The 72,089-nt window shown below is 43.6% G+C and overlaps 1 protein-coding gene across 1 annotated transcript; it reads right to left on the bottom strand.

Moving 5' to 3' along the window:
• Positions 1–15,804: 15,804 nt before the first annotated feature.
• LOC127314331 (uncharacterized) lies at positions 15,805–41,984 on the bottom strand. The gene is made up of 9 exons (XM_071824509.1): positions 41,733–41,984; positions 41,025–41,630; positions 40,776–40,916; positions 40,533–40,634; positions 38,735–40,420; positions 38,536–38,628; positions 38,162–38,424; positions 37,868–38,054; positions 15,805–16,200 (listed from the first exon to the last, which is right to left on the bottom strand). Exons 2-5 carry the CDS (start codon positions 41,316–41,318, stop codon positions 39,254–39,256), a joined length of 1,704 nt encoding a protein of 567 aa, XP_071680610.1. The 5' UTR covers positions 41,319–41,630; positions 41,733–41,984; the 3' UTR covers positions 15,805–16,200; positions 37,868–38,054; positions 38,162–38,424; positions 38,536–38,628; positions 38,735–39,253.
• Positions 41,985–72,089: the final 30,105 nt, after the last annotated feature.

The raw sequence follows: 72,089 nt of genomic DNA, 5'->3' as shown, positions 1-72,089 counted from the left end.
ACCGGCGAGCGTCCGCGGAGACACAAACCTGGCGCATATTTGGGCCAGGTTTGCATCTCCGCGGACGGCCCGATCACTTTGCATCGCCCCGCTGGAGGTGGTGGCAGACGCATTTCCGATCCACGCGGACGCAAACGGTCGCTCAACGTCCGTTTGTATTGCGCCGCTAGAGATGCCCTAATAGAGCGAGTCAACCAGGTCGTGTTTTTGCGCCTAGTCGGCCTTTTGCGATTCGTGGGCATATGTGAAGCATGCTCCGTTTGAAACCACTACCACGATTTTCATTTCGTTTGGTGGCATGGCACGCATGCATGAGTGTGTACCTACGAGTCATTTGTTTGGTTCTATTTGCAAAATAAGTTTTAGCTTCGCAGAGATAGACATGCGATGTTGTTGCTATATAGGGCACTAACTAAAACCACTAAGGCGGGTAAAAATGATTTCATACGATCTAAATCCACCCTCTACAAACTTAATCGGCCGTATCTACGGTTAGAACTACATACTTTTATCCTGAATACATATCTACCATTTCTAGGGTTTAAGCTTTCTTACAAAGATCGAAAGAGGATCCAGCAGAACAGAGGTCGGTCACGACCTAGATAGAGGTGGTGCTCGATACCAAACACGCTCATGGAAGGAGTATTTTAGTATTCGTTCAAAGTTGTTTGCTATTAATTTTATTTTTAAACCAATTTGCTCTAGGATTGATCTTAGTTTTGGTTTAACTGATATTGAATTATGCTTTTTTAGGCTAAACGATGGACGATAGTGGGCCATAACTTTCGAAACTGAATACTATGTAATATTACTTCCGATCCATTTTAGTTGGACTTGCGTGTATTTTCTAGGCTATTAATTTCATCACCATAGTATCAACCATACAACAAAAAAATTATGTGATTAGAAACTAGAACATCTATGTTTTTTTAGTTCAACTTTACGATTGAAGGATACATGCAATTTTAGGGCATCTCCAGCGGCGCAACGTAAACGGTCGCTGATCGACCGTTTTTGTCCGCCATGACCGGAAATGCGTCTGGCACCACCTCCAGCGGAGCGACGCAAAGTGGCCGGGCCGTCCGCGGAGACGCAAACCTGTCCCAAATATGCGCCAGGTTTGCGTCTCCGCGGACGCTCGGCGGTCGCGGAATTCGTCCGTCTTGGGTGCATCCGAGCCCGGTCGGCAGTGAGTAGGTAAGCAAAAGAGTTTTTCATTACTATTGATTGGCCAAAAGGACCATCTTTACAGAGATGGTTAGTCGAGCTAACCTAAAACTACAACGGCCGTACCTACTCGCCGCCACGTGGCCTACACCGGCCTCGGTTACTCGCACTCGCGCGCCCTACTACTGGCCGCCAGAAGGGCCGGCGCCATCGTCGAAGCGGGAGCGCTTCGCGCACTCCGCGCGCCGCGCACGGCAGCGAACGGACATCTCGTCTTGCCGCCTGCGCCGTTCGAGGGCCTCGGCCAGGGTGCTATCCCACAGGGCCACCGTCTGGGCCTCCGCCACCTTGGCAGCTGCCGCCTCCGCCGCCTGGGCCGCGCCGCGTCCTCGTTCGCTCGTGCCGCCGCTCGGATCGCCGCCACATCGGCGACGGCAGTGCCCCGGCCCTAGCCGCCGCCACCACCGCTTCGTCCCTGGCGGCGATGGCGGCCTCTAGCTCGCGGTTCTCCAGCTCGACCCGCGCGGGAGAAGGGCCCCTACGCTGGAGCGAGTCCAGGTCGGAGCACATGAACCCCCGAGTCATGGCCATCGCATAGTTGTGGGCTTCCTCCTCCGCCACCCAAGCCTGACGGTGCTGGGCGTCCCCAGTCAGGGACTCGAAGGACGCGAGCAGAACCCGCTGGTCACCGGCGCACTCGAAACGCATGGGCACAGGGGGTCGTCATCCGCGATGTCGTGGATGACGGCGTCGGCCGGAGGGGCCGCGATGGCCGCCCGCGCCTCCGCGAGCTCGGCCAAGGCGTTGGCGATCTCCGCCCGGTCGCCGCGAGGCGCCATCCGCGCGCTCTGCCGCCTCCGCCTCCGCGACCTCCACCTCCGCCTCCGCGACCTCCGCCTCCGCCGCCGCCTCCAGGTCCAGCTGCTGGGCCTCAACGCCGGCGGCGGCGACCTCCTCCTCCTCCTCGTCCGGGTGGAGCTGACGGCACATGCGAACAACGTGCTCCCAACTCATGTGGTCGGCCATTGATGGATGGTAGGTTTAGTTTGAGGTGTGCCCGTCGCCCCCGCCGGTGTCCACCATATATAGCCACGGCGGGGCGGGAAACGGCGTTGGCGCGCAGGGTGTTTCCCGCGCGAGCGAAACGCCGGCGAAACTTGCCAATGTATTGGGCACGCGCGGGAACGATCGTCGTCGCGCGGGAACAGTTAATCGCCGGCGGCAGTCTTCAACGGGACGTAAAACACCATTAGCGAGCTTGACGCTGTCCCCGGTTAAAAAAATGGGTCGGCATCGCTGGAGGTACCCCAGACGCAAACGGTCACCCTAGGTCACATCGCGTCCGCGGGTCGACGCAAACGGATATTTCAGTCGTCCGAAATGCGTCGGTCCGCTGGAGATGCCCTTATTGAACCGCAAGAGTATAATCCAGTAGCATTTTCTCCTTTTCATTATTATTGAATGCGTTTCATGTTGCCGCTCCTGCGCGGCAGCGGGCGACGCTGGCAGGCAGCGCCTTGTTGCGGTGCAAGCATGGTCGTCGCAGTGGCAGAGGCAGAGGGACAGGACACGTCGGAAACCACGCCATGAAACCACGGGTGGAGAAGCTCGCCTCGAGCCTCGGATCTCCAGCAGAGACAATAGGCATGCCAATGCCGTCGCCGTGACCCTGCTTCCGCTTCCACCGCCACATGAACCGGAGAGGGCCCCAAGAAGACGTCTTCCGCGGCAGCCTACAGCGCCCAACTACTCTACCCGGCGAGACCCGGAATTCATGGGTTCCAGCGACACCGACGACACAAACATGGTGACACTCGCCGGACCAGACCATGCGCTACGTCTGGCCTCTGCTTTTGTTGCTATCCTTCCCGGCTTTGGGCGGACACCCTACTGTTTTTGCTCCCGAAAAGGCTTCTGAAAAAAGAGAGTATAGGACTGTAGGTCTTCACATCCCGCCTCCGCAGCGAGTTTTGGCGCCAAGAACAATGCCCGGATGGCGCGAAAATTTAAAAGAGTCGTCGGCGGCCGCGCGCGCATGCGCATGTGCCCGGCGTGCGTGCGTCTTTTAACCTCGTTGGTTCCGTAGGTCCGTTGATCAGTCACCGTCGCCGGGATTCAAGTAGCGCTCTGCTCCAGCTCATAGTAGCTTCTGCTTTAGGGCATCTCCAGTGGCGCGACGCAAATGGTTGTTTTCGTCCGCCGTGACCGGAAATGCGTCTGGCATCCTCTCCAGCGGGGCGACGCAAAGTGACCGGGCCGTCCGCGGAGACGCAAACCTGACCCAAATATGCGCCTCGGATGCGTCTCCGCGGACACTGCGCGGACGCCGAAAGTGTCCGCTCGTATTCGGCGGACGTTTCGTCGGGCCCGCCTGGCAGCGACCCTGCGTCGATGCGTCTTCTCAAAAACGCGCCTGCGACTGGCGCCGCTGCGTCGCCGGCGATCGCGCCACGTTAATGGCAATGCCTCGGCTGCCGAGCGGCCGCAGCCCACCTCCGCCAACCACGTTAATGGCGTCGCCACGCGTCCCGCGGCCACCGCATGCCTCCGGCCTATATAAAGGGGCCGAGCCTTCTTCTTCCTCATCCACTCCTCCATAGAAATCCTAGCCGCCACAAAGCTCCAGCGTTCCGCCGCCTAGGTGTTCCTGCCACGCAGCCAGAGGAAGACCATGGCGGGTCCTGGTGGCCGCCGAGGCGGTCGAGGCCGCAGCCCTGGACGGCCCCGGGGACGGGGCAGGGGCCGCCGTGGTGGAGCAGCTACGGCCCCACGCTCGCCGTCGCCTGCGCCCTCTTCGTCTTCCTCCGACGTGGAGGGACGCTGCTTCGAGTTCCTCCTCCGCATCGACGACGACCCGCTCGGCATCAAGCGTCTCCCGGACAAGTTCGCCGAGTTCGTCGACGGCGTCGAGCCGGCGCATTTGCGGCCTACGGGAGGCCGCGCAACTTCGCCGCGGGCCGTGGAGGTCTGTTCGACGGGCGAGGCAAGATGTACTTGCACACCGGGTGGGGCAAGTTCGCCCGTGACTGGCGCTCGAGCCCGGCTGCCGCCTCACCTTCCTCTACGAGGGAGACGGTAAGATGGTCGTCAAGGTCTTCGACGACACGGCTGCCGCAGCACTACCACACCGGCGAATCCGAGTCGGACTCCGATAGTTAGAACGTAGAGTGTTCTTTCTTTGCGGCGAATCTGGCTACGGGCCAGACGAAGCCAGTAGTGGAAGGTTTCTGTCTGTTCGCCATCGGTAGAACCAACAAGGGCACCGTCAATCCTCCCGCTGGATTTTCCAGTTTGGGTGACTGGGTGTGCCCTCGAATGTTCTTTCTTGGCAGCGAACATACGGAAATCAACACAACTGGTTTCTATTTTTAAAATATTTATATTTGTGTCCACTATGGTGCAAACTATGTATTAGTTTGTGTAAACCATGTTCCAAACTATGTATTAGTTTGTGTAAAATAATCTTCCAATTTGTAATATTTGGAAGTATGTTGAAATGAAAAAGAGAAAAAAAAATGCGTCGGGCCGCTGAAGCCAACCCCAGACGCAAACGGACACGCGGACGAAAACGGTCATTTCAGCGTCCGCTGCGCGACGCAAACGGACGCGCGCGGACACTAAAATGCGTCGCGCCGCTGGAGATGCCCTTAAAGAATAAGATGCACACATATTTAAAGATGAATTTTGATCATAAAAATTGAGCAACATACTTTTGATTATATTACATGTAGTTAATGTCGTCGGATTCGTACTAAAAATAACTTTGTATGACGTTAATTTTATACAAACAACCTTTATATATTTGAAGTAAATCTTAATCGAACAAAAAACACGAAAAACAAGAGCGACTTTTTTTTGTAATGGAGGGGGTATGGAAGATGTCTGGAAATCTATACCTAGTATTAAAAAGAAAGTGTTTCCTTTATCATAGTAATTTTCTAATACTCGATTCACATGTAGTAGTACAATTTATCATGGGATACCTTTTTTTTTAAAAGTTACCATGCATACTAGTAGTTATTACTTCATCCGATCCAAATTAGTTGAACCAACTCTATTAGATGTGCATGTATCTAAATATAAAACATTGTGAATTTTGTGTTGTACGTAGAATGCAGTAGTTGATGTTGCTGATCTTGCACGGCAGCAACGCTGGCATGCAGACTGCAGAGCGTCGTGGCATGGCCCCGTGCAAGTGCAAACACAGTCGTGGCAGAGGGACATGGGACACGACACGTCGGAACCCGCGCCATCGCTCTGCCTCGACCCTGGGACATCGGCCTGTAACTGTCAGCCTGGCTCGGTGACAGTGTTGCGATGGGGCCGTTCACATGCCGTCGGCGTGCTCCTGCTTCCGCTTCCACCGGCCGCCTCACCACCGCGCGGCGTGCAGCAGCAGCACAACTGCACAAGGCACAGGGCCCAACGTTGGACACAGGATCAGGATGGGGCCCGAAAAAAACGTGTTCCGCGCGAGCCAGCGCCCAATGACCGGCGAGACCCGGAATTGATGGGTTGCGGCGCCACCATGATCGACACCGAGGAAAGAAACACGGTGACACCATAATCTGGTATTGTTGCCATCCATCCCAGCTTTGGGGGAACATCCTACCGCAGCTCTTGCTCCGGAAAGCCATCTGCTGTGGAGTACAGCATGTCCATTGCAGTGGCGATAGGAGTAGTTGGGTAGGGCTACCTCGTACTCCATTTAATTCCTCTACAGATTGCCCTAGTGAATGATCAAGGAGTGTATACGACGGTTGGGCCCTTTACAATACATATATTTTCACCCAACCTGGGAGTGTATTTCTTTTTTTTTCGCGGGCACGCGAACGGCGTGCCAAATCTTTATAGAAGGTAGCAAACAAAATACAAGAGACCAACGGCAGATGCGAACATCTATCCGTGGCCAACCCACGCACACCACCTACTCTCGCCGCATGCCTCTCCGCTCTCCTCCTCTCGCAGCCCACCAAAGGCTGAATTCCTCTAGCACCGAGTCTATAATCTGCTCCGTGGAAAGCTGCCTCTGTAGGTTCCCAAAGACCCTGGCGTTCCTTTGCTTCCAGAGAGTCCAGGCAATCAGCAGAACTAGCTTGTCAAACCCTCTCATGTCCTCCCTCCGAAGCCTCTTCCTCGCCTCCGTCCACTATCTCTCTAGATTGGTGTTCTCCTGTGGTTCCTGTAGCTGTGATCCCAGCCTTCTCAAGCATCTGAACCACACCATCTTGGCATAAGGGCATTGCACAAGGATATGATCGACGTTGTCCTCGTCCTGAAGACAAGTGGGACATGGATCCGAGTGTTCTTGCAACCCGTGTCGGGCTCTCCTATCCGAGGTCCAAAGTCACTATCTCAGCGCCAGCCAGCCAAAGATTTTACACTTGAGTGGTGCAAAAGATCTCCATAACGGCTTTGCCATCTCCATAACGGCTTTGCCATCTCCCAACTGATCCTCCCTTGGCAAAGCATGTCGTAGGTCGCTCTCGCAGTGTATCTACTCGACGCCGAGCCCTTCCAAGTGATCAGATCCGGCCTGCCGCCCTCCCGGGGGACCCTCTCCATTTCCTCCCAAAGCAAAGCGCACTGCATCCATCCGTCTATAGACAGCTCTCCTACAGCATCTGAGAGCCAGGTGTCATCCTGCAAGGCCTCACTCACCTTCCTCGCGTTCCTCCTCCTAGTAGGGACTAGGGCCACCACCTCAGGAGCTATCTCTCCAGCGTTTCTCCCATTGATCCATCTGTCAGTCCAGAAGAGGGTGTTCTCTCCATCCCCCACTTTGAAATTCGCCAAACTCTGAAACACCTCATTAGCTTCCGGGTCGCGGAGAGCAGGCAGCCCTTGCCATGGCCTAGATGGATCCGTACGACGTAACCAGCACCATCTCACCCTTAGTGCCAGTCCTTGCAGCCTCAGGTCTTTCACTCCAAGGCCTCCAAACCTAGTCGGTCTGCATATAGCGTCCCAAGCTACCAGACATTGGCCTCCGTTGACCTCTCTCTTCCCTACCCAAAAGAAGGCTCTCATCCATTTAACCAGTTCCTCAAGCACCCAAGCTGGCGCCTCGGCGACCATAAGCTGATGGATCGGCCTGGCACTTATCACGGACTTAATGATAACAAGCCTCCCGGATTTCTGAATCATCCCCCTCTGCCAAGCTGGGACGCAGTGAATGACTTGATCGATCAGCGGCTGCCACTCCGCTTTAGTCAGCGGTCTCAAAGCCAACTGCATTCCCAGGTATTTGATAGGGAAACCCACTACCTCACAACCCAAGGTCTCCGCAACTCGGTCGACATCTCCGTCTTGTCCTCTAATCAGCGTGGCCGAAGTCTTCCTATAGTTTACACAAAGCGCGGAGGCCTCGCCAAACACTCTCAGAATGGCAGATTTCGTGCACCCGAGTGGCCAAGTGCTTCTGGTATTGTAATATTGAAAAATTATACTTCCGTGTGTCAAAAAAATCATGAATTTCTGAGAGCAGATTTCGTGCACCCGAGTGGCCAAGTGCTTCTGGTATTGTAATATTGAAAAATTGTACTTCCGTGTGTCAAAAAAATCATGAATTTTATTTCATGAATACATACACATATTCTGAATACTCGTGCAAAGTTTGGTAGAAATTAATTGTATTTTGAGATTTGGAAAAATAACAAATTTGTGGATTCGTATAGGGTGGAAAATTTAGATTTTTTGTCTTACATTTGTCTTTTGTATAGCTCAAAATATTAGGTATTTCCCTCTGAAATTTACACCATATCTTTCGAATACTTATATGTATGTGCGCTTTCAGTTTCAGATTTTCTAGAATCATAAAAATAAAGTATGTTTTTCAAATGCCGGGAGCACTCATGCTCATGTGGCAAAGACCCTTTTTCGTTTATTTCTGAGTTACTACAGCAACATCTTTTTTCAAAAGTCAAACTGCATGAGGTTTGGTCAAGATTTTTGGAAACCACTATACAATCCAAAATCGACACCGTTAAATACTAGCTGACTTTCATATCTGGACTGGTTTGGTTGGGCCTTGAATTTTACATATCTGAAGCGAAAAACTCACGAGGGAATTTCTACCTAGATCGATCTTTCCCATATGTATCCAGCTCAATGGCGGTTCGTACGGGTCTTGACATCACGCAGCGATCTAGTCGCCGATGAAGATGTGGATGCCACATATCTTAACCATGATGCGGTGAAGGATGGTGTAGTGCATTGGCGAAGCCAATGGTCAAATAATGGGTGTACACAAAGATCTTGCGGATTTCAATTTTTTACATGGGTTTTCTGATTTATTTAAGATATATTGCTCTAAACTTAGCTAATTAAGTGGTCTTGTAAAAAATAATGGGTATATATATATGTACATCCAAGTCCCCAAGTAGCTCCGCCTATGGTGTAGTGTCGTGTAAGTAGGTGTGTAATTAAATTGGATAATTTATGCACCATATTCGTTTCCAAACCCGTTTTAGAGAATTCATATCCGCTTTGATGTAATTTGACGGATAAGGATATCCGATTAAGAACTTGACAACAGATATAGATAACACCTAGATATTCGAATCCAAAAATTATTCATAATTATCTAATGGTTTTTATTTGAATAATCTGATTTTTATATGAAATATCAAAACTAATATAGCATGTTTAGTAGTGAAAGATCGAGATGTCGCCTAGAGGGGGGGGGGGGGGTGAATAGGCAATTACAAACTCTTGCGGATTTGTCTTGTAAGAATGCGGAATTAAACTATCGTTTAGTTTACAAGCACAAACCCTAAATATGCTAAGCTCAACTAAGTGTAACAATAGCAACTAGAGCTAAGCAAGATAGGCACAAGATATATGTAGCACAAGTGATAGCAAGATATATGTACTTCAAGCACGATGGCTATCACAAGGAAAGAGAGCTCGGGTATAGAAATAACCGAGGCACGCGGAGACGAGGATGTATTCCCGTGTTCCCTTGCTTTGCAACAAGGTACGTCACGTTTGGAGGAGTGGAGGTCCCACGAAGGATTCCCCGCGCCACGAAGGCTCACCCTATTCTCCGAACCACACCCACGAAGGATAATGGCCCTTTCCTTATGGTTAGCTTTTCCTCCGCTCCGGAGATGGCAAGCTCCACAACCACTTCACAAGCTCCACGAAGGAGAAGCCCGGGCCTCTTCACAATCTTCTTGAAGAGATCACCGGAGCACCAATCACCAAGCCAACTAGGAGGTCACCCTCCAAGAGTAACAAGCTCACGGTCTCTCACTCGAACAAATCGTGGTGGAGAGCTCAACACTATGCAATGATGCAAAGCAAGAACACCGGAGGTGTTCAAGTCCTTCACACTCAAATCCCACCAAAGCAACGAATGCTAGGATGAGATTGGAGAGGAAGAACAAGGGGGAAAGTCAACCAAAGACTCCAAGATCTAGATCCCAAGAGATTCCCTCACTTAGAGAAGAAATGGTTTGGTGGAAGTGTAGATCTAGATCTCCTCTCTCAAATCCTCAAATATGAGCAAGAATCACGGGGGGGAACAAGAGAGAGAGCAACTTCTTCAAATGCAACAATGGAGGTGAGAGAAAGGGGAAGAAGTACTTGCTCAAGGTGGAAGAAAGGGCTATTTATAGCTAGGGAGCAAATATAACTGTTGGGGGAAAAACCAGAGAAAGAGACAAGAAAAACGGGCAGAAAAGTCGGCCCAGCCGGCCTGGCAGCCGGCTGACCGGATCTGTGGCCGGACTGGCCGGTCTGGGATCCGGCCCAGCCGGACCAGCAGCCGGGCGGGGCGCTCGCCGCTCATGGGCGGCGGATAGGCCTGCGAGCACGCGGGGGAGAAGAAAAGGGCCCGGCCCGGCCAGAGGCCGGTCGGCCGGGCAGGGCACCGAGCGGGCCGGTGGGGCGCCGGCGCTGGGCCGGATGGGGCGGCGGCCCGGTTCTGATCCCGGTCGGACCGGGAGGGCTGGCTGGGCTGGCCGGCGCATGGGCCGGTGGCCGCCCGGTCGACCGGGTGGGCCGGCGTGCGGCCCGGCAGGCCGGGCGGCAACCGGCCGCCTCCCCCCTTTTTTCTTTTCTTTTTCTTTTTCTTTTTCTCTTTTACCTTTTCTTTAATAACTATTGCTCCCGAACTCCGATTGACATGAAACCAATTTTGTTGGAAAGATAACGACGAATAGAACCTCAACAAAAACTGGAAATATGGAGACTCCTCTCAGAACATTTTAGATGATTTTAGAGAGGGAGTCTCCCACCGTCAAGAAACGGTGAAGACGTCCAAACTCGAAAACGCAATAGAAGATGCATGCGGATTCCGTTTTCGATGAACTTGGGCTTGTTGTAAAGCTAGCAACAAGCTCAAGAACCTCACACAGATAAACACCAAGAAGTAATAAGGATATGCAAAGTATGCAAAGGATTGAGCTCCCTAAGACGATGTGATCAAGTTACCCAACCGAAAGCCCCTCTTAATAGTGCGGCTATGTATCCTATAATCCGGTCTCCCATCAACCACCTTGAGACCGGTAAAAGGAAAAACCTAGCAAAGCCATACCTTTGCCTTGCGCATCCCGCTTGATCTTGATGATAGCTCTTCAAGCTCCATACAAGCCGGTATGCCTCAACTTGATCATCGTTGCTTCGTGAAGACTCACAAATGCTCCCCCATACACCATGATGGGAAAGCTCCATAGATGTACATCTTCACATGTCCATTATCACCAATGGACGGCAAGCTTCAAGCATGTGATCCACTTGAGAAGCTCATCTTGAACTTGCCCAAATCAACCTTGTATCTTCTCATACTCACTTAAGATAGAGCATGGCTAATATTGAGTTCCACATAAGAACTCCATCTTCATTTCTTCTTATTGATCATATCACATATATATCTTCATACCGATGATCTTGATGCCAATACACAAGGTATACCTTTATCTTCATGGCATCCATACTTGAATCCAACACATGGAGAGCAAGTAGTACCTATGGAATATTCCTTCATATAAACTCAATGAAAACATTAGTCCATAGGGGTTGTCATTAATTACCAAAACCACACATAGGGGCAATGTACCCTTACAAGTAGACAATGAGTTGCCGAGTTTATCCGTTAAGCAATACCTCACTTACATAGTCCCCCTATCTAATATTGAGTCCAATTTTTTTAGGATGCTTGGCTATTAAAGCATGGCTTTGTGTTATCGCACCGACCTTACAGATATCCGATTAATTTTGTTTTCGTTATGAATCCGCTTAGTTTCCATTCCAAATTCGTGGTCTCATTTTCAAACATATAGTATCGTACTTTTTATTCATTGAAAAGGCGGGAGTATTCGCTCTCCCTGATTTGGAAAATGTTTGAACATATTTGTAGAACGATAGAGAGGGAGAGAGATTGTGGAATATGTTGGATATATTATTGAGCCTCATGGGCGAGTATATATAGGCGTACAAGGGTCATCTTGGAGTGCAAGACAAGACACGAGAGTCCTATCTCTATCCTAGACTATCCGTTTATACGTACACGGAATATATCTCTAACACTCCCCCGCAGTCGTAGCGGGAGCGTCGTGAACAACATGAACGACGTGGACGGTCAGACTGGAGATAAACCGAAGTGGACCCCAGAAGGCTGACACTCCCCCGCAGTCATAGCGGGAGCGTCGTGGACGGTGTCGCGTCGCGGATACTTGGACTGTAGAAGAAGCCGAGGTGCTCATGCGAGGTATAGCCCTTTGTGTCGATGTCGAGGTAGTCGAGAGCGTGGGTGCTGCAACCTTGGTCGGGGTAGCCGCGCGAGGGGAAGCCGTGGTCGATGTCGTGGTCGGGTGTCGGTGTCGAGGTAGCCGCACATGAAGCCGCAACCGCATAGTGCGCGAGGAGAGTGACGGAGACGCGTCGAGGCAGTCATGGAGGTTGTCGATTGATACGTCTCCGACGTATCGATAATTTCTTATGTTCCATGCCACATTATTGATGATATCTACATGTTTTATACACATTATATGTCGTATTTATGCATTTTCCGGCACTAACCTATTAACGAGATGCCGAAGAGCCGATTCTTTGTTTTCTGTTTTTGGTTTCAGAAATCCTAGTAAAGAAATATTCTCGGAATTGGACGAAATCAACGCCCAGGGTCCTATTTTTGCACGAAGCTTCCAGAAGACCGAGGGGAAAGGAAGTGGGGCCACGAGGCGCCGCCACAACAGGGCGGCGCGGCCTAGGTCTTGGCCGCGCGGCCCTGGCGTGTGGGGCCCTCGTGTGGCCCCCCGCGTTGCCCTTCCGCCTACTTAAAGCATTCGTCGCGAAACCCCCAGTACCGAGAGCCATGATACGGAAAACCCATCGAGACGCCGCCGCCGCCAATCCCATCTCGGGGGATTCTGGAGATCACCTCCGGCACCCTGCCGGAGAGGGGAATCATCTCCCGGAGGACTCTTCACCGCCATGGTCGCCTCCGGAGTGATGAGTGAGTAGTTCACCCCTGGACTACGGGTCCATAGCAGTAGCTAGATGGTCGTCTTCTCCTTATGTGCTTCATTGTTGGATCTTGTGAGCTGCCTAACATGATCAAGATCATCTATCTGTAATGCTATATGTTGTGTTTGTCAGGATCCGATGGATAGAGAATACTATGTTATGTTAATTATCAATCTATTACCTATGTGTTGTTTATGATCTTGCATGCTCTTCGTTATTAGTAGAGGCTCTGGCCAAGTTTTTACTCTTAACTCCAAGAGGGAGTATTTATGCTCGATAGTGGGTTCATGCCTCCATTAAATCTGGGACAGTGACAGAAAGTTCTAAGGTTGTGGATGTGCTGTTGCCACTAGGGATAAACATTGATGCTATGTCCGAGGATGTAGTTATTGATTACATTACGCACCATACTTAATGCAATTGTCTGTTGTTTCCAACTTAATACCGGAAGGGGTTCGGATGATAACCTGAAGGTGGACTTTTTAGGCATATATGCATGCTGGATAGCGGTCTATGTACATTGTCATAATGCCCAATTAAATCTCACAATACTTATCATATCATGTATGTGCATTGTTATGCCCTCTCTATTTGTCAATTGCCCGACTGTAATTTGTTCACCCAACATGCTATTTATCTTATGGGAGAGACACCTCTAGTGAACTGTGGACCCCGGTCCTATTCTTTACATCGCATACAATCTACTGCAATACTTGTTCTACTGTTTTCTGCAAACAATCATCTTCCACACAATACGGTTAATCCTTTGTTACAGCAAGCCGGTGAGATTGACAACCTCACTGTTTAGTTGGGGCAAAGTACTTTGGTTGTGTTGTGCAGGTTCCACGTTGGCGCCGGAATCCCTGGTGTTGCGCCGCACTACATCCCGCCGCCATCAACCTTCAACGTGCTTCTTGGCTCCTCCTGGTTCGATAAACCTTGGTTTCTTTCTGAGGGAAAACTTGCTGCTGTGCGCATCATACCTTCCTCTTGGGGTTCCCAACGAACGTGTGAGTTACACGCCATCATCGATGCCGAAGTCGATGCAGTCCGAGCCGTTGAGGACGAGGTGCTGCCCTAGTTTTGTCAGAACTAAGCGCACGTCGGGGACGAAGGCACGCGTCGGTGTTGCCAATACCGGGCGTGCGAGGGAAGGGACCATCATGGACCGCGAGGTCGTGGTGGACGGAGACGTAGAAGGCGGCGAAAGCAGCGGTGACCAGGAGTGACCATGCTAGATGCCTAGACTGTAGAGGTGGTCGGCGAGGCCTGCAACGACCAGAGTGGTCATGCAGGGTACCTGTGGAGGTGCGGCGGCGGTACTCGAAGTTGACGAGGAGGAACCCGGCGGCTTGACGTAGACCTTGCGCTGACGGTGGCGACCTGCGCCGATGGGGCGGCGCGGTAGTAGCCTGGAACGTCGGTGCGCGGGGACGACGAAGTAGACTGCGTGCGGCGACATCTCGGCCCGAGGGGCCGGCGTAGCTGCAGGGCGCGAGTCGATGCAGCGGCGGGAGGCCACCAGCAACGTACACGCTTTGGAAGGCGCATCGTAGGCCGGTAGCATGGACCAAAGGCGGCGGCGCTGCGGCCCGAAGGAGCGACGCAGCGGCAGCCTGTAGCTCGATCGGTGGTAGGCGCGTGCTCGGGGACGTGCTTGGCGGAGACGTGCGCGCGGTCGGTTGATCAGAGTTGATTGCGGCGTTGTCGGTGTAGTCCCGGGCGATGACGGCGAAGACGGACCGGCGATGGAGACCGTGCAGACGAGGGCGGCCGGTTGCGACCCAAACGGCGTCCCATGTGCATCGCGTGCAGCCGTGCCCGATGGTAGATGGAGGCGGGTCGGCCGAGGCGGAGACGACGCGGGCGAGCCGGCCGCGGCAGCCTACCAAGGCAGGCGCTGCAGCCAGCCAGCGAATCGACCGCGGTGGGCGGCATAGGGCGCATGATGGGGAAGAGCCGATGCAGTGTCGATGCCGAGGTTGGAGTAGAGGTGAGTGGGAACGGCGGCAGTGGGCGACTCAATCTGATCTATGATCGGCAAAACCAAAAAAGAAAAACGCCGGTCGAGCGACCGGCGGAGAAAAAGAAAATCAATCTACAGATTGGAAAAAAAAAGGACTCGAGGGCAGCGGATCAACGGATCGGCGGACGAACCCTCATACGGGTTGCGCGGCCCCCGGAGTAGATCATGGAGATCGACCTCCCGGGGGCGGCGCGGAAGCTTGGGCGGCGGCTAGGTTAGGATCGGGGCCGCTCTGATACCATGTAGAACGATAGAGAGGGAGAGAGATTGCGGAATATGTTGGATATATTATTGAGCCTCATGGGCGAGTATATATAGGCGTACATGGATCATCTTGGAGTGCAAGACAAGACACGAGAGTCCTATCTCTATCCTAGACTATCCGTTTATACGTGCACGGAATATATCTCTAACAATATTTTATGTATGGATACATCTAAATCTATGATAGCTAAATAAAATGAGACGAAGAATGTATTTGTTTACAAGCACATGTCTTCAAGGTAGAATTTGATTGCGTGAAATAGTCTGGTTGTGTTTTTTTTTTCTGTGGGAGGAAAAACAGCTCGAACGTTTTTTCCTTCATTTTGCAGATAAAGAAAATACAGTTGGATTGTGCTTCACTACTGACTTAAAAACTGAATCGCGTGCTTACAGAAAATTCAGTTTTCTCTTATTTTTAGTTAGGACGTGGATAGGGAGTGCGCGGTTACCAGGTAGTGCTACAGGGTGCCCCCCCTGTCCGAAATTGTCTTTTTCCTAAAATAGAAAGCGGGGCCCACAGTTGATAGCGACAGCTACCAGAAATGGAATTCCGTCCCCAGGCGTGGATGCAACTTTCGTGGGGCAGAATTGGACCACAGAAAAGGACAAAAAAACAGGCTGTCAATTAGAATCCAAACCCTACCCCTCGTTTCTTTCTTCCAGCTCTCATCTTCTTCCTCCAGCCGCCGACTGCTGGTACGAAGAGCAGCAAGAAAACTCCATCCTCCAGCTTCAAAAAGAGCCCAAAAATACATGCTACAAAGTAGATAAAAGAAGATCTGCTACAAATCTCCTGTAGCACGCCCAGAAAACAGAGGTAAAAAGCTCCTTCCCCATGCCAGATCTGTAACTTCTTACCCTCCCCAAATCCTAAACTTCTACATGCCAGGAATTGACCCAGGCCAATTCTGGTTACTCATGGTTACTCATGGTTAGATGTATAAAGAATTGACCCAGGCCAATTCTGCAAACTTGAAGTATAACAGATCCACAGCAAAATAAGGATTGACTTGGTAGTTTACATATACCAGGATGTATAAATCCGACAGTAGTAGTAAGGAGAAGAAGTAGAAGTGTGCAGTTTACATATCCACTTGGCGTTTACACATCCCAGGATGTATAAATCCATCAGTGATTGTTTCTCAGAAGCATGAGCAAAATAGCAAGAATTGGTAGTGCAGGTAGTCTTGAACCAAAATCATGTACAATGAGATGCTTGTTGGAAATCTTGATTCCTAGTTGTAGACCTTCATAGCATCAACATCATGTTCCTGAAAAAAAAAACAGGTGAATAATGTCATTTTAAGACAAGATGTAGCAAGTACTGTCGTCACATCAATCTGCATCTAGAAGAATTACATGTAGAATTGAAAAAAAATACATGTTAATTTTTCTCGCTTATGTAGCATTGAACATGTACAAAAAATGTTATGGTCTTAAATGCTTTAGTTCTTTGATGCAGCTGAATTGAATTGTCAGTTTGTTAAATGTATATGGCCTTAAATGCTTATGTATTGTAGATATGGATCTGGACCTAAATGTTACACTGGAAGATCTAGAAGATCCTAAAGATGTAGTTCATCCAACAGAAGCTCAAGGTGATCTAGAGCATGTAGAAGCTACTGCAGTAGAAGTTCACATATCTGGTGGCAACAAAGGACCATCAACAGAAACTGATGTACTTACTGGGATTACCCTATCTAGCGATGATTCAGGTGGAGAAGATGAAGTTCAGTCAACTCCAAGTAGCCAACCAACTGTTGATAAACCATATCCAGGGATGATGTTTGATAGTTGGGAGCAAGCTAGAGTGCATTATAATCGGTATGCTAAGCATGTAGGCTTTTCAATAAAGTCTAGTACATCCAGAAACTCTAGCATTGATAAGGAGAAAGACAAATATCTATTTGTTTGCAACAAAAGTGGGAAGAACCCTTGAAAGATCGAGATGTCGCCTAGAGGGGGGGGGGGGGGTGAATAGGCAATTACAAACTCTTGCGGATTTGTCTTGTATGAATGCGGAATTAAACTATCGTTTAGTTTACAAGCACAAACCCTAAATATGCTAAGCTCAACTAAGTGTAACAATAGCAACTAGAGCTAAGCAAGATAGGCACAAGATATATGTAGCACAAGTGATAGCAAGATATATGTACTTCAAGCACGATGGCTATCACAAGGAAAGAGAGCTCGGGTATAGAAATAACCGAGGCACGCGGAGACGAGGATGTATTCCCGTGTTCCCTTGCTTTGCAACAAGGTACGTCACGTTTGGAGGAGTGGAGGTCCCACGAAGGATTCCCCGCGCCACGAAGGCTCACCCTATTCTCCGAACCACACCCACGAAGGATAATGGCCCTTTCCTTATGGTTAGCTTTTCCTCCGCTCCGGAGATGGCAAGCTCCACAACCACTTCACAAGCTCCACGAAGGAGAAGCCCGGGCCTCTTCACAATCTTCTTGAAGAGATCACCGGAGCACCAATCACCAAGCCAACTAGGAGGTCACCCTCCAAGAGTAACAAGCTCACGGTCTCTCACTCGAACAAATCGTGGTGGAGAGCTCAACACTATGCAATGATGCAAAGCAAGAACACCGGAGGTGTTCAAGTCCTTCACACTCAAATCCCACCAAAGCAACGAATGCTAGGATGAGATTGGAGAGGAAGAACAAGGGGGAAAGTCAACCAAAGACTCCAAGATCTAGATCCCAAGAGTTTCCCTCACTTAGAGAAGAAATCGATCGGTGGAAGCGTAGATCTAGATCCCCTCTCCCAAATCCTCAAACATGAGCAAGAATGGTTGAAGGATTCAAGGGGGAGAGCAAGTTCTTCAAATAGTAGCAATGGAGGAGAGAGAATGGGAAGAACTGCTTGGGCTCAAGGTGGAAGAAAGGTATTTATAGCCCAAGTGGAAAAATAACTGTTGGGGGAAAAAGACAGAAAAACGGGCAGCAATTTGGGCAGGAAAAACGCCCCAGCCGGTCACCAGGCCGGCCGACCGAGCAAAGCAGCCGGACAGGCCGGTCAAGAGCCCGGTCGGACCGGCCCAAAGAACCGGGCTGAGCAGCAGCCGCGCGGGCGGCAGGAAGCCGGGCGACGCGGGGGTTGCGAGCCGCGGTGGGCCGCGCGGCGGTGAGGCGGCCTGCTTGGGAAGCCGGTCGGACCGGGGCAGCGCCGGCAGGCCGGTCACGGACCGGGCCTGCGACCGGACTTGGGCCAAAAGGCCCCGGGAGGTGGCCCGGATGGCACCAGCGCCGGACCCGGTCGCGGACCGGGTGGGCCGGTTGCTGGGCCGGTCGACCGGCCGGCTCCCACCCCTTTTTCCCTTTTTCTTTTTATTCTTTTCTCATCTTTCCTATTTCTTTAATAACTAATGCTCCCGAACTCCGATTGACATGAAACCAATTTTGTTGGAAATATGGAGACTCCTCACATAACATTTTTAGATGATTTTAGAGAGGGAGTCTCCCACCGTCAGGAAACGGTAAAGACGTCCAAACTCGAAAACGCAATAGAAGATGCATGCGGATTCCGTTTTCGATGAACTTGGGCTTGTTGTAAAGCTAGCAACAAGCTCAAGAACCTCACACAGAGAAACACCAAGAAGCAATAAGGATATGCAAAGTATGCAAAGGATTGAGCTCCCTAAGACGATGTGATCAAGTTACCCAACCGAAAGCCCCTCTTAATAGTGCGGCTATGTATCCTATAATCCGGTCTCCCATCAACCACCTTGAGACCGGTAAAAGGAAAAACCTAGCAAAGCCATACCTTTGCCTTGCGCATCTCGCTTGATCTTGATGATAGCTCTTCAAGCTCCATACAAGCCGGTATGCCTCAACTTGATCATCGTTGCTTCATGAAGACTCACAAATGCTCCCCCATACACCATGATGGGAAAGCTCCATAGATGTACATCTTCACATGTCCATTATCACCAATGGACGGCAAGCTTCAAGCATGTGATCCACTTGAGATGCTCATCTTGAACTTGCCCAACTCAACCTTGTATCTTCTCATACTCACACAAGATAGAGCATGGCTAATATTGAGTTCCACATAAGAACTTGATACGTCTCCGACGTATCGATAATTTCTTATGTTCCATGCCACATTATTGATGTTATCTACATGTTTTATGCACACTTTATGTCATATTCGTGCATTTTCTGGAACTAACCTATTAACAAGATGCCGAAGTGCCGATTCTTGTTTTCTGCTGTTTTTGGTTTCAGAAATCCTAGTAAGGAAATATTCTCGGAATTGGACGAAATCAAAGCCCAGGGGCCTATTTTTCCACGGAGCTTCCAGAAGACCGAAGAACACACGAAGTGGGGCCACGAGGTGGCGACACCACGTGGCGGCGCGGCCCCGGGGGGGGCCCCGCCCCCCCATTGTGTGGCCCCCTGCCCTGGCCCCCGACTCTGCCCTTCCGCCTACAAATAGCCTCCGTGACGAAAACCCCGCATCGAGAACCACGATACGGAAAACCTTCCAGAGACGCCGCCGCCGCCGATCCCATCTCGGGGGATCCAGGAGATCGCCTCCGGCACCCTGCCGGAGAGGGGAATCATCTCCCGGAGGACTCTACGCCGCCATGGTCGCCTCCGGTGTGATGTGTGAGTAGTCTACCCCTGGACTATGGGTCCATAGCAGTAGCTAGATGGTTGTCTTCTCCCCATTGTGCTATCATTGTCGGATCTTGTGAGCTGCCTAACATGATCAAGATCATCTATCTGTAATCCTATATGTTGCGTTTGTTGGGATCCGATGAATAGAGAATACTTGTTATGTTGATTATCAAAGTTATGCTTATGTGTTGTTTATGATCTTGCATGCTCTCCGTTACTAGTAGATGCTCTGGCCAAGTAGATGCTTGTAACTCCAAGAGGGAGTACTTATGCTCGATAGTGGGTTCATGCTCGCATTGACACCGGGACAAAGGACAGAAAGTTCTAAGGTTGTGTTGTGCTGTTGCCACTAGGGATAAAACATTGATGCTATGTCTAAGGATGTAGTTGTTGATTACATTACGCACCATACTTAATGCAATTGTCTCGTTGCTTTGCAACTTAATACCGGAAGGGGTTCGGATGATAACCCGAAGGTGGACTTTTTAGGCATAGATGCAGTTGGATGGCGGTCTATGTACTTTGTCGTAATGCCCAATTAAATCTCACTATACTCATCATGATATGTATGTGCATTGTCATGCTCTCTTTATTTGTCAATTGCCCAACTGTAATATGTTCACCCAACATGCTGTTCGTCTTATGGGAGAGACACCTCTAGTGAACTGTGGACCCCGGTCCAATTCTCTTTACTGAAATACAATCTACTGCAATACTTGTTCTACTGTTTTCTGCAAACAATCATCTTCCACACAATACGGTTAACTCTTTGTTACAGCAAGCCGGTGAGATTGACAACCTCACTGCTTCGTTGGGGCAAAGTACTTTGGTTGTGTTGTGCAGGTTCCACGTTGGCGCCGGAATCCCTGGTGTTGCGCCGCACTACACTTCGCCGCCATCAACCTTCAACGTGCTTCTTGGCTCCTCCTGGTTCGATAAACCTTGGTTTCTTTCGAGGGAAAACTTGCTGCTGTGCGCATCATACCTTCCTCTTGGGGTTGCCCAACGAACGTGTGAAATACACGCCATCAAGCTCTTTTTCCGGCGCTCGTGGCCGGGAGATCAAGACACGCTGCAAGGGGAGTCTCCACTTCTCAATCTCTTTACTTTGTTTTTGTCTTGCTTAGTTTTATTTACTACTTTGTTTGCTGCACTAAATCAAAATACAAAAAAATTAGTTGCTAGTTTTACTTTATTTGTTATCTTGTTTGCTATATCGAAAACACAAAAAAATTAGTTACTTGCATTTACTTTATCTAGTTTGCTTTATTTACTTGTTGCTAAAATGGCCAACGCTGAAAATACTAAGTTGTGTGACTTCACAACCACAAATAATAATGATTTCTTATGCACACCTATTGCTCCACCTGCTACTACAGCAGAATTCTTTGAAATTAAACCTGCTTTACTTAATCTTGTTATGAACAATCAATTTTCTCGGTGTTAGTTCCGATGATGTCGCTGCCCATCTTAATAATTTTGTTGAACTATGTGAAATGCAAAAATATAAAGATGTAGATGGTGATATTATTAAACTAAAATTGTTCCCTTTCTCATTAAGAGGAAGAGCTAAAGATTGGTTGCTATCTCTCGCCTAAGAATAGTATTGATTCATGGACTAAATGCAAGGATGCTTTTATTGGTAGATATTATCCCCGCTAAAATTATATCTTTGAGGAGTAGCATAATGAATTTTAAACAATTAGATACTGAACATGTTGCTCAAGCTTGGGAAAGAATGAAATCTCTGGTTAAAAATTGCCCAACCCATGGACTGACTACTTGGATGATCATCCAAACCTTCTATGCAGGACTAAATTTTTCTTCACGGAATTTATTGGATTCAGCTGCTGGAGGTACCTTTATGTCCATCACTCTTGGTGAAGCAACAAAGCTTCTTGATAATATGATGATCAACTACTCTGAATGGCACACGGAGAGAGCTCCACAAGGTAAGAAGGTAAATTGTCAAGAAACCTCTTCCTTGAGTGATAAGATTGATGCTATTATGTCTATGCTTGTGAATGATAGGACTAATATTGATCCTAATAATGTTCCATTAGCTTCATTGGTTGCACAAGAAGAACATGTTGATGTAAACTTCATTAAAAATAATAATTTTAACAACAATGCTTACCGGAACAATTCTAGTAACAACTATAGGCCATATCCTTATAATAATGGCAACGGCTATGGTAATTCTTATGGAAATTCTTACAACAATAATAGGAGTTCACCCCTGGACTTGAAGCCATGCTTAAAGAATTTATTAGTACACAAACTGCTTTTAACAAATCTGTTGAAGAAAAGCTTGGGAAAATTGATATACTTGCTTCTAAAGTCGATAGTCTTGTTGCTGATGTTGATCTTTTGAAATCAAAAGTTTTGCCTAATGAGAATCATCATAATAAAATTATTACTACAGCAAATGCCATTCAAGTTAGAATTAATGAGAATATAAGATTAATGGCTGAGCTGCGTGCTAGGTGGGATAGAGAAGAAAATGAAAAACTAGCTAAAGAGAAGAATATAGCTAAAGTTTGGACTATTACCACCACTAGTAATGCTAATGCTACACATGTTGCTGCACCTTCTACTCATACTAATAAAAGAATTGGTGTTAGCAATGTTTCCACTTCTAATGCAAAGCGAAAAACCGCCGAAACTGCTAAAACTGCTGAAACCGCTCGTGATAAAGCTGCTGAAATTTTTTCCAACATTGGGGATGATGATCCCATTGCTTTAGATTATAATGGTTTGAATTTTGATGATTGCCACATCTCTGAAGTTATAAAGTTCTTGCAAAAACTTGCTAAAAGTCCTAATGCTAGTGCTATAAATTTGGCTTTCACGCATCATATTACAAATGCCCTCATAAAAGCTAGAGAAGAGAAACTAGAGCGTGAAGCCTCTATTCCTAAAAAGCTAGAGGATGGTTGGGAGCCCATCATTAAGATGAAAGTTAAAGATTTTGATTGTAATGCTTTATGTGATCTTGGTGCAAGTATTTCTGTTATGCCTAAGAAAATTTATAATATGCTTGACTTGCCACCGCTGAAAAATTGTTATTTGGATGTTAATCTTGCTGATCATTCTACAAAGAAACCTTTGGGTAAAGTTGATAATGTTCGCATTACCGTTAACAATAACCTGGTTCCCGTTGATTTTGTTGTCTTGGATATTGAATGCAATGCATCTTGTCCCATTATATTGGGAAGACCTTTTCTTCGAACTGTTGGTGCTACCATTGATATGAAGGAAGGTAATATAAAATATCAATTTCCTCTCAAGAAAGGTATGGAACACTTCCCTAGAAAGAGAATGAAGGTACCTTTTGATTCTATTATGAGAACAAATTATGATGTTGACACTTCACCTCTTGATAATACTTGATACGCACTTTCTGCGCCTAGCTGAAAGGCGTTAAAGAAAAGCGCTTATGGGAGACAACCCATATTTTTACCTACAGTACTTTGTTTTTATTTTGTGTCTTGGAAGTTGTTTACTACTGTAGCAACCTCTCCTTATCTTAGTTTTGTGTTTTGTTGTGCCAAGTTAAGCCGTTGATAGAAAAGTAAGTACTAGATTTGGATTACTGCACAGTTCCAGATTTCTTTGCTGTCACGAATCTGGGTCCACCTCCCTGTAGGTAGCTCAGAAAATTAAGCCAATTTACGTGCATGATCCTCAGATATGTATGCAACTTTCATTCAATTTGAGCATTTTCATTTGAGCAAGTCTGGTGCCATTTTAAAATTCGTCAATACGAACTGTTCTGTTTTGACAGATTCTGCCTTTTATTTCGCATTGCCTCTTTCGCTATGTTGGATGAATTTCTTTGATCCACTAATGTCCAGTAGCATTATGCAATATCCAGAAGTGTTAAGAATGATTGTGTCACCTCTGAATATGTCAATTTATAATGTGCACTAACCCTCTAATGAGTTGTTTCGAGTTTGGTGTGGAGGAAGTTTTCAAGGATCAAGAGAGGAGTATGATGCAACATGATCAAGGAGAGTGAAAGCTCTAAGCTTGGGGATGCACCCGGTGGTTCACCCCTGCATATATCAAGAAGACTCAAGCGTCTAAGCTTGGGGATGCCCAAGGCATCCCCTTCTTCATCGACAACATTATCAGGTTCCTCCCCTGAAACTATATTTTTATTCCATCACATCTTATGTGCTTTTTCTTGGAGCGTCGGTTTGGTTTTGTTTTTGTTTTGTTTGAATAAAATAGATCCTAGCATTCACTTTATGGGAGAGAGACACGCTCCGCTGTAGCATATGGACAAGTATGTCCTTGGTTTCTACTCATAGTATTCATGGCGAAGTTTCTCCTTCGTTAAATTGTTATATGGTTGGAATTGGAAAATGATACATGTAGTAATTGCTATAAATGTCTTGGGTAATGTGATACTTGGCAATTGTTGTGCTCATGATTAAGCTCTTGCATCATATGCTTTGCACCCATTAATGAAGAAATACATAGAGCATGCTAAAATTTGGTTTGCATATTTGGTTTCTCTAAGGTCTAGATAATTTCTAGTATTGAGTTTGAACAACAAGGAAGACGGTGTAGAGTCTTATAATGTTTTCAATATGTCTTTTATGTGAGTTTTGCTGCACCGGTTCATCCTTGTGTTTGTTTCAAATAAGCCTTGCTAGCCTAAACCTTGTATCGAGAGGGAATACTTCTCATGCATCCAAAATACTTGAGCCAACCACTATGCCATTTGTGTCCACCATACCTACCTATACTACATGGTATTTTCCGCCATTCCAAAGTAAATTGCTTGAGTGCTACCTTTAAAATTCCATCATTCACCTTTGCAATATATAGCTCATGGGACAAATAGCTTAAAAACTATTGTGGTATTGAATATGTAATTATGCACTTTATCTCTTATTAAGTTGCTTGTTGTGCGATAACCATGTTTACCGGGGAACGCCATCAACTCATTGTTGAATTTCATGTGAGTTGCTATGCATGTTCGTCTTGTCTGAAGTAAGGGCGATCTACTCTGAGTTGAATGGTTTGAGCATGCATATTGTGAGAGAAGAACATTGGGCCGCTAACCGAAGCCATGTTCCATGGTGGAAGTTTCAGTTTTGGACAAACATCCTCAAATCTCTAATGAGAAAAGAATTAATTGTTGTTGAATGCTTTAAGCATTAAAAGAGGAGTCCATTATCTGTTGTCTATGTTGTCCCGGTATGGATGTCTAAGTTGAGAATAATCAAAAGCGAGAAATCCAAATGCGAGCTTTCTCCTTAGACCTTTGTACAGGCGGCATAGAGGTACCCCTTTGTGATACTTGGTTAAAGCATATGTATTGCGGTGATAATCCAGGTAGTCCAAGCTAATTAGGACAAGGTGCGGGCACTATTAGTACACTATGCATGAGGCTTGCAACTTATAAGATATAATTTACATGATGCATATGCTTTATTACTACCGTTGACAAAATTGTTTCATGTTTTCAAAATCAAAGCTCTAGCACAAATATAGCAATCGATGCTTTTCCTCTATGAGGACCATTCTTTTACTTTCAATGTTGAGTCAGTTCACCTATTTCTCTCCACCTCAAGAAGCAAACACTTGTGTGAACTATGCATTGATTCCTACATACTTGCTTATTGCACTTATTATATTACTCTATGTTGACAATATCCATGAGATATACATGTTACAAGTTGAAAGCAACCGCTGAAACTTAATCTTCTTTTGTGTTGCTTCAATGCCTTTACTTTGAATTATTGCTTTATGAGTTAACTCTTATGCAAGACTTATTGATGCTTGTCTTGAAGTGCTATTCATGAAAAGTCTTTGCTATATGATTCACTTGTTTACTCATGTCATACACATTGTTTTGATCGCTGCATTCACTACATATGCTTTACAAATAGTATGATCAAGATTATGATGGCATGTCACTCCAGAAATTATCTGTGTTATCGTTTTACCCGCCGGGACGAGCAGAACTAAGCTTGGGGATGCTGATACGTCTCCGACGTATCGATAATTTCTTATGTTCCATGCCACATTATTGATGTTATCTACATGTTTTATGCACACTTTATGTCATATTCGTGCATTTTCGGAACTAACCTATTAACAAGATGCCGAAGTGCCGATTCTGTTTTCTGCTGTTTTTGGTTTCAGAAATCCTAGTAAGGAAATATTCTCGGAATTGGACGAAATCAAAGCCCAGGGGCCTATTTTTCCACGGAGCTTCCGGAAGACCGAAGAACACACGAAGTGGGGCCACGAGGTGGCGACACCACGTGGCGGCGCGGCCCGGGGGGCCCGCGCCGCCCTATGGTGTGGCCCCTCGTCGGCCCCCGACTCGCCCTTCCGCCTACAAATAGCCTCCGTGACGAAAACCCCGCATCGAGAACCACGATACGGAAAACCTTCCGGAGACGCCGCCGCCGCCGATCCCATCTCGGGGATCCAGAGATCGCCTCCGGCACCACTGCCGGAGGGGAATCATCTCCCGGAGGACTCTACGCCGCCATGGTCGCCTCCGGTGTGATGTGTGAGTAGTCTACCCCTGGACTATGGGTCCATAGCAGTAGCTAGATGGTTGTCTTCTCCCCATTGTGCTATCATTGTCGGATCTTGTGAGCTGCCTAACATGATCAAGATCATCTATCTGTAATCCTATATGTTGCGTTTGTTGGGATCCGATGAATAGAGAATACTTGTTATGTTGATTATCAAAGTTATGCTTATGTGTTGTTTATGATCTTGCATGCTCTCCGTTACTAGTAGATGCTCTGGCCAAGTAGATGCTTGTAACTCCAAGAGGGAGTACTTATGCTCGATAGTGGGTTCATGCTCGCATTGACACCGGGACATGATGTAAAGTTCTAAGGTTGTGTTGTGCTGTTGCCACTAGGGATAAAACATTGATGCTATGTCTAAGGATGTAGTTGTTGATTACATTACGCACCATACTTAATGCAATTGTCTGTTGCTTTGCAACTTAATACTGGAAGGGGTTCGGATGATAACCTGAAGGTGGACTTTTTAGGCATAGATGCAGTTGGATGGCGGTCTATGTACTTTGTCGTAATGCCCAATTAAATCTCACTATACTCATCATGATATGTATGTGCATTGTCATGCTCTCTTTATTTGTCAATTGCCCAACTGTAATTTGTTCACCCAACATGCTGTTCGTCTTATGGGAGAGACACCTCTAGTGAACTGTGGACCCCGGTCCAATTCTCTTTACTGAAATACAATCATCGCAATACTTGTTCTACTGTTTTCTGCAAACAATCATCTTCCACACAATACGGTTAACTCTTTGTTACAGCAAGCCGGTGAGATTGACAACCTCACTGTTTCGTTGGGGCAAAGTACTTTGGTTGTGTTGTGCAGGTTCCACGTTGGCGCCGGAATCCCTGGTGTTGCGCCGCACTACATCTCGCCGCCATCAACCTTCAACGTGCTTCTTGGCTCCTCCTGGTTCGATAAACCTTGGTTTCTTTCTGAGGGAAAACTTGCTGCTGTGCGCATCATACCTTCCTCTTGGGGTTGCCCAACGAACGTGTGAAATACACGCCATCAGAACTCCATCTTCGTTTCTTCTTCTTGATCATATCACATATATATCTTCATACCGATGATCTTGATGCCAATACACAAGGTATACCTTTATCTTCATGGCATCCATACTTGAATCCAACACATGGAGTACAAGTAGTACCTATGGAATATTCCTTCATATAAACTCAATGAAAACATTAGTCCATAGGGGTTGTCATTAATTACCAAAACCACACATAGGGGCAATATACCCTTACAATCTCCCCCATTTTGGTAATTGATGACAACCACAATAAGAGGGTTTATATAATGAATATTAGGAACAAGTACGCAACTTATCCGAGAATAAGTTGTATACAAGAGGTTGTATTTGATATGGTCGAGTAACACAAAGCTACTAGCCCATAACAAAACCGGCTCTACTCACACAACTACAACAAATGCACGGGATGTGAGTAGAACCAATATATATAGAGAAAACTCCCCCACAATGTATGCACGTGTGATGAACATGAATTCATTGCATACATTGTCAAGATTAACCTTTGGGACAATTTCCACTATATATATACAACCATGCAAGACATATAAATATGGAATGCATGAGAGGCAAAACACTTAAGTACAAACCAAACTTAAGCACAAAACCATTCCCTTAAACCCTCTAAACTTCTCCCCCATTGGCATCGATTGTCAAAATGGGTGAAAAATTTAGAAGGCCAATATAATGTGAGTTCCTCCCCAAAGTGTGCACTTCTCATAATTTGAGTGGAATCAAATGCACATATCCAATGATGAATACTTGAAGGAAGTCAAACTATATTGAGGATCAAAGATTGCATAAAGATAATATGGTGAAGTGAGCTTCAACAAATAAAGGCAAGCAATCAAGGATCCAATTGGACAAACAAAGATATCATGATAAGAGAGATATGGTGCTCTAAAGAAGATAAGAAAGCTCCCCAAGGTTCGTGCACAATTTATAATGGTTGCATTTGAATACAATATGCACAAACATGGAATCCTTACTCCCTATATATCATTTAGAACACGACTAAGATAAAGAGAATATGCTTATCAAGAAAAACTTGAGTCCAACAATTACGAGATATGAGTGCAAGAAGGAAAACAAATAAACTAAGCACTCATAAATCTTCTTTACCAACACCACTAAGAAACAAAAGGATAAAAGATGGTCGGCAAAGAACAAGGATATCAAGGTGATGGATTAACGCTCTTATGTATATAAGTTTCTAAAGTGGACAATGATCCATAAAGAAACATGCACACACAAGAGGTTAACAAATTAAATGAGACAAGATATCCAAGATGAAGTCATAAAATATACCAAAGGATGTTTTCTTAAAAAGCATATATAGCCTATGGCTCCAATTTTCATTTATGGTATATGAATGAGCTTCAACCAAGTAAAATCTCAAAAACATCACAACTAACAATAAGGGAAGTAAAACTAGTTGGAATGTTTTGAGAGAGGCAACAAGTGTCACAAATAGGGATTTATTTCGCAATTTCATCAAAATTGCACATAAGAGATCTTTGAGGAATTGATATGCAACAAATTGCTAGAGGGCATATTTGGGATAGGTGAATCATAAACATGATTTATATATATATATATCCCCATCATATGCATCTTCTCAAATTACTCAAATGTACAATAACAAGTTTTCTTTTAAAAGGATTTTTCAAGAATCGCAATTTTTTTTTTCGAAATAAAGAATTTCATGCCAAGATGCAACCTACAAGAGGTTGGATGCTATATGAGTATGCATGAATAAGATACTTGTTACCGAGATAGCAATGGCTTGATGTAGTAGATAAGAGTTCATCGATCATCCTAGCTTGACTCCAATTCTCATATGGTGACAACACCTTCCTTATAGATGAGACAAGCCTCCATTGCATCTCCAATGTACCTAAAACATCATTCAAGTACATCTTGGTCCCCAAACTTATTGGGTCCAACATGGTTAGACTAACCACGGTATATAGGACATACTCCATATAAATATGTGCATATTTAGATGAAATTTGAATTTCATGCACATCTTAGCCATTTAGGATTTGATGGAGTATACCCTATATAATGGATCAAACAAAGCAAGCATGCTACAAATATAAACAAATTACATATAAGCACACATAAAGACTTTAAAGATCCAAGAAAGATATACTTTGGACAAAAACACCAAATGAATCGAATAAGGCATAAAGGTGTCACCAAACAAATTTGTTGTCCAAATTATATCAAAGACGCAAATCACAAAAGATTTGCTCAACAAAGTTCAACAAATGAACTAAGAAGAAATCATTGAGCATAAAGGATGAAATAAAGCAAACATGCTCAAGGATTTATCTCATTCAAGCAAATAAATCATGTAAGAAAGAGTGAGATAGCAAACTCCCAAAAAAAAAGAGCAAGGTTCAAACAAATAAACCAAACCCTCTACACTTTTCACAATGGCACAATGTACCGTAAGGAAAAGGTTTGTCTTCCAAAACAAACACTTGATGTGAATCAAGAGAATTTATCAAAAGATTTTTCAAAGGGACAAGGAAGACACGTGGGAGCAACAAAGATTTCTTGGAATAAAGTAAGGAAATAGGAAGCAATCCAAGATGAAGATGATCCATAAATTCAACCACATACAAGGTTATCAATTGTCAAAGACAATGAGAATATTGGAATTAACTTCCGGTGGTATATAACAAGGATAGTAAGGATTAACTTCATAATAAAAGGCATAGAATAAGTATATAGAATTAAGCACTATGCACGGATGAAGATTCTTGATAGCTTCAATTAGTCAAACAATCACGCACGGCAATGATTAGAATAACTTGAAGCAAACGGTTTCCCAAATAAGATATAGAGATATGTATTTGAGGAAAATCGTACCAAGAATTTCTTACTCAAGCAAGAACCCATAAGATGAGTAATAAAAGATTTTTAATAAGAATGGAGCTTGTTTGAGCAAACATGCCACCTAGGAACAAGATAATTAAGAGCATCAACTCTAAGTGGCATAACCTCATATGCTCACATTTTCTAGGCTTGTGATATGTACAATACATATTACTCCCCCATAATGTGGTAAGTCATTTCTTCTAAAACAAGAGGCAACTAAAATTCGACTAGAGATGATTAATGGACATTAGAATTTGAATTTCTCATGAGTATGACACACCACATAGTGACTAGATAATCTTGCAATATCAATACTAAGTGGTGATACCCATATACACACATTTTATAGAAGGAGAAATGCACAAAGCATAACACTCCCCCAAAATGGGATGTTCCATTAATCACTCAAAGAGAGCCAAATAAGATATCATCAAGATGCATTAGGCTAAAAACAATACACAAGTATATGATGAGTCAAACAAACATACTTGAATACACAAGATAGGCAAGTAAGACACAACACATACAAACACATATTTGGTACAAAACCAAACATGCAAAGGGGCAAGTAACTTACAATAAACATGAAGAGTTGAAGTATAAGTTACCGCAAAGAGGAACATTGGATATAAGATATAGATGATAATCCATACGACTTGGCTTGGTAAAAAATACAATATATGAAGATTCCTTAATTCTTCATGAAGTAGCCAAATCTCCAATGCCCTCCACATGCACCTATTGATCAAGTTTGAGATTGTTGGTCCCCAACCAAGTTGGGTCCTAAGAGATTAGTCACAATAGGCTTGGCAACCCAAATGGTTCTTTTCTTGAAACCACTTTGAGTTCCAACAAACTTGGCAAACACATTTCCATCCTTATCCTTCCCTAGAGAATAATCATCATCAACAATTATAGGGTTAGATAAGGTACCACCTAAGCAAGAAGAAGCAAAGTGCCCCTTCTCACGGCATAAGTAGCAAGTGTTCCCCTTTCTCTTCTTTATTGATTTCTTCTCTTGGGGAACAATATCTTGATTCTTCTTGGGAAGTGGCCTATCTTCAACTTGAGGTCGTGCATGAGCTTGACCTTTACCTTGTGGCCGTTTCCCTTGTTGTTTCTCACTCAAGTGCTTCTTCTTCTTCAATGGGCATGATCTAACATGATGCCCTTCAACCTTGCACTTGAAACAAACCAACTTGGCCGGATCCTTGACTTTGTCTTGGCCCTTCTTCTTGTTGCTCTTCCTCTTGGACTTGTTCTTGTTATTGGAGTTGAATCCAAGTCCTCTCTTGTCATTGGGGGATTGTTGCACACTTAGCATCTTGTCAAGTGCGGATTTCCCTTCATGACGCTTTTCCAAGTCTTTCTTTAAAGAAAGGACTTGGGCCTCGAGCTCTTTGATTTCCTCTACATGGTTAGTAGAAATACAAGTACTAGAGGAAGTAGAAGCTTCATTGTTAGAGCAACAAGGCAAAGTGAGTAATCCAACACAAGGTGTATCACTAGTTTGACTAGATGGATTACAAGGACTAGCACATGGCAATATAACATTTGTAGTAGAGATTGTGCTATCATCCATATGAGGCTCACAAGATGTTACCTTAGTGATACTTGCCTCATGAGCTAACTTTAGCCCATCATAGGAAATTAGAAGATCATCATGAGAGCTTGAGAGCTTTTTATGACTTTCTTCCAATTCCCTATAATTGCTAGTTAGCAACTCAAGTTGAGCCCTTAGCTCAACATTCTCCTTTAAGGTCGATGCTTCACAAGAATTAGAGTTAGTAGCACAAGCATCAACAATAGTTTTCTCATTTTCATGCATATAGGATTCAATTTTTTGTGTAAGCATGAAATTAGCATGCTTCTCATCTTTTAGCTCATGCTTGAGGAGAGTGAATCTCATTTCCCCATTTTCAACATGGGACTCCAACTCCACTATGGTTTCCCTATATTTATTCAAGGTATCCATAGAGTGTTCGAGATAAGCACGAGCTTCTTTATTACCACGAAGAGAAGCATATACCATTGCCATATCATGCACCAAGATATTATGTTCTTCATCATTATCATCATCATCACTCTCATCATTAGAGGATGTGTTAGGAGTCAAAGTAGGAGATACCTTTGGTCCATTTGCCATAAGGCACATGTGCATACCGGAGGATGAAGATGAAGATATTCTTGAATCCTCATTTGAAATCATGTCTTGATCCATAGAGTGTTCGGTTTCCTCTACAATGTTAGTCAACAAGCAACTAGAGGAAATAGAAACATTTTGATTATGGGAGCAAGACAAGGCAAGCATATCCTCATGAGATCTATGTAAGCAATTTACACATGATATGCAAGGACTATCAACACAAGCATGTAGATTATTTTCAATGCAAGATGTGTTTAAGTCCAAAGAGGAACCATTGCAATGAGATAGAGATGAAGAGTCATCACTAATGAGCACAATATCAACATTGCAATTTCCCTCACCACTCACCATATCATTACCTTGTGTCTTGCAACACGTTGGTGAGGTGGAAGAAGATGATGACTCATCACGGCCGGAGGTGGAAGCAACTTGGAGCTCTTCATGATGTGAAGAAGAAGAGAACTCCTCGGAGTCACCACCGACCAAATGAGAAGTGGATCCACCAAACATTTCCTTAAGCTTGATCCACATCTCATGAGACGACTTTCGCTTTATATATATCAAGAACCTACGAAAATCGGGTCTCAAGGAGAATAAAAGCTCATTAGATACTTGAGCTTCAAGATGTAAGTTTTTCTCATCCTCTAAAGATAGATTTTGAGAATCCATCGGAGGAGAAAAACCGACATCTAGAAATTGCTCTATATGTGGACACAAGGTCCGAAGCTTACAAAGCAAGCAATTTCGCCACAAAAGATAATTTGTGCCATTAAAGACAATTGTGTCATTGTGCACTATACTAGCCGACATCTTTACTCTCAAGGCGGTGAAGCCTAAAACAAGGAGAGACCTTGCTCTGATACCAATTGAAAGATCGAGATGTCGCCTAGAGGGGGGGTGAATAGGCAATTACAAACTCTTGCGGATTTGTCTTGTATGAATGCGGAATTAAACTATCGTTTAGTTTACAAGCACAAACCCTAAATATGCTAAGCTCAGCTAAGTGTAACAATAGCAACTAGAGCTAAGCAAGATAGGCACAAGATATATGTAGCACAAGTGATAGCAAGATATATGTACTTCAAGCACGATGGCTATCACAAGGAAAGAGAGCTCGGGTATAGAAATAACCGAGGCACGCGGAGACGAGGATGTATTCCCGTGTTCCCTTGCTTTGCAACAAGGTACGTCACGTTTGGAGGAGTGGAGGTCCCACGAAGGATTCCCCGCGCCACGAAGGCTCACCCTATTCTCCGAACCACACCCACGAAGGATAATGGCCCTTTCCTTATGGTTAGCTTTTCCTCCGCTCCGGAGATGGCAAGCTCCACAACCACTTCACAAGCTCCACGAAGGAGAAGCCCGGGCCTCTTCACAATCTTCTTGAAGAGATCACCGGAGCACCAATCACCAAGCCAACTAGGAGGTCACCCTCCAAGAGTAACAAGCTCACGGTCTCTCACTCGAACAAATCGTGGTGGAGAGCTCAACACTATGCAATGATGCAAAGCAAGAACACCGGAGGTGTTCAAGTCCTTCACACTCAAATCCCACCAAAGCAACGAATGCTAGGATGAGATTGGAGAGGAAGAACAAGGGGGAAAGTCAACCAAAGACTCCAAGATCTAGATCCCAAGAGTTTCCCTCACTTAGAGAAGAAATCGATCGGTGGAAGTGTAGATCTAGATCCCCTCTCCCAAATCCTCAAACATGAGCAAGAATGGTTGAAGGATTCAAGGGGGAGAGCAAGTTCTTCAAATAGTAGCAATGGAGGAGAGAGAATGGGAAGAACTGCTTGGGCTCAAGGTGGAAGAAAGGTATTTATAGCCCAAGTGGAAAAATAACTGTTGGGGGAAAAAGACAGAAAAACGGGCAGCAATTTGGGCAGAAAACGCTGGTCACCAGGCCGGCCGACCGGAGCAGCAGCCGGACAGGCCGGTCGCCAGTCGGTCGGACCGGCCCAAGAACTGGCCGAGCAGCAGAGCCGCGCGGCGGCAGGAAGCTGGGCGACGCGGGGGTTGCGTGCCGCGGGTGGGCCGCGCGGCGGTGAGGCGGCCCAGCTTGGGAAGCCGGTCGGACCGGGGCAGCGCCGGGCAGGCCGGTCACGGACCGGGCCTGCGACCGGACTTGGGCCAAAAGGCCCCGGAGGTGGCCGGATGGCACCAGCGCCGGACCCGGTCGCGGACCGGGTGGGCAGTTCGGGCCGGTCGACCGGCCGGCTCCCACCCCTTTTTCCCTTTTTCTTTTTATTCTTTTCTCATCTTTCCTATTTCTTTAATAACTAATGCTCCCGAACTCCGATTGACATGAAACCAATTTTGTTGGAAATATGGAGACTCCTCACATAACATTTTTAGATGATTTTAGAGAGGGAGTCTCCCACCGTCAGGAAACGGTAAAGACGTCCAAACTCGAAAACGCAATAGAAGATGCATGCGGATTCCGTTTTCGATGAACTTGGGCTTGTTGTAAAGCTAGCAACAAGCTCAAGAACCTCACACAGAGAAACACCAAGAAGCAATAAGGATATGCAAAGTATGCAAAGGATTGAGCTCCCTAAGACGATGTGATCAAGTTACCCAACCGAAAGCCCCTCTTAATAGTGCGGCTATGTATCCTATAATCCGGTCTCCCATCAACCACCTTGAGACCGGTAAAAGGAAAAACCTAGCAAAGCCATACCTTTGCCTTGCGCATCTCGCTTGATCTTGATGATAGCTCTTCAAGCTCCATACAAGCCGGTATGCCTCAACTTGATCATCGTTGCTTCATGAAGACTCACAAATGCTCCCCCATACACCATGATGGGAAAGCTCCATAGATGTACATCTTCACATGTCCATTATCACCAATGGACGGCAAGCTTCAAGCATGTGATCCACTTGAGATGCTCATCTTGAACTTGCCCAACTCAACCTTGTATCTTCTCATACTCACACAAGATAGAGCATGGCTAATATTGAGTTCCACATAAGAACTCCATCTTCGTTTCTTCTTCTTGATCATATCACATATATATCTTCATACCGATGATCTTGATGCCAATACACAAGGTATACCTTTATCTTCATGGCATCCATACTTGAATCCAACACATGGAGTACAAGTAGTACCTATGGAATATTCCTTCATATAAACTCAATGAAAACATTAGTCCATAGGGGTTGTCATTAATTACCAAAACCACACATAGGGGCAATATACCCTTACAACCCTGATATCAATAGGCTGGAAGCTCCACCAGTGAAACAACGCAATCGTGCAATAACTGTTAAGACTGACTACAAGGCACGTCTGCGAGTGAAAAGAAGAGGCAAAAAGTGGCATGTAACAATGTTTATAGAAGAGCACAATCATCCATGTCTCAAGAAATTTTCTTTGAAAAGTTTCTTGAGATCTCACAGGGGAATCCCAAAGGAAGAAAGGGACTTCATCAGGCTACTTCACAAGGTTAACCTGTCAGCGGGAAGAGTGATGTCTATTATGGCAGAGTTGTATGGCAAGCTTGCTAATGTTCCCTATGTGACAAAAGATGTTAGCAACTTCATGGCAACAATTGATGTGCCAGAAACTCAGCAAGACATGTCATTGTTACTTGCAGAGTTTGATAAGGTGAAAAAGGATGATCCACAGTTCTTCTCCAAGATAGATGTTGATCATGATCACCGAGTTCGGCGGATTTTCTGGGTTGATGGGCCAGCAAGAGCTGCATACAAGCTTTACAGTGATTGTTTGTCTTTTGACACTACCTACATGACAAACATATACAGCATGCCCTTTGCGCCGTTCATTGGGATAAATAGGTATGGTCAATCAATTCAACTTAGTTGTGGGTTCCTAAAAAATGAAAAGGTGGAAGATTTTGTTTGGCTATTTGAGGCATTTCTTGAGGCGATGGATGGTTTGCACCCAACTAACATCATCACTGATCAGGATGGTGCAATGAGGAGTGCCATTTTGGCAACTTTTCCAAATTCATGCCACAGGAATTGTAGATGGCACATAATGCAGAATTTCCAACCTGTGCTAGGAAATGACATGGCTAAGAATGAAGATCTACGGAGAGAGTTCAATGAGATAATTGACCACAGCATGACAGAGGATGAATTTGAAAGAAGGTGGGCAGAAATGATCATCAAATACAATGTAGGGGACAATACACATTTGGCGGACGTCTATGATCTGAGATCCAGTTTTGTCCCTGCTTACTTCAGGGATAGGTTCTTCCCGTTCCTACAAACTACAGCGCGTAGTGAAGGGTTCAATGCTGTTTTGAAAAGATATATTAGACCACACAACAGCCTCGTGCATTTCTTCAAACAATACATGAAACTACAAGAGAAAATAGAAGTTGCAGAAGATGGTAATGAATTCGAAATGGAAGACAAAACTCTACGGATGTGGGGAGATTGGCCACTTGAGAAACAAGCTATACAGGTGTACACCAGGCCCATCTACCTGCGTTTCAGGGCTGAGATTCGTAAAGTTACATCTTACAATGCAAATCTAGTTGAGGGGCATCTGTTTGATGTTGTTCCAATAACAAGATCAGTTTATGGATATGGCAAGAGATCCTACAGGGTGGAAGCTAACATGCAGGAATCGACCTACACATGTGAATGCTCTAAGATTAAAAGGGATGGTTTGTTGTGCTGCCATGCATTGCGAGTAATGGCTCAGGTTGGTGCTGTGGGGTACATACCGCTGCATTACATACTGCCAAGGTGGCAAATGCCACCAGAAGACATTGTTACACAGAAAGTAGACTTGCCTGATGTCCCTAGTGACAAGAATTTGTCAATTAAAGAGAGGAAGCTGATCCGGTATGGGACACTGTGCAATGATTTCACAGACATAGCTAAAGTAGCATCTGAATCGGATAAAAGCAAGGCTATAGCTGATAAGTACATGTTGGCTTTGTCAAATGAACTTAAGTCTATGAAGTTAAGTGAAGCAGCAAAACGAAAAGCTAAACAGAAAAAAGGTGGACATGTTGAAGATACGTCCAAAGGTGAGTTTGTTGGTGGCAATGCAAATCAGAAGAGAAAGAACACTGAACAAACATCCAACCGGGACTTTGTCGGTGATGATGGGCAGGGGAGTGCGTCCCAGCAACACAATATTAGGGACCCTACAGTAACTAGAACTAAAGGACGTCCAGGGAGAAACGGAAGAAGTCTGGGCTGCACATAAAATCTACAAAACCTGTGAAATGCAGTGGTTGTGGGTCTGAGAATCACACTTTAGCATCATGTCCTTCAAAATTGTCTACTGCACCAGAACCTACGGAGATCAACTTTTTCCGCAACATGGTTTAGTAATGGCAAGTGTGAATTAGTTATCAAGTGGAATGAAATGTGGTATATTTGTAGTGTTAATGACTTTGGAAGCATTTATTTGGTACCCACAATGTTGATTAACTTGCATGTATATTATATCCATGGTGTTGATGATTCTAGTCATTTATTTGGTTTTTTGGTGCTTGATGTCTCGAGCACTAGTGTGGTCAGTAAAGTTATGTGTCATAACTCAGTAATGGATGAAATAAATCCATGGTTTTATCCGTTCAATTCAAACACCAATATACTCATGCAAACTGTACATAATGCATTAAAAAGGACAAAAATTGGTAGAAGAGAAGGATGTACAAAAAATTGATAGGATCCAAAAGGTACCTTCTCTTGATTTGAATGTGCCTAGAACAGTAGTTCTTGCCATTCTATTTTGTTCTCTACCCATGACAACCACTTTAGTGTCAATTGCTTCCTAATGACAGGCATATCCATTGGGTTAAGCGCAGCTATCATCTTCCTCCCATTCCACAATTCAATGAACTTTAGCATGAAGTAGCCGCAGTCGTACCTTGCATGTGTAGAACAATTTAAAGAAGTAAGAGATACTACTTGATGTAATGTAAATTGTTTGTAGCTCTGTATGTAATAATGGCCAAAAGTTCCATATGCACTCACGTAGTTTTCTGCATCGGGGTGCTGATGTGTTCAGTTTTCCACTTCTCGATGTTAATCTTTGAATTAGCATAGTTTTGTGCCCACATGTATTTAATAGACCCAATTATTGCTCTGTAATCAGCAACTAGTCCCTTGTTACCTTTAGATCTGAGAGAATCCATCACCTCAAACCTCTCTGCCTTTAAGTTGAGCACGATCAAATAATAGTGTCCATTGAATTGTTTGATATCAGGTTTTAGATCTTGCAGCACTCCAAACATTATCTGCACTCAAAAAGAAATGACAGAAAAAAAGGTGGAACCTATTAGTAGTTGGAAAAGGTAAAGTACATGGTTAATTATTCAACATGTAGAATCATCAAAGTTACAACTTACTTGTTCTTTGTGGTCTAGACGACATTCAGGTGTCATTTTGAAAGCTTTCTTCACCATTCTATCATTGATGCAGCTCACACTCCTAAGCTTGGTCTGTGTGAAGTAAAAGGAACGATGCATATGTGTGAGAATTAAAGCAGTAACCAAAAGAAAGCAAATATTTCACAGAAAAAAACATAGAGGGTTGCGAATTTCTTACAGCAATACGTAATGGCATGACATGTTTCTTTTGGTTCTCCAACTCACTAGAAAGAACTCGAAGTGCAATTTCGGCAGTAGTATTGCTTAACCAAGCACGAGGCTTCACAGAATCTGCAAGATCTCGAAGCTCTATGAAGAAACCTCCGCAGTCAATGATTTTTTCTTTGTTTAAATCATCCTCAGATTCACCGCCATACATGCAAACCCTGCTGTACACCTCATTTGCAAATTTGGATACAACTTCTTTGTTGGCGTAGTCTACAAATGGCGACTTCTGATTTTGGGCTGGCTTGACAATTCTCTTTTGATGTGCTCTAGGAACGGGAGTGCAACTGTCTTTACCATCAGGTGCACCTAATTCTTCTTCTGCAACAACCTTGTTTGTGCTAACTGTAGATTCTTCTGTGATAGCTGTAGTTGCTGTAGGAATCTGAATAGTTGCATATATTTTGTCTAATGAGTCCCCACTATCATTGCTAGATATCACAACAATCTCCTGAAGATTTGTGTCAGGTTCCTATGACTGGATGATATCTTCAGCTTCTTGACTTGTTTGTGTGTCGAAGCCAAGATCAAATGATGGGTGGAACTCGAAAAGCTCTCGTTGCTTCTTCTGAACATCAGTCTCAGTTACACCACCAGAACTACAGAAATCTTGTTCCAAGTTCCTATTAATGCTGTTTTCCGCATCTCCAGACTCACCTCGATTAAGCACATCCCTGGTTCCTGGCAATTTTGTTGGTAAATTTGCATTGCTATGCTCCAACCTTGCTTCAGCTGTAGAAAATCTGGTTAGCCTTCTTGGAGTAGTTGCAGCAATCCTTGTTGACGCAACATCTGTTGCCCGCGGATCTCCTTGATTACTTACAGGTGTCTTCTTAGGAGACATAGACCTAGTGACAGGCCTCCTGCCAGATGGACTAGATGTAGTTGCTTCTGTATTTTTTAGTTCAGGAGGATGTTGCTTCTGGATGTCTTTTTCCTCAATATCAAATGTAACTGACTTCCTTTTTTTCCGACTTGATGTTCTTCCTGTATCAGTGCTGCTGGTGCATCCTTTTTGCAATTCATCCTTTGACTGTACATGCACCATGGATAGTGTATGTTGCGCTGGTTGATCCTTCTCAATTGTTTCGTTGCTTGTTTGTGATGGGGTTCCATAGAACTGCAGTTGATTCAGAGCATTTGCGGTGGCATCAACTGTGACAGATACATTAGAAGCAACATGCGGTAACTCCATCGTCTCGCGTACTCCTTCATCGCCATGATCATCACCTTGATCAGACCTCTGTAGTGGCTCCACATTACTAACAGGAACCGGTTTTTTGGCAGCTCTTTGTCCTCCCAAACCAGCAACATACTTCCTCTTCTTGGTTTTTTCTGCAATGGCATTAGGGGATGCCTCCTGGTTTTGCGGTACATGATCATCCCTTTGCAGGTCTCCTCGCTCATGGCAGGAATTTTCAGTGGTTTGTGCCGCTGCAGCATGTTCAGACACTTTTGTACGGCTCCTCCTTTTTGGTTTATCCATCTGGATGTTCCTCAAAACACGAACTTCTTCTTTGCCCTCGTTGTTTGTGATTCCTTTAACATCTGCCTTTCCTAAGGAGTTGATGAATTTAGCCAACCCATCTTCGAAAATTGTACACATGTTAATGACAGCAGGCCTGTACTTGGCCAAATCCTGGTTAACATGAGGAAAAAATGCTTAGATTAAGACTTCAGTTTACTCCAAGAAATTGAGAAGAAAACTGCATATAACATACTACAAAAGGTAGGAATAACTACATCCTTACCTCATCTGTGTGATTGTCTGGAAGATGTCTTTTTATGAACATGTCAACATCTGTAGGTTCTGTGCTGAATAGAGATAGGTTGGTCCTAAAACAAGGCTTCAGCTGCATCAAAACAAATGAATGACAAGCATCAATACAGAAGAAAATATCTGCATCAATACAGAAGCAACTACATAAAAAAATTATATACGTCAATCACATGAAGAAGAAAATATGCCAAGCATTGAATGAAAAGAAACATACCGGTAACCGTCCGAATGATCCATCATTGTTAGTGTCCAAACCAGCTACCAAACTGATCATACTATTTGACCAGACACAGCATCGAGTACCATCTTCTGGAACATCCAGTGCGTTCGTTTCCAAGGAGTCAACGTAAAGTATCTGCCAAAAAGGTAAAAACAAATTATTTACATGTGTTTAAGGAATCCTGAAAATGTAACGTACACACAAATACAGAAGGAATGTACAAAAAATATGAGAAGAACTAACCATGAGATACGACATACATGCCTTAAACCAATTCTTCTTGCCTTTAGCGTTTGCAGTTTGTATAAGTATTTCTATGATGAACTTGGCCCAATTCAGATTACTGACTGAACTTGCATTCATGACAGAAGGGTAACACTTCGGGCTAACCTTTATGCCAGTGGTTGGAGCAAAGATTGAACTAATCATATAAATGACAAACTTCCTAAGATACAAATCATCTGCAGGTTGCTCCGGTCCTAGCTCCTTCTCCAAATATGTAACAGTGGGTTGCACACCATCATGTATACCAAGCATCTCCAGTATAGCAGTCGTTGATTTGGGATCAGCATAGTACGGGACTGGCGAGCTACCAATGGGTACTCCCAGAACCTTAGCAACTGACTGAACTGTTACAGGTATTCTTCCCCTGTCGCCGAAATCAAGAACGCATCTGACAGGATCAAAACTAGCCAACAGAAACCTACATAACTATGGAATCAATTTCGAGCACTTCATCAATATAATGTCTCCGAAATCTGATTTTGTTATCAAAGCCTGCTGTTCTGGTGTCATGCCCTTGCATAACCTTACAAGCTTCATGGGGGATGACCTATTGAATAAAGAACTCTGTCAAAAGCAAAAAAGTAAAGGCATGTAAGAAAAAACATCAAGCTACAAAAATATAGTGGTTGATACATTACATCATGGTGGTGAAAAACATATCAGCACCTGGTTTTTCTTCTTAGCAGGTACATTCTCTGTCATATTATCTTGATTGTCAGGTACTACATCATCCTCAACTACCTCGTTCTCAACCAAATCATCCTGAAGTGCGGAAGAATCATTCTGTGGTGGTGGCACTGCAGTTTGTTGCTTTTCCTCAAACAAATCTTCTTGACGCTGCACCCTTGTTTCATTTGTGTCGCCCTTTAATTGCAACTTTTGCTTCATCTGATAGAACTTTGACGGTCCAGTCCTTGTATCATTTTGTAACACAATGCATATCCATGTAAAAAATTCAGTGAAAACAAAATGAAAACGCTGATAAATCATGTGTACCAAAGAAGTGGTTATACCATGATGTATAAAGTGGTGTTATTGATATGACCTGGGAAAGAAGTAGTAATGATAGATGTTAAAAATAGCATCAAATGCACCATACAGAAACTGTATTAATCTATGGAATTGTACATCCTACTATTGAAAGAAACTATATAAAATCTGCAAAGAAAGATGTACATACAGGAGAAAATTATATGTACGAACACCAAAATTACATATGGCAGTGGGGGTATAATGAAAAAAATACAACAAGAATGAGAAAATATACATCCTAAGAAATTTTACATGCTAAAAAAATACAACAATACAAAAGCATATCTTCCAGATCAAGAGTTGACAGATTTGCTACATCAAATAAACAATTATAAAGCATCAAACAAAAAATAGGACTCAATTACCCTGGTATGTGAGGAAAAAATCTTCGAGACTAAAAGTGAGCGCCGGGTCAGAGAGAGAAGCAGCGAGGGGCGACGAAGATAGGAGAAGAAGCGGGTGCGGGGCAAGAAAGTGCAGGTGGGGGCGCTGTATCGCTAGGATCGGGGCACCCTGTTTCTAGGGGTGAAGCGCTTCAACTCATATAACCTGATCGACACAATGTACCGCACATGGGCATATGCGCTGCTCAAGTTTTGTAGACCTGGTGCGACTGTAGGCTGAACTATGGCTATCACGATTTTTGATCTGCTATTATTTGTTCCGATTCCTCAATTATTAGTCGCGGTGATGCTACTTCACTTTAAATGTATTAAATGTGTACAAAAACACACCCAGGATGTATTAAGTAAAAAAAAATACACCCAACCGAGATTCCTCTACTGCGAACATGGTTATAGCATTGTACAGTTCGCATGTAATTATAAGTGAAAAAATACATCCTGCATAGCAAAACAGGGTCTCATAATACACCCAATACAGATTACTCAACTACAAACATAGTTATAACATTTCACAGTTTGCATGTAATTATTATTGAAAAAATACATCCTGCAAAAGCAAAACAAAGTACCACTTCCCAACTGGGATGTATTTATTATTAAAATTATACGTCCTACTGCGACATAGAAATTTAGATTGAAGCTACGTAATTACATGACGTAATCATATTTATAAGTTGTTCTACTGTATAAGGGGCGACCAGAAAATGTATAAGGGGCGACCAGAAAATGAAATAGAAACTAATGAACATATGATGCATTATTTCTGATACTTTATTGCAATGTATAAGTTGTTCTAATGTATATAAGTTGTCCTGCCACATCAATATCATTTCTGATACTTTGTATATACACTACAAATACTGTGAATAAGAACATTGCATGAGATTCCAACATACTGTACCTATTCAATCTACAGAGGATTACTCCAACCAATAAGAATACTATGTACATTGCATAAAGCTTAAAAACGTGATGTAATGAGCATACTATGGACAACGAAGAAGCTCTGGAGCTACTAAGGAAGTAAACTAAGACTGCAATCAGCAGAGCCGTACCTAGCGCAGCCACAACATCTCATGCACGAACAGCAAACATCGAAACTGAGCAAAAACGCAACACAATACCAGAATCTGGGTGGGTGAAACTAAGCGCCCATGAATACAAACGGAACAACTAAACGGAGCGAGATCGGAGAACTCACCAAGGCGACAGTAAAAAGATGGTGTCCCGCCGAGACCTCAAATCACGTCCGCGAGTGAGCTCGATTGACGAGGATGCGACGCAGATAGAACTTGCAATCCTCTTCACCGACTTCCGCACGCCCGAGGAACGTCGAATCGCCGGCCCACGCCACCGAATCGCGTGACAAATCCCGTCTCCAACAGGTCGATTCCCAAGCACAGCCTCCGACGGGTTGATTGTACTGAGAACATACTAATAGATGTCAAATTGACGGCGAATCCAGCATACTAAAACACAAGTTCGAAGCACCACCGGATCGAGATCGAAGGACTTACCAGAATAACGCCGCCCAAGCTCCGGAATCGACAACTCCTAGCACGAACGGGGCGCGCGGATTCGAGACGCCTCGCCGCCGAAGTCTCCTTCGCAGACTCGTGCGACAACTTCCGCCGCAACGGACGCGTCTATCTCGCGGGGCTGCGGGCCGCGCCGGCGAAGGAAGGGATTTCTCACCCCGTCCAGGAACCTCCACCTCGGGAGAGAAGGGGAGGGGAATGGGGATGAAATCGATTTTGAACAGGGGCAGTGGGGAGTCGAAAGGGAAAAAGACGGGATGGACGGATAGTTTTTTTTGGACGGAAGCGCCGCTCGGTCCGGGCCACCCGATCTTGATCCGACGCGCGTCGCGAGGGAGCACTGCGTAAGACAAGCCAGAGCCCACGCAAGAAATAGAAAATGGGTTTTAGTTATCTCCGAAATTCCAATAGCGTGCTTCACTACTGCCAGGTGGATATATTTTTTCTTCATCCGGCAAACCCGCTGACTTGAAAATTTGATGCGCAACTATGGTTGCTGTAGCTGACCGTTGCCACCGGTTACTAGTGTAGCAGGTAGCAACCGATCTCCAGGAATAGCCAGCAATGCTACAGCGCTACGACGACGTTACAGTTACAGGTCGTGGTGTTCCGCCATGCCGCTACTCCACGTTGCAGTAGGAGTACTATTGACGGACATGAATTTTTGGCTCTTAGGGGCGCGCGCCCCTCATATCTGAACCGCCCCCAAGCCCTTTATGATCTGTAAACAAAGTAGCATTTAAAAGCATTAAACCATTTCGTAAAGAGAAAAATAAAAGAATACTACGTGAGGAATACACTGCAATTTAAGAGGACAATAAATTCTAGGACAATTAGTAGCATTTATAATCATTATGATCCTTGACTTTCTACCGCATAGCATTTAATTGGAGTAGATAAGAGAGCGGGATGTAATAAATTATTTTTGAATCTAGTACTACTCTAGTAAATTATTTTCAACCGGCTGGGAAACTTTTTACCACAAGAGTGATAACTACAGTACTTTGAATGATAGTGGGCTCCACATGGAATTTATCACAACATATACTTAAATATGAAATAAAAAATATTTTAGTTGTACAATGCCAAATATTTTTAATGGTGGTTCCTTAAAATAATTATATTTTTCAAGCACATAAATTCAAAGTGTTCGCCCACAGCCTTGTCACACATGTTTTTAGTGGAATGAAAAATGATTTTATTTCATGTCCTAGAAATCCATACCTACCATAGAATGAAAACTATTTTTAAAAATTTAGTAATCAAACTAAAAGTTAAAGTTTTATATCTGATGTACATTAAATCTGGATTTCAAAATTGAGGGCATTGATTTGGATTCAGCCTTTAGTCAAAATCTGCAGCCCACGCTGCATTTAAATCTACCAACTACTTTGAACTTATGATCCATTAATTAACTCTGCTACATTTAATATTACCATTATTATGCGTGGCCCGCATGTACTGTTTGCGATATGAATACAACTTTGATTACGTGTATAGCTGGTATTATACCTGGAGCCTGTACTAGTAACGACCGGCCGGATGTAAAAGAAGGATGGTGGGATACAAGGGAGTGGAGGACCTATGTGCTCCATCGCAATTCTCTACTATTGACACCCTTCTTCTGGATCTGGAGCTACCGCAATCCAGGAGGCGACGTCACTTTGTCCTTCCAATTGAGCTACCGTTGGCGCGAAATCTCCTGCCGCCTCCGCTGGGATTTTTGGCGCCAAGAGCTTCATACCGGATGGCGCGAAAGAATCGTACGTCGGCCGTGGTAGGGCAGCTCATGCGCGCCGCGTGCGGCTTTTATGTCCTCGATTTTTCTTCTCTAGCCCCACTGGCAACTGCTCCTGGTCCTGCTTAGTACTCTGTTCGGTATTAAAAGATCTAAGTGATGGTACGAAGTGGAATGTATTTGAATGGTTCCATATCTATATGCCTATATGCCGTTCTAGTGTTTAGTTGAGAAACGGAATAAAACGAGGTGGTTCGTAAAAAACAAATATTTCCTCCTGGAATACACTCATTCTTCCAAATTAGTGGAATCTCTCCATTCCTCTATGATAAAGCCATCCCATGTACACATATCTTATCTAATTTCTCGCAAAAAAAATTTGCTAAGCGCACCAACGCCTTAATTACATCTTCTATTTTTAGGTTCCGTTCCATTCCACTCTCAAACCGAACACAACAATGGAACCAACTCATTTTATTATTCAGCTCAAACCGAACACAAGAATGAAATTAACCCATTTCTATGGAATAAAACCATGACATTACATTCTACTTGGTTTCCAAACCAAACACACCGTAAGAAAATCTATAGCTCTAGGTCGTCCTAACTACTCTGTTCGGTAGTAATAGTTTTACATGAGGCTCAAAAAAATAGCAATAGTTTTACATACACTTGGAACTTATAAATAACATAGGACTTATAATTTTAACAATTTAAAATAGCGATCGGCTAATAATCCCGAACGGAGAGAGTATATCTTTGAAAAAATGTCAAGACGGGCGGACACAATAATTTTGAAGACAGCGTTACAGATTGTTCGAAAAAGAATACGTTATTGTTTGGCAAGGATATAGAGTAATGTGCATATGTTGTGTCTCTTGCAGAGAGTGTTGTTAATATCGATGCTACTTATTCTAGAAAATATGTGACTTTCTTGATGCATACAGGACTCACTCTATTCTAAATAAAATAATTGTTACAATTTTTATTTAAGAGTGAATTCCCCTTTTTACCCTCTAGTTATGCATTGTGACACTAATTACCCCGTCGAGTGAAAATTCATGAAAATTGCCCATTTTAAAAGCTTTGGACCCTTGTTTTCTGATGTGTATCCATTGGGAAAGGTGTTAGGTGATGATCGGGGTCCAAAAATATCAAGATGATAGTGCGGAACGGAATATATGGATTAAAGAAGTATGTACATAATCGTCCATGAGACCCTCCGATATTTACATATTTTGTCGCTCCACGTCGTCGTATGATGCCTATCCTATCGATCAATTACAAGAAAAATGTTAAATTAGGGTGAAACCATATTTAAAGTCTTCAAAATGAGATATTTTCGTAGAAGCTCCACTAAATTGGGTAATATGTGTCACAATTGCACAACTACACGGTAAAAAGTGGAATTCACTCTTTATTTAATGAACTGCATCAAAATACATTCATACAAAGACAAAGTTAAGACACTTATTTTAGAATAGAGTTAGTATTAGATTAGTGAATATAGACTTTTATCCAAGTTCTTGTAGTGTAAGAACTCTAGGTTCCACTGTCGTCGGACAACGAAACAACGTACTAGTTTTCCTACCATGCCCCACGGGCAAATCATAATGAGGAAGAGAGAAACTAAACATAAACCGAGCCTTAGACACTAAGTAGTAAGCACCAATCTAAAACCCTACTAACGTCGCTAGGGCATGAACATAAACAATCAACAATGTCAGGTTCCCCAAAAGCATTTACTATTGTTACCCCTTCAACTCTCTAGGATTTCTAGATTAGCTCGAGAGACCGAACATCTCTTCTAGACTGGCTCGAGAGACCAATACATGTTTTTTCTGCGCACATTGTTCTCACTCGTACGCACCTGGTAGGACATCCCGGTCAGTCAGCATCCTTCAATCGCTCCAAGCCAATCACGTTTAACCTCAGAATTCTTTAAAGATGAGTTTCCGGGGAAAAAAAGTTACAACTAATTGATATGACTATCATATCAATACTATTGAGCCATGGGCCAGGATGTCACAACTACCCAATCTAACACAAGTAAAATAACGTCAACACAGTAAGTGTTGTAAAAAATATTTAACACAATAAATAATTATTTAGAAGTTATAGGCCGCATTTTACACTGAGTGAGGAATAGCATTTTTTGTCTTTTCATATTTTTACCGTTTGGCTGACTAGTTTTTTGTGGTTGCTTTTTTTTAATCAATGGTAAACACTGATCTTTTCACTCAATGTTTAACTGCAAACGGAGAATTAGCATTCAAATGCTCTTTCAGAAATAAATATCTAGAGCAACCATTTATCAGTAGCTAAATAGAAGAACTAAAAATGCAACCTCAAAGAGCTTGGCAACATTAATTTCCTTGACGGACATTGGGTTGCAGTACTCTTGTTTCCATCTTCGACTCGACATGTTTGTGTTGGGCCACGGTTGTTTGGTCATGTTGAGAACCATCCTCTCGCGCTGAAGAGCCAAATCACCATCCTGTATGAATATAATTTCTGGACCAAATCACTAGCCTGTGAGATCTCACTACATGTTGAACTGGATTAGTATATAAATAGTTATGATATGCTTATTTGTAGCAGGATCAGTTCTGGCAAAATAAGTAATGAAGAAGGTGTCTAAATACAATGGTCGGGTGGGATGGAAACAACGTACTGAAGAGAAAGTCAAATGCTAAACAAGGAGTAGTGCACAAATAGTAATAAGCTTCGAAATTACAAAGTCAATACCTAATAAACTATGCGTCATTATTTCGGTTGAAGTTAAATTTTCAATTATACATGAGCATGCTTCTAGTTCTAGGGGCCGAAAAAGAAGATATCTTCTACACCCCAAAAAATAAAAGGTCAACCTATTCCTCATTGCTAAATACAACAAACGAGTAGTTCCTACAAATGAAAAACGCCAATACAAACCTCCACTTGTAGTTTATACTATAAAACTTCTTAGTGTGGTCCGAACAAAGAAAATTGTATTTCATAAGTTTGCAATAATTTATTTTTTCAATGAACCTCGTCGAGGGCGCAAGGCTCCTCGAATTCCATTATGGCGAATAGAATGTTTTGATCTATCAAAAAGGTTGGACCTAAAAAATACTCATATAGCGGGGTCAAGTAAAAGAAAACCAGACACTAACCATCTACACAAACGACCACACTACCTAGTTGGACTAGGTCTGGCACATCATCAAAGAAACAAACAACACTAGCAAAGAACTATCGCTTCCTTGGCATCGAGCTGAGAAGTGAAGCCAAATGGTAATTGGCGCCTCTATATTTCCAAGAATGATGACATGGCACAACACTATGTGTCACCGCCACACGGAACCTTGGTCTCTCCTACAGCTGGGCATGGACAGCCAGGCCCGGACGGCCCGACCTGACCCAGCCCAAAAAATCATGGGCCGGGCCAAGTCGGGCTTGCATGTCGGGCCGAGTTTGGACCTAATATTAGAGCCCGGACATCAGGCTGGGTTGGGCTTGTAAAAAACAGTATTTAGGCTTAGTTTGGGCTGGGCTTTCATCCATTCGGGCCTGGTTTATAAGCCCAAAGGTCAGGTCAGGCCAGGCTCAGGCCTGGAAATTTTTGTTCGGGTTTTTTTGGGCCTGAACCAAAACCCGGCCTAGCCCGAGAAATGTCCAGGTGTCATCTCTCCCAAGTCCGCCTTCCTCGTGAAGGAACGAAAATGCTGGCACGTGTGCCAACTTGGGGTCTCCACCACAAGAAACAACACCATAATGATTAACATGACGTATGTAGAGGGTTTTAGGGCCAATCTTTCACGGCATTCTAGAGAACCATCATGATATGAACCTGAGGTAGACCGAAACCACGTTGGAACTGAGCAGGATCAAACCCCATGTATCATGGATGGCATCACACATCAGGTTTCCAAGAGCGACAACCAAACACAACGCGGGTTGGCCTGTTGATTTGAAGCGCTCGGGGTATAGACCAACAATAACACCATAGTATATCTCATCGCGTTGGCTGGCGCTGACACTGAATGTCAACTGATAATTAAGTTTATGATGTGCCGCGTTGTACTATTCATGCACGATTGTCCTAGTAGCGGCAGATTTTTTCGTGGTCGCTAGTTGGTTGGCGGCTTGGCGCAAGCTAAAGCCAAAACAATTTCAAAAACAGTGTTCCCTCGAGTCGGCGTCGCTTGGGAGCCGCGAAGCATGTGGTTGACTTGCCACTCCCACGGCGCCAGGCCCGAGGAACTCGCACTACCCCGCACGTCGTCCTCGTCTTGGCGTGGTGACCTGTGGAGTGGCTTGCCCGCCGGGGCGCGCGGTGGTGCGGCGCACGTCGTCGTCGGCGTACGTGCGTGTGGGAGATGTCGACCGTCGACAACCCTGTCGGCCGCTGTACGCGCGCACCAACTCGCGACGGATCATACCGCATCTCCTCGAGCTCTTGCTCCGCATTGTTTTTTCTTTCACACTTTGACGATCGGATTAAGTAATGGCGAGATTCGACCCCTGCGGATCGGCAGTGGCCAGCTTCACGCCGATCGTGCGTGGCTACTTAATCCTAGCCACCGTTGATCGATGTGGCTCCAGCATGAGCGCCAAGAGATTTGATCGTGATGGTGGCATGGCGCGGCAATGGCGCCGTCATGGCCGCGTCGTGGTGGCCCATGAACATGTACTTGCCTCATGATCGACGTGTATACTCCCTCCTACTCCTAGTATACGTTCGTGCGCGCGAGCTCCACACTTGTTAACGGCACCCGTTAATGCGCATCGCCGTTTTCGTCCCCAGTCACATGATATCCTCCCTCGATTTACTCCGTGGCCACCTTGATCTCCTTCTCGCGTGCGGCATTAATGGCCATCAGGCCATCTCCAACGCCCGATGCAAACAGGGGCGCTAGATGCTTGGATAGTGTCCAGCGTGCACCCGGGGTTGCTAGATGCTTGGATAGTGTCCAGCGTGCACCGGAGGTGTTGGATAGCGTGGTGCAACCAACTCATCGGCCACGCATAACATTAAAAATATAGAATAATATTTAATAAAATGTAGCATGATCAAGGAAATCAAATCTTATATTTACTAATTGGAGACTCCCATTAAGCCTTCACGTTAATCCTGGATTAGTGATTGTCTTAGTCGTCGGATCTGCCAAATACCGATTTTTATCCGTTCCATTTACTGGGACTTGCGGCCTTGGCCCTCCGCCGCCTCTCTCCAAGTCCTAGGCTCTCACGACTACCCCTTCCTCACTTTTTTTTTTTTTTTTGAAAGTAGAACTTGTATTACTCAAACTGTAGTAAGGATACGACAACCAAAAGCACAGAAATACAAGAACACTAGGAACAGATGCAGTAGGAAAGAACCCTGAGGTCCATCTTCATCTTCAACCTCACGCCAACGACCCTGCACTCCACCAGCGCGCACGCCCGCGAAGAACACACCGCCGAAGACGAAACCTGGAAGCGGAGGAACTCCTCGCCAGAAGGCTTTAACGAGCCGCAATGTCCACCAATTCCGGAGAAGAGGATCTCCAGCTTTCAGATATGGCCAGTCGCCACAGCTGCGGCCACGTACTACTCCTGATCTGCTATGGATTAATGCGAAAATTTGGTTGAGTCCTCCTCTCATCTTTCTTAGACGTACGGTCTGCTCGAGGACCTTGGAGATGGTATCTGTCCGGGCGTCCGGCGACGGCAAGGTAGATTGTTTTCAGTCAAAGCATGGGCGTATCCAACACTAATTCCTTGATCTGTCCTTATTTTACAAAGTTCGTCCTAGCACTTTGCTTTGGAGGCCAACGGACCAATCTATTTGATTTTTTCGGATTCACTGTTTTTGTTTATTTTCATTGTGATCAGCCATGTACGGATCGTAATACGAATTTAGATTAGTATGTTCTTTTTTAGTTGTGAAGTTAAGATCTCTATTCTTAATTACCCGCAAAAAAAGATCTCTATTCTTGATTACTAAAAAATTTAACAAAGCAATATAGATTGACAGTCTCTACCTCCTCCCCCATCCAGCAGCGATGAGTCCCTTCTTTGAGAAACCAGCAGCAATGAGTTCTTTCTCCCGGAAACCAGCGGCGATGATTTTTCCAATCTGGCTGCCCTTCCTAACCCCGGCTCACATGTGACATGATCCATGTTAAGTGAGCGGCTCAGCGCCATTGATCGACCGACCTGATGGCGTTTTAGCATCATGCAAACAACGCTCCTCCCGTACTCCAGCTGCTGAACCCAAGTGTGCTACTTTTCTGATGTCATATTGTTGGCCGGTCCCTGACGAAACACGGTTCTCATGCCAGAATTTATATTCTTCGGTAAGCAGGGTGCTCTCCAGTTCTAAATAAGATATTTATATGTAGTTAGGGTGTTACAATTATATTTGTTTTGAAGGTTGAGCCAACTTAGTATTCTTCTAACTAAACCTGGGTTATCTAAGAATTTTCATCTCCCTTAAATAAAGCAAACTTAATCAAAGTTGGGCAAACTTAGTATTCTCCTAACTGAACCTGGCTTTCTGTGTGATTTCATCCTTTGTAACTGAAAATCCAGGGAGGAGCTCTTTCTGGCCTGTTATAGGAGAATAAAAGTACAAACTAGCTGAAAGCATTGACGTGTGAAGGACTACTCTTATTTTCAGTTTGTGAACCTGCACTTCTCTAACACATCTCAAAAGAAAATTCAACCACTGCTCGAGGATTACTTTATCAGGAGTGCAGTCATGAACAATTTTAATATACTTTTGAAACGACAAAGTATGATGATTATATGATTGTCCATAGCTTTAGTGAAGATCAACGGTTAGTATTAACCAATGTTTCCTTGGTTTTCTAATTTTATGATTTCATCTTCACTAAACGGTAACACCATGAATACCTTCACAAGGATGTGCCACTAAGTTGTGCTTTCCTGATTACCAAAGAGTTAATGTTATTTCGTCTGAACTGACTATGAGGATATTACTGCATTTTGCTTCCTATGTCGGAAAAAAACATATTTCATATCAGCACATAGACATACCTTCTATTTTGAAGTATCTTATACTTACATACTATTTGTTCTATTCACCATTTTCAGTTATAGTCCATGATGTTTGTAGTCCCGACGGTTGAAGATATATGCTCTTCAAGTCTTTTTTTTATTGGTCTTCTCTTCCCTTTGTTCTACACATTCTTTCCATTAGATTTATGGAGATTAATTAAATTTATATAGATTGAGAGAATGCAAATACTAATTAAGAGAGTTGCAGGCGACCATCTTGATTTGGTTCTAGCTTCCTGGTTCTGAAGGACAAACAAGCACATTAAACACTGTGCCATACTGCCATGGCAACAATATGGGGAATCCCTGTTAATTTAATCGATTATTTCAGGTTCCTATATGCATGTTTGTTACTATATGTTCTAAATTGATCAGATATTTTTTCTATATGGTATACCAGCCTTTGTACACTTTCCTATTTTGTTTCCTTTTCTTGGTGAATTTGGTGTGATGATCGAAGTTGACTTTCGCTCGGCCAATCATCAAGGTGTGGACGAAACCATAATTGATCGCCCAACTTGGTTTCTACCGAATCAATTGACTTATTAGGTGTATAATGTGTTCTAGCATAGACATCCACCTAGATTTGTTAAGTATACACAAAATTATTGTAATCCCTTCGAGATTTTCCATAGCACCTCTTTACTTAGACTACTATCGTTTAGCTTCAAGTATTTTCAATGTTGTTAAAGCTACCTGGATGGAGGGATGCTAAAAGAAAGAGCGATGATTCTTCATGATTTTCTTCTTCACAAATCCTCATCATTTTCATTTTGTCATATTCGTGTTATCATTACATAAAATATACTCCCTCCGTTCCTTTCTATAGTGCCTATTGTATTTTGGCACGGAAATTAGCGCAAGCCATTTTTTGACACAAAACCCCCTAGCAATCTTAGAAACAAAATAGGAAACTAAAATCAGATCTCAGAAAATAATCTTGTTTCCATAACCGATCGCGTCATGTACTCCCTCTCTCCCGCTATTCTTTCCATAATCAGATTGGTTTCCACATTTTCTGGACGGGAACAGATTGGTTTCCAGATTTACTGGACAAGAACAGATTTGTTTCCAGATTTTTTGGACGGGAACAGATCGGTGGAAGGGGTTCTTTGCAAAAAAACATAGCTTTACTCTTATATTCTGAAACAAAAGCGAAAAAACAATAGGCATTATAGAAAGGAACGGAGGGAGTATAGAGTAGCACAAATGGTAAGGCTTAAACAGTAAAAAATTATATTTTTGTACATCTGATAATTGTTTCGGTACGAGGACTCATGTCATATTAAAGGACAAAATGATATAATAATACATTAAGTTGGTTTACATGTCAAAAAAGTTCAACCTAAAAAAAATTAACCTAGACCGTGCGGACGCACGGGTTGATGACTAGTGTATCATAATTTGAACAAGGAACAAATATAAAAATTATAAATTGAGATTGTTAACTCAATTTGTGTTGTCTAGTATCCCCTTCTTACTCTTCTCGAACCAAGCTCTATGCACCTCGTTCATGGCGGTTAAGTCGGCAGTCATGATTATGTGGTCATCGGCTTGGCGTTTCAGCTCAACTTCTCTCTCCTTCAGCTCCACCTCTTTGGCCCTTGCCGCCGTAATGAGTTCCAATTCTTTCTCTTTGAGTTCTAGTTCCCTAGCCCTAGTCTTGGCATTGACCTCTTCAATCTCGCCTCCTCTGTTGAACATCGTAGTAATTCTTCATGTCCTCCTCCTTCTCCCGGCGCTGCCCCTCATCCCTCTTGTCCATGGACACATCTTTTTCGGCATACAAATCCTTCAAGGTGTCGAGAAAATGCATGGCCGAAGCATCACGCTTCATGTCGGCCTTGGTTGCCATGTGGCCTCGTGGACGGCTTGCACGACAAGCGGAGCTACCGCAAGGCTAGCCACCATCAAGGTCAATGACCGTGGCATCTTTGGCAGTCTTGCTGCCAATCAACCTCGCCATGTACGACTCGTACCCCTCGTTGAATTTTGAGGTGCTTTGGAGTTCCTTCCAACATTGAGAGAAGGCAAATGTCCTTCCTTCATTCACCGTTTTGAAGTAATTCAAAACTTGCCACACCTAGAGAAAAGTGAGACAACAATGACAAACATATGTGTAAACAATGAAAGAACAAGTTGAAGTAGAGAACTATACCTGTAGGATAACGTTGCATAGAAAACAAAAAATTTCCTACCGCGAACACGCAATCCAAGCCAAGATGCAATCTAGAAGACGGTAGCAACGAGGGGTTTATCGAGTCTCACCCTTGAAGAGATTCCAAAGCCTACAAGAGGAGGCTCTTGTTGCTGCGGTAGACGTTCACTTGCCGCTTGCAAAAGCGCGTAGAAGATCTTGATCACGATCGCTTCCGGCGCCACGAACGGGCAGCACCTCCGTACTCGGTCACACGTTCGGTTGTTGATGAAGATGACGTCCACCTCCCCGTTCCAGCGGGCAGCGGAAGTAGTAGCTCCTCTTGAATCCGACAGCACGACGGCGTGGTGTCGGTGGTGGTGGAGAAATCCGGCGGAGCTTCGCTTAAGCGTGCGGGATGTGGTGGAGGAGAGAGACCGCTAGGGTTTGGGGAGAGGGGGAGGCTAGGGCGCCGGCCAAGGGCAGCCCTAGGTGGTGCGGCCAAGAGTGGGCAGCCCCCTCCCTCTCCTCCTCATTATATAGGTGGAAATCCCCAAGTATTGGTATCCAAGTCTTCGAATAAGACCCCAACAATGAAAACTCCCATATGTAGGGAAACCTACCCAAGGTGGGAATCCCACTTGGGGTGGGATTCCCCCCTTCCATGAGGGGGTTTGGCCGGCCACCCTAGGGGAGTCCACCTTGGACTCCTCCCCTTTAGGGTTGGCTGGCCATGCAAGGTGGAGTCCCTCCGGGACTCTACTTTCCATGGTGATTTCTTCCGGACTTTTCTAGAACCTTCTAGAACCTGCCATAAATGCACCGGATCATTTCCAAACTTGGAATATGACTTCCTATATATGAATCTTATTTTCCGGACCATTCCGGAACTCCTCGTGATGTCCGGGATCTCATCCGGGGCTCCGAACAAATATTCGAACTCCATTCCATATTCAAGATCTACCATTTCAACATCCAACTTTAAGTGTGTCACCCTACGGTTCGTGAACTATGCGGACATGGTTGAGTACTCACTCCGACCAATAACCAATAGCGGGATCTGGAGATCCATAATGGCTCCCACATATTCAACGATGACTTCAGTGATCGAATGAACCATTCACATACGATACCAATTCCCTTTGTCACGCGATATTTTACTTGTCCGAGGTTTGATCTTCGGTATCACTCTATACCTTGTTCAACCTCGTCTCCTGACAAGTACTCTTTACTCGTACCGTGGTATGTGGTCTCTTATGAACTTATTCATATGCTTGCAAGACATTAGACGACATTCCACCGAGAGGGCCCAGAGTATATCTATCCGTCATCGGGATGGACAAATCCCACTGTTGATCCATATGCCTCAACTCATACTTTCCAGATACTTAATCCCACCTTTATAACCACCCATTTACGCAGTGGCGTTTGATGTAATCAAAGTACCTTTCCGGTATAAGTGATTTACATGATCTCATGGTCATAAGGACTAGGTAACTATGTATCAAAAGCTTATAGCAAATAACTTAATGACGAGATCTTATGCTACGCTTAATTGGGTGTGTCCATTACATCATTCATATAATGATATAACCTTGTTATTAATAACATCCAATGTTCATGATTATGAAACTAATCATCCATTAATCAACAAGCTAGTTTAAGAGGCATACTAGGGACTTCTTGTTGTCTACATATCACACATGTACTAATGTTTCGGTTAATACAATTATAGCATGATATATAAACATTTATCATAAACATAAAGATATAAATAATAACCACTTTATTATTGACTCTAGGGCATATCTCCTTCAGTCTCCCACTTGCACTAGAGTCAATAATCTAGTTTACATTTGTAAAGATATAACACCTTGGCCTTCCGGTGTTTTATCATGTGTTGCTCACGGGAGAGGTTTTTAGTCAACGGATCTGACACGCTCAGAAACGTATGTATTTTGTAATTCATTTGCGTCTCAACGCATCACTCATTTCCAAATGAGTCGGCATTAAATATGTTTGATCTTCTGGTGGAACCTTAATTCCGCTATCTGAAATATGTCACTAATATTGTCACACACAATATAGCTTCAAAATTTCGATCATTAACTACACCAAGTTCTCAAAGAACTTCTTGACTTTAACATCCTTTGTCATTTGTCAAAACAATAACATATTCTGCCGTCTTTTGTAGAATCCGTCACAATATTTAGAACTCTTCTAAATCTAGCATAGACAACTTCTAGCTTATTGTGCTACTTTAAAAAAAACAACACTTAGTCTAATTTGAAATTATATTTTATATGTGACAAAACAAATATCGGTGTAATCACCTTACAGCGATTTGTTTGTCATTTCTCCATACAAAACTATATATATCCTTGGTTCTTCTAAAGTACTCAAGGATATTCTTACTGTCGTTCAATGATCATCTCATGAATCATTCCGGTATATGCTCATAACATTTTAGAGCACAAGATATCTGATTTTGTACATATTATTCATGATCTAAAATCACTCATGTGTTTTTACTCATCGAGCGTCAGATACACTCAAGTCTTGTTAAACCTTCACATGACAAGAACATTTTCTTAATATTTCTATATTGAACTATTTCAATATCCATTCTATGTACTTTGACTTAAACTTATTATGTGTTTTAATCTATCTTCATAGATCTTGACACTAAATATGTTTTAGTCCATATCCTTTCGTTGAAGTTAATTTTCAATGAAACATTTTAATCAAGTATATAATTACATTATTTATAACCAACTATATGTCATCTACATAAAGTATTATAAATATGTCTCAGCGCTCCCACTTAATTTCTTGCAAATGCAAGCCTCTTCATCATTTCTGATGAAATCAAAAACTCTTTGACTATTTCATCTGGTGAAGATTCCAACTCCGTAATACTCAGTTCATCCAATTGAAGTTCGTATACCTATCTAGTATTCTACGGACTAGCAAAACAATTGGTTGTATCTTGTATACATACTTCTGTTAAGTAGTGTATTTTGCCATCCTATTAGCATATCTCATAAAAGAAATATGTAGTGATTACTAGAATAATCCACATAGACTATAAGCATTGCTACGGAAGATCTAATCTTATCGTAGTCAACTCTTTGAACTTTGTCGTAAACAATTTTTCGACAAGTCGAGCTTCTTTAAGGATATTTCATCCAAGTCTATAGATCCATTTACTTTCAAAAAGTATTCATCTATTATGGATTTCATGGCGTATGGCCATTTTAACGGAGCCAGGGCCCATCATAACTTCTTTGTTTGTAGTTGGTTTATCATTGTTCAAAATCAATCCTTTGTCCACAAATCATTTATTTGATCACAAAGTAAACCATACCTACAAGGTTCAATATGTACTTCGATCTCCATGGCTAAGACACTTTGTAGTCATGGGAGCCATGATCGTCGTGGCCGCTTCCGAAACCAATTCCGATGCTGTGCTACTCTGATCATTATGCTCAGGTTCATAAACCTTATCAAATTAAATTGTCCTCCCACTTAAATACTTCACTAGAAACAATTTCTTGGAAATAAGAAACATTGACAAACACTTTTGTCTTTGTCTCCATAGTGGGAAGAATTCCCAATCAATTCTCTGGGATAACCAACAAAGACATTCATCCGATTTTGGTTGTTAACTTTTAAACCAAAATTTAAAGAAAAGACTATTAGGGTTTATACCCATACCATAACTTGTATGGTGTCATTTCAACGGATCATGATGATGCTCTATTCAGTGTAAAAGCGGTAGTCACTAAAGCATAATCCACAAAAATATAATGGCGTCATAATATTTTATCTCATCATTAATCCAACAAGGCTTGGATACATCTCTCGGATACTATATCATCATTATGATGCTCCAAGAAATGTGAGTTGTAGAACAATTTCATGACTCTCTTAGATGTTCGCTAAAAACTCGTAATTCAAATATTTTCACCATGATCCAATCATAGATATTTGACTTTTCTATTACGATGATTTCCACTTCATGCTGAAATTTATTTGAATCCATTCAAATGTTTCAAACTTCTTCCTTATCGAATATATCCACATATATACTCAATTCATTGTTGAAAGTTTTCATGAAGTAGAAGAATCTCCCGCACACAACTATGCCCAGTGAACCACATACATCATCATGTATTTTTCCACTAAGTTAGTTGCCCGTTCAACTCTTGGCCTATGAACGGTATTGTAATCATTCTCTTTAGAAAAGATTTGCAAGCGTCAAATGATTCAAAAATCAAATGACTCCAAAAATCCATTTACATGGAGTTCCTTTATGCGTTTCTTTCTAACATGACCTAAATGGCGGTTCCACAAATAAGTGGAATTCAAATCATTTGCCTTATGGCATTTTAGCGTCAGTGTTATGTATGTGTGTTTCACCATTAAGATTTATAATAACTTATCCATCGTACATGGAGTAATGTCATAATTTGAACAACTCATTGTTTTCATTTGACCAGAGCAAAATAACAATTATTAAGTTCTTTATTATAAATTCTAAGGGCTAGATAGAATGCCAATGATGAACATAATAACACTTTATTTTGTTCCAGACGTGCATTCCTATCATATTCCTTGTCAGTCACTTAGGCCATTGTATTCTTGTATTGCGTTGTTTTGTATGACACTTCATACCAACCAATATAGTACTAATACCCAAGAATTTCATAGTGTGACTTAACTAGGAATACAACCATAACATGTATATCATTTATATACACCTGAGCTAGACTTTCTAGTCTTTTCTTTTCTTTTTGCCAAAATATCTTTTGCAGTTTCTCTTTTAGCTTTCCTCATTATTCAGAAAAACACTTCAACATTATTAACTTCTAGGTTTGTTGGTCAAATACCAATAACCTTGAGATTCTTACTTTGAAGTTGATCATCATATGACAAGTGTTCTAGATTTCACTATTAGTAACTTTGTAATATGATGAACAATTTCACTCATAATTTTATCCATCAATTCATGACAACTTTCTGAGACCATGTCTGTACATGCTAGGCTCATAAAGTTTAACCTTAGTATTCGCATGTGCAAATCTGGCTTGCACCCGTTGTAAGCACACGTAGAATCTATAACACCCGATCATCACGTGATGCTTCGAAACGACGAGTCTTAGCAACGGTGCATACTAAGGATGATAACTTCATGGATATGCGAATATCATTAGTGCCCCAATAGTTGGAGGATTGTGACGTCTGGCGTCTTCAACCTTCATACATTACCATAAAACTTATGAGTTTATGTAGTCTCACCAAATTATATTCTATCATCTTGCAATAAGGTCTTAGATATCACATATATCTCATACCTTGATTATTTCTGAAAACTAAATTTTCAGCTCCTTACTTTTCAAACAAATTTGAACTTCAAGTTTTACGGAGACAAGATAATTTTAGGTACTAATTGAAACCATAACTCTTTGAATCAACAATGTGAGGTTTACTAAAAGTTTGCAATAGGACTTAATCAATTCTTGATTCTTTAACAATACGGTACCAATCCGTAAAGTTTCTTGTCAGATTTTAACAGTATTTCTATCTCAATAACAAGACTAGCGCATAGTAGAAAACGGATGCCAATACTACAAAATTAATTCAAAATACTACTCAGACTATGTTTATGATAATTAGTTCATATTTTAATCTAATTACTAATGAACTCCCACTTAATACAACATCCCTCATGGTTGTTAAGTGGTTCACGATCCAAATTCACTACACCAGAAACCGATCATCACGTGAGATGATGTAGCTTCAATGGTGAACATCAACATGTTGATCATATCATCCATATGACTCGTGTTCAACCTTTCGGTTTCCGTTGTCCCGAGGCCATGTCTGTACATGCTAGGCTCGTCAAGCAAACCCAAGTATTCCGCGTGTGCAACATGGCTTACACCCGTTGTATGTGAACGTTGAGTCTATCACATCCGATCATCACGAGATGCTTCGAAATGACGAACTGTTACAACGGTGCATACGAGGGGAGAACACTTTATTATCTTGATATTAATGTGAGGGATCATCTTATAATGCTACCATCGCGATCTAAGCAAAATAAGATGCATAAAGGATTAACATCACATGCAATTCATATGTGATATGATATGGCCCTTTAGTCTTTGTGCCTTCGATCTTTATCTTCAAAGCACGGACATGATCTCCATCATCAACGGGCATGATCTCCATCATCGTCGGCGTAGCGTCAAGGTTCATGGTGCCGTCTTCATGATTGTTCACCTCATGTAGCAACTATTACAACTACTTTGAAATACTACTCAACATGAAATTTAAAGACAACCATAAGGCTCCTGCCGGTTGCCACAATACAATAATGATCATCTCATACACATTCATCATCACATTATGGCCATATCACATCACCAAACCCTGCAAAAACAAGTTAGACGTCTCTAATTTGGTTTGCATATTTTACGTGGTTTAGGGTTTTCGAGAGAGATCTAATCTACCTACGAACATGAACCACAACGTTGATACTAATGTTTTCAATAGAAGAGTAAATTGAATCTTCACTATAGTAGGAGAGACAGACACCCGCAAAGCCTCTTATGCAATACAAGTTGCATGTCGAACGAGGAACAAGTCTCATGAACGCGGTCATCTAAAGTTAGTCCGAGCCGCTTCATCCCACTATGCCACAAAGATGCAAAGTACTCAAACTAAAGATAACAAGAGCATCAACGCCCACAAAACCATTGTGTTCTACTCGTGCAACCATCTATGCATAGACACGGCTCTAATACCATTGTAGGATAACGTTGCATAGAAAACAAAAATTTTCCTACCGCGAACACGCAATCCAAGCCAAGATGCAATCTAGAAGACGGTAGCAACGAGGGGTTTATCGAGTCTCACCCTTGAAGAGATTCCAAAGCCTACAAGAGGAGGCTCTTGTTGCTGCGGTAGACGTTCACTTGCCGCTTGCAAAAGCGCGTAGAAGATCTTGATCACGATCGCTTCCGGCGCCACGAACGGGCAGCACCTCCGTACTCGGTCACAAGTTCGGTTGTTGATGAAGACGATGTCCACCTCCCCGTTCCAGCGGGCAGCGGAAGTAGTAGCTCCTCTTGAATCCGACAGCACGACGGCGTGGTGTCGGTGGTGGTGGAGAAATCCGGCGGAGCTTCGCTTAAGCGTGCGGGATGTGGTGGAGGAGAGAGACCGCTAGGGTTTGGGGAGAGGGGGAGGCTAGGGCGCCGGCCAAGGGCAGCCCTAGGTGGTGCGGCCAAGAGTGGGCAGCCCCTCCCTCTCCTCCTCATTATATAGGTGGAAATCCCCAAGTATTGGTATCCAAGTCTTCGAATAAGACCCCAACAATGAAAACTCCCATATGTAGGGAAACCTACCCAAGGTGGGAATCCCACCTGGATTCCCCCCTTCCATGAGGGGGTTTGGCCGGCCACCCTAGGGGAGTCCACCTTGGACTCCTCCCCTTTAGGGTTGGCTGGCCATGCAAGGTGGAGTCCCTCCGGGACTCTACTTTCCATGGTGATTTCTTCCGGACTTTTCTAGAACCTTCTAGAACCTGCCATAAATGCACCGGATCACTTCCAAACTTGGAATATGACTTCCTATATATGAATCTTATTCTCCGGACCATTCCGGAACTCCTCGTGATGTCCGGGATCTCATCCGGGACTCCGAACAAATATTCGAACTCCATTCCATATTCAAGATCTACCATTTCAACATCCAACTTTAAGTGTGTCAACCTACGGTCCGTGAACTATACGGACATGGTTGAGTACTCACTCCGACCAATAACCAATAGCGGGATCTGGAGATCCATAATGGCTCCCACGTATTCAACGATGACTTCAGTGATCGAATGAACCATTCACATACGATACCAATTCCCTTTGTCACGCGATATTTTACTTGTCCGAGGTTTGATCTTCGGTATCACTCTATACCTTGTTCAACCTCGTCTCCTGACAAGTACTCTTTACTCGTACCGTGGTATGTTGTCTCTTATGAACTTATTCATATGCTTGCAAGACATTAGACGACATTCTATCGAGAGGGCCCAGAGTATATCTATCCGTCATCGGGATGGACAAATCCCACTGTTGATCCATATGCCTCAACTCATACTTTCCGGATACTTAATCCCACTTTATAACCACCCATTTACGCAGTGGCGTTTGATGTAATCAAAGTACCTTTCCGGTATAAGTGATTTACATGATCTCATGGTCATAAGGACTAGGTAACTATGTATCGAAAGCTTATAGCAAATAACTTAATGACGAGATCTTATGCTACGCTTAATTGGGTGTGTCCATTACATCATTCATATAATGATATAACCTTGTTATTAATAACATCCAATGTTCATGATTATGAAACTAATCATCCATTAATCAACAAGCTAGTTTAAGAGGCATACTAGGGACTTCTTGTTGTCTACATATCACACATGTACTAATGTTTCGGTTAATACAATTATAGCATGATATATAAACATTTATCATAAACATAAAGATATAAATAATAACCACTTTATTATTGCCTCTAGGGCATATCTCCTTCAATACCAAGTCCTTCATGTTGATTCCGCTAACGGGAACCCGCTTCACGTGATCATACACCGCCTGGACTTGTTGCATTTCATTTGAATTGTTCCCCACCTCTTTTGGAGGGAGCACTCGTTGCGGTCGCTGTCAAATCGCTCCTCCCCGTACCGGCGATGCTCATGGAAGTAGTCATGGATCCGACGCCAGAATGCAACCTCCTTCTGCTCGGCACCTGTCAGTGGATCTTGCCCAATGGCCAACCATCCCTCTACGATCATTTTTTCCTCCAGCTCCGTGTAGTTGCTGGTTCTTTTGCTAACCCGACGCCTCGACATTGTGCAGCCATGGATTGTGTGAGCTCGTCAACAAACAATGGCTCCTCGTCGATGTTCATGGTGCTGGCATGGCCAGTATTGTCCTCATCTATGTCAATGGGAGGTAGCGGGGGAGCCTGGTCGGTCGATGGAGGTTGCATGGTGGTCGGCATTGTCGGTGCATAAGACGGAGGGGCCTGCATCATGGACACTGCCTTCATAGATGGCGACGCACACTCACACGGCACATCGCCGAACAGGGTGCGGGCACTGGCCACCGCTCCTGCGGGCAGTTGCCTGGAGCCTTGGAGTGCGCCGCTGATAACGCGTGAAGCACACGTCCGTTGGGAACCCCAAGAGGAAGATGTGATGCGTACAGTAGCAAGTTTTCCCTCGGTAAGAAACCAAGGTTATCGAACCAGTAGGAGATGAAGGCCACGTGAAGGTTATTGGTGGAGGAGTGTAGTGCGGCGCAACACCAGGGATTCCAGCGCCAACGTGGAACCTGCATAACACAATCAAAATACTTTGCCCCAACTTAACAGTGAGGTTGTCAATCTCACCGGCTTGCTGTAAACAAAGGATTAAACGTATGGTGTGGAAAATGATGTTTGTTTGCAAAGAACAGCAGAGAACAATGATTGCAGTAGATTGTATTCAGATGTAAAAGAATAGACCGGGGTCCACAGTTCACTAGTGGTGTCTCTCCAATAAGAAATAGCATGTTGGGTGAACAAATTACAGTTGGGTAATTGACAAATAGAGAGGGCATAACAATGCACATACATATCATGATGACTAATATGAGATTTACTTAGGGCATTACGACAAATTACATAGACCGCAATCCAGCATGCATCTATGCCTAAAAAGTCCACCTTCGGGTTAGCATCCGCACCCCTTCCAGTATTAAGTTGCAAACAATAGACAATTGCATTAAGTATGGTGCGTAATGTAATCAACACAAATATCCTTAGCCAAAGCATTGTTTTATCCCTAGTGGCAACAGCACATCCACAACCTTAGAACTTTCTGTCACTGTCCCAGATTCAATGGAGGCATGAACTCACTATCGAGCATAAATACTCCCTCTTGGAGTCACAAGTATCAACTTGGCCAGAGCCTCTACTAGCAATGGAGAGCATGCAAGATCATAAAAAACATATATATGATAGATTGATAATCAACTTGACATAGTATTCCATATTCATCGGATCCCAACAAACACAACATGTAGCATTACAAATAGATGATCTTGATCATGATAGGCAGCTCACAAGATCTAACATGATAGCACATGAGGAGAAGACAACCATCTAGCTACTGCTATGGACCCATAGTCCAAGGATGAACTACTCACACATCAGTCCGGAGGCGATCATGGTGATGTAGAGTCCTCCGGGTGATGATTCCCCTCTCCGGCAGGGTGCCGGAGGCGATCTCCTGAATCCCCCGAGATGGGATTGGCGGCGGAGGCGTCTCGGTATGTTTTTCTCGTATCGTGGCTCTCGGTTATAGGGTTTTCGCGATGGAGGGAATAAATAGGCGGAAGGGCAGAGTCGGGAGAGGCACGAGGGCCCCACCCCATAGGCTGGCGCGGGCCCCTCCTTGGCCGCGCCACCCTATGGTGTGGGCGCCTCGTGGCCCCACTTCGTATCTCCTTCAGTCTTCTGGATACTCCGTGGAAAAATAAGACCCTGGGCTTTTGTTTCGTCCAATTCCGAGAATATTTCCTGTGTAGGATTTCTGAAACCAAAAACAGCAGAAAACAGGAACTGGCGCTTCGGCATCTTGTTAATAGGTTAGTGCCGGAAAATGCGTATAAATGATATAAAGTGTATATAAAACATGTGAGTATTGTCATAAAACTAGCATGGAACATAAGAAATTATAGATACGTTTGAGACGTATCAAGCTTCCCCAAGCTTAGTTCCTACTCGCCCTCGAGTAGGTAAACGATAACAAGGATAATTTCTGAAGTGACATGCTACTATCATAATCTTGATCAATACTATTGTAAAGCATATGAGATGAATAAAGTGATTCGAAGCAATGGTAAAGACAATGACTAAACAACTGAATCATATAGCAAAGACTTTTCATGAATAGTACTTTCAAGACAAGCATTAATAAGTCTTGCATAGGAGTTAACTCATAAAGCAATAAATTCTTAGTACAAAGTTTTAAAGCAACACAAAGGAAGATATAAGTTTCAGCAGTTGCTTTCAACTTCAACATATATATCTCATGGATAATTGTCAACACAAAGTAATATGATGAGTGCAAATAAGCAAGTATGTAGGAATCAATGCACACAGTTGACACAAGTGTTTGCTTCTAAAATAGAAAGAAGTAGGTAAACTGACTCAACATAAAGTAAAAGAAAGGCCCTTCGTAGAGGGAAGCATGGATTGCTATTTTTGTGCTAGAGCTTTTATTTTGAAAACATAGAAACAATTTTGTCAACGGTAGTAATAATTCATATGTGTTATGCATAAGACATCCTATAAGTTGCAAGCCTCATGCATAGAATACCAATAGTGCTCGCACCTTGTCCTAATTAGCTTGGATTTCCATGGATTATCATTGCATTACATATGTTTCAACCAAGTGTCACAAAGGGATACCTCTATGCCGCCTGTATAAAGGTCCAAGGAGATAGATCGCATTTGATTTCTCGTTTTTGATAGATCTCAACTAAGGACATCCATACCGGGACAACATAGAAAACAGATAATGGACTCCTCTTTAATGCATAAGCATTCAAAAACAGATAATATTCTCATAAGAGATTGAGGATTAATGTCCAAGCTGAAACTTTCACCATGATACATGGCTTTGGTTAGCGGCCCAATGTTCTTCTCTAATAATATGCATACTCAAACCATTTAATCATGATAAATCACCCTTACTTCAGACAAGACGAACATGCATAGCAACTCACATGATATGGTACCATGATACAGACAGCTGAGTTGGCAAGGAGGAGTTTTAGGCATTTTTTTTCACTGAAGTGGTCATCATAGCCTGCTGGCATATTTGGAAAGTGAGAAATGCTTATATTTTTGACCATGTTAGACCAAGATTTGCAACATGGCGGGCTCAGTTCATCCACGATATATATCTACATGCACACAGATTTAAGAAGGATCATAAGGATGCTTTGCTAAAGTGGGTGGCATCTCTTGTATAGTATCTGGTTATATCTCTTGTATAGCCTGAGAGGTGGTGTCCTTTTTTGTTTTTTCTTCTTTTTGTTCTTTCTTTTGGACTATGTGTTTTCTCTTTAATTTATAATAAAAGGTGGGGAGCTGTGGGGCTTTTGACCTACAGTATAAGGTTTCAAAAAAAAAGTTGATGGCGTCCCTAGAAACATGGTTACCGCTCAACAAGCAACTTATAAGAAATAAGATACATAAGCTACATATTCTTCACCACAATAGTTTTTAAGGCTATTTTCCCATGAGCTATGTATTGCAAAGGCAAGGAATGGAATTTTAAAGGTAGCACGCAAGCAATTTACTTTGGAATGGCAGAGAAATACCACATATTAGGTAGGTATGGTGGACACAAATGGCGTAGGTTTTGGCTCAAGGTTTTGGATGCACGAGAAGAATTCCCTCTTAGTACAAGGCTTTGGCTAGCAAGTTTGTTTGAAGCAAACACAAGTATGAACCGGTACAGCAAAACTTACATAAGAACATATTGCAAGCATTATAAGACTCTACACTGTCTTTCTTGTTGTTCAAACACTTCACCAGAAAATATCTAGACTTTAGAGAGACCAATCATGCAAACCAAATTTCAACAAGCTCTATAGTAATTCTTCATTAATAGGTGCAAAGTACATGATGCAAGAGCTTAAACATGATCTATTTGAGCAAAACAATTGCCAAGTTATCAAATTATTCAAGACAATATACCAATTACCACATGAAGCATTTTCTGTTTCCAACCAAATAGAAATGAACGAAGCAGTTTCAACCTTCGCCATGAACATTAAAAGTAAAGCTAACAACACCAGTGTTCATATGAAACAGCGGAGTGTGTCTCTCACCCACAAAAAGAATGCTAGGATCCGATTTTATTCAAACATAAACAAAAAATAAAAACATACAGACGCTCGAAGTAAAGCACATAAGATGTGACGGAATAAAAATATAGTTTCACTAGAGGTGACCTGATAAGTTGTCGATGAAGAAGGGGATGCAAGGCATCCCCAAGCTTAGATGCTTGAGTCTTCTTGAAATATGCAGGGATGAACCACGGGGGCATCCCCAAGCTTAGACTTTTCACTCTTCTTGATCATATTGTATCATCCTCCTCTCTTGACCCTTGAAAACTTCCTCCACACCAAACTCAAAACAAACTCATTAGAGGGTTAGTGTATAATCAAAAATTCACATGTTCAGAGGTAACATAATCATTCTTAACACTTCTGGACATTTCCCAAAGCTACTGAAAGTTAATGGAACAAAGAATTCCATTCAACATAGCAAAAGAGGCAATGCGAAATAAAAGGCAGAATATGTCAAAACAGAACAGTCCGTAAAGACGAATTTTTTAGAGGCACTTAACATGATCAGATGAAGAAGCTCAAATTGAATGAAAGTTGCGTACATATCTAAGGATTACTCATGATTTTTGTCTGATTTTTCTGAGTTACCTACAGAGAGACCTACTCAAATTTGTGACAGCAAGAAATCTGTTTCTGCGCAGAAATCCAAATCTAGTATCAACCTTACTATCAAAGACTTTAATTGGCACAACAATGCAATAAAATAAAGATAAGGAGAGGTTGCTATAGTAGTAACAACTTCCAAGACACAAATATAAAACAAAAATTGCTGTAGTAAAATAATGGATTGTCTCTTATAAGCGCTTTTCTTTAACGCCTTTCAGCTAGGCGCAGAAAGTGTGAATCAAGTATTATCAAGAGATGAAGCATCAACATCATAATTTTCACAACTTGTCACAATAGGTATCTTAGATGCTCCATTATCTAAATTTCCCATAGTGGTGCTAAAGGCTTTATCAATTTTTTGGCTTATAATAGTTCTTGGGCTTAGGCACCTTAGAGACATACATGAACTTTTGCTCCTTACCCACATAAGCTTTCTCCTTAAACTTAAGAGAAGAAAAAGTCGAACCCAAGGTTCCCATAGCTTCTTCAAGTTCACTAATCCTATGGGTTTGATTATCATGAGTAGCACAAGTTTCTAAGACGGCAATTCTCTCATTAATTCCACCTAGAGATTTATCAAGTTTATCAGTGTTATCAAGTAATATTCCCAATTTAGTCTCAACACTTGGAAGATTTTTCTCTATGGCCTCCAACTTTTTCATGACATCTTCAAGAGAGATTTCAATTTTAGCTTCATTAACAGGTGGTATTCCAACTATACTCTCAATAATGCAACTAGCTTCTAAATCAGGAGTGCCTAGGAAATTACCTCCCGCAAGAGTATCAAGAACATACCTATTCCAGCTAGAGATACCAACATAAAAGTTTCTAAGTAGGATAATAGTGGAGTGTTTCTTAGTGCACCTATGATGAGCATCACTAATTCTATACCAAGCATCTTTAAAACATTCTCCCCCTTGTTGCTTAAACGAACGAACTTTAACTTCAGGATTACTCATTTTAAGCAATAACAAAGCAAACTAAATAAAATAAAATAAATGCAAGTAAATTTTTTTTTTTGTGATTTTAATATAGAGAACGCAAACAAGACAGTAAATAAAGTAAAGCAAGTAACTAAATTTTTTTGTGTTTTTGATATAGATAAAGCAAACAAAACAGAAAATAAAATAAAGTAAAGCAAGACAATAACAAAGTAAATAGATTGGATGTGAGAGACTCCCCTTGCAGCGTGTCTTGATCTCCCCGGCAACGGCGCCAGAAAAAGAGTTTGATAACGCGTGAAGCACACGTCCGTTGAGAACCCTAAGAGGAAGGTGTGATGCGTACAACAGCAAGTTTTCCCTCAGTAAGAAACCAAGGTTATCGAACCAGTAGGAGATGAAGGCCACGTGAAGGTTGTTGGTGGAGGAGTGTAGTGCGGCGCAACACCAGGGATTCTAGCGCCAACGTGGAACCTGCACAACACAATTAAAATACTTTGCCCCAACTTAACAGGGAGGTTGTCAATCTCACCGGCTTGCTGTAAACAAAGGATTAAACGTATGGTGTGGAAAATAATGTTTGTTTGCAAAGAACAGCAGAGAACAATGATATCAGTAGATTGTATTCAGATGTAAAAGAATGGACCGGGGTCCACAGTTCACTAGTGGTGTCTCTCCAATAAGAAATAGCATGTTGGGTGAACAAATTACAGTTGGACAATTAACAAATAGAGAGGGCGTAACAATGCACATACATATCATGATGACTAATATGAGATTTACTTAGGGCACTACGACAAATTACATAGACAGCTATCCAGCATGCATCTATGCCTAAAAAGTCCACCTTCGGGTAAGCATCCGCACCCCTTCCAGTATTAAGTTGCAAACAACAGACAATTGTATTAAGTATGGTGCGTAATGTAATCAACACAAATATCTTTAGACAAAGCATTGATGTTTTATCCCTAGTGGCAACAGCATATCCACAACCTTAGAACTTTCTATCACTGTCCCAGATTCAATGGAGGCATGAACCCACTATCGAGGATAAATACTCCCTCTTGGAGTCACAAGTATCAACTTGGCCAGAGCCTCTACTAGCAACGGAGAGCATGCAAGATCATAAACAACACATATATGATAGATTGATAATCAACTTGACATAGTATTTCATATTCATCGGATCCCAACAAACACAACATGTAGTATTACAAATAGATGATCTTGATCATGATAGGCAGCTCACAAGATCTAACATGATAGTACATGAGGAGAAGACAATCATCTAGCTACTGCTATGGACCCATAGTCCAAGGATGAACTACTCACACATCAGTCCGGAGGCGATCATGGTGATGTAGAGTCCTCCGGGTGATGATTCCCCTCTCCGGTAGGGTGCCGGAGGCGATCTCCTGAATCCCCCGAGATGGGATTGGCGGCGGCAGCGTCTCAGTATGTTTTTCTCGTATCGTGGTTCTCGGTAATAGGGTTTTCGCGACGGAGGGAATAAATAGGCGGAAGGGCAGAGTCGGGAGAGGCACGAGGGCCCCACCTCATAGGCCGGCGCGGGCCCCTCCTTGGCCGCGCCGCCCTATGGTGTGGGCGCCTCGTGGCCCCACTTCGTATCTCCTTCGGTCTTCTGGAAACTCCGTGGAAATATAAGACCCTGGGCTTTTGTTTCGTCCAATTCCGAGAATATTTCCTGTGTAGGATTTCTGAAACCAAAAACAGCAGAAAACAGGAACTGGCGCTTCGGCATCTTGTTAATAGGTTAGTGCCGGAAAATGCGTATAAATGATATAAAGTGTATATAAAACATGTGACTATTATCATAAAACTAGCATGGAATATAAGAAATTATAGATACGTTTGAGACGTATCAGCCACCGGCGCACGGTTGAGATCAATGGACGAAGGAGACGGCCCCGTCATGGACTCTCCAACCTCCGGAGACCCATCCCGTGGTGGGTACAATAACCGCCCCGCCAGCGCCATCATTTCGTGTGCGTCGGGCGGGTACCCAAACGGGGAAGTCGACGGGGTTGTTGACAGGGGAGGAAGGGGCTGGGTCACGGACGAGCCGGAGCTTCCCGCCGAGGCTGAGCCGGCGCCCATCACGGCCAGCTGCGCGAGCGCAATGTGGCTGTAAAAGAGCATGGCATGCTCTTGCATGGCCTTCATCTTCGCTTCCGTTTGGAGGAGTTGGAGCTGCTTGGCCGCCCTCTGCCGCTCCTCCAAGGCAGCGGCATCCCTCTTCCGTTGTTTGAGCGCCATGCGCCGGTCGGCCCGCTTCTTGCTCTCGATTGCCCTCTGCTCCGCGGTGAGCTCGGGCTTCACCTTCTTCACCGCCTCCACGGGCTGCACGACCACCGAAACGTCCACGACAGGAGCGACAAACGACCGCGAGCTCGGCCTCGTCTCCGATGGTGGCAACGGCGGCGGCAGCTTCGTCGGTCATCCTTTAGGTTTGGAGTGGGTGTGTTTTGGGAGGCAGACATGCGAGCCAGAGCAGGACAAGTGAGAACGCGAGAGGCCAGCTCCAGTGTCCACGGCCCCGCAAACGAGACCCAGATTTAGACCGATTTTGGGTCGTCCTAAAC

Source organism: Lolium perenne, chromosome 7, assembly GCF_019359855.2.
Source record: "Lolium perenne isolate Kyuss_39 chromosome 7, Kyuss_2.0, whole genome shotgun sequence".
NCBI classification, from domain to species: Eukaryota; Viridiplantae; Streptophyta; class Magnoliopsida; order Poales; family Poaceae; genus Lolium; species Lolium perenne.
Note: the sequence above shows the minus strand (reverse complement) of the source record. Positions and strands in the feature narration are given on the sequence as shown.

Coding starts and splice junctions, on each gene's coding strand:
- LOC127314331 (XM_071824509.1), bottom strand. CDS start 41,318: ATGCTTGGTATACATGATGGTGTGCAACCCACTGTTACATATTTGGAG. Junction 40,917..41,024: donor CATGTATGTCGTATCTCATG/GTTAGTTCTTCT, acceptor CCTTTTTGGCAG/ATACTTTACGTTGACTCCTT. Junction 40,635..40,775: donor GATCATTCGGACGGTTACCG/GTATGTTTCTTT, acceptor GTTTTGATGCAG/CTGAAGCCTTGTTTTAGGAC.